Here is a 72,089-nt window from a genome sequence, read left to right as displayed (position 1 = left end):
CAAATGATTTATGGGCCAGGCCCATCTACCCGGGGAGAATCCAAAGGCCCAAGCCGAGGAGGGCTATGGCCCAAGCTCGACAAGATAGCCTATGGATACCGCCGAGGGCAATTCAGTCCTCGGCAGACCCAAAGTCCCCCCAGAAAGAGGGGTAAAAACGGTATAGGACTGAAACTTGGAAGAAAGATCTAAAATATCTAAAGTATCCAGGGAAAGCTGCCCTTACTGCCATTCAATGCTCTGCACCTGACAGAGCCGCACTCTTTGGCTTTTACAACCACCCCCAACGACTTTGGGTATGGGCTGATGGGACAAATATCAGTCTTGGAAAGTTTGACCCTACACGTGGACGAAGGACAGCGAACACAGGCCAGTATAAAAGGAAAAATCAGTAACCTAGAGAGGGGGCTAGGAAAAATGGCCAAAAACCAGAGCCTCCCAGCCCACCTCCAGGAGAAAGACTCCATGGGTGAAGATAACCTAGACACGCACGAATACCACGAAAAACCCACCGCCTGGCGATCAAGGCCTAGCCTTTCAAACCCACGCTCTACAAATGATATTGTTTGGGCCTTTTTACGTGGCACGAACCCGATACTGTTACGGTCCGTCGCGAATCGTGTCCTTACAATTGGCGTCGTCTGTGGGAAGGCTTGTGTGTTGGTATAGGAGGTGGGTCGATAGAGTTTCTTTGTTATTTCTAACCGTTGGTTATAGAGTTCTAGTATAAAGTTCTGCTAGGGGCTACGTTTATTGACTAGGGGCTTGGCTGAGGAGCTAACTCCCTTAAAACCAAGGTCCCCCGTAAAGAGCAAACTAGGCACTTGGTAGCGTTAATCGTATGGATAAACTCTAGGGGCTTGGCTGAGGAGCTAACTCCTCTAAAGCCAAGATCCCACACAAAGAGAAAACTAGGTTTTGGACAGAACCAAGGCATTGCATGGTCCACGGACTCAAGCCTATGGGGAAACCAACTACTTGGATGAGGAAAACTAGGTTTTGGACAGAACCAAGGCATTGCATGGTCCACGGACTCAAGCCTATGGGGAAACCAACTACTTGGATGAGGAAAACTAGGTTTTGGACAGAACCAGGCATTGCATGGTCCACAGACTCAAGCCTATGGGGAAACCACTACTGGATGTGGAAAACTAGGTTTTGGACAGAACCAAGGCATTGCATGGTCCACGGACTCAAGCCTATGGGGAAACCAACTACTGGATGTGGAAAACTAGGTTTTTGGACAGAACCAGGCATTGCATGGTCCAGGACTCAAGCCTATGGGGAAACCAACTACTTGGATGAGGAAAACTAGGTTTTGGACAGAACCAAGGCATTGCATGGTCCACGGACTCAAGCCTATGGGGAAACCAACTACCTGGATGTGGAAAACTAGGTTTTGGACAGAACCAAGGCATTGCATGGTCCACAGACTCAAGCCTATGGGGAAACCAACTACTGGATGAGGAAAACTAGGTTTTGGACAGAACCAAGGCATTGCATGGTCCACGGACTCAAGCCTATGGGGAAACCAACTACCTGGATGAGGAAAACTAGGTTTGGACAGAACCAAGGCATTGCATGGTCCTCGGACTCAAGCCTATGGGGAAACCAACTACCTGGATGAGGAAAACTAGGTTTTGGACAGAACCAAGGCATTGCATGGTCCACGGACTCAAGCCTATGGGGAAACCAACTACCTGGATGAGGAAAACTAGGTTTTGGACAGAACCAAGGCATTGCATGGTCCACGGACTCAAGCCTATGGGGAAACCAACTACCTGGATGTGGGAAAACTAGGTTTTGGACAGAACCAAGGCATTGCATAGTCCTCGGACTCAAGCCTATGGGGAAACCAACTACCTGGATGTGGAAAACTAGGTTTTGGACAGAACCAAGGCATTGCATAGTCCTCGGACTCAAGCCTATGGGGAAACCAACTACCTGGATGAGGAAAACTAGGTTTTGGACAGAACCAAGGCATTGCATAGTCCTCGGACTCAAGCCTATGGGGAAACCAACTACCTGGATGAGGAAAACTAGGTTTTGGACAGAACCAAGGCATTGCATAGTCCTCGGACTCAAGCCTATGGGGAAACCAACTACCTGGATGAGGAAAACTAGGTTTTGGACAGAACCAAGGCATTGCATAGTCCTCGGACTCAAGCCTATGGGGAAACCAACTACCTGGATGAGGAAAACTAGGTTTTGGACAGAACCAAGGCCTTGCATGGTCCTCGGACCCAAGCCTATGGGGAAACCAACTATTTAAAAAAAAAAACTATGGCACATAAACCTCAAAATCCATCCGAAGAGAACTCCTCGTTAACAGTTGGGTTAATCCCTTAATTGCACGGATTCCCCGGTCTACCTTCGGATCCCCAGTACCAAAGGGGTTGATGCGATACGGTGCAATATATTACCCAAAAGCACAATCAAAGTCCCTCGCTACTCGGCTACCCTCTCGAACGAATTATTTAGAGTTTATCGTTCTCGGACATTGGTCTAGCATGCATCGCGCAGCACTCAGCGGTTATCCCGGTTAGTTCCAAGAGTTTAATTTATTGAGGATTACCCTTGTTATACTTGATAATATCTGTGAGTTTAAACCAGTAGGAATCTGTGTTAAGGCATTTTTCTGCCCGGAATATCATTAAGGGCAAGCTTACATTTAATATTCATGCACCAAGTAGTTGTTGCAGAGAAGAAAAGTATGTATAAAGAAATAAACACATCTTTTATTAAGACAAAGGAACAGTACAGTGTACAATGAAAAGCTGAAACAAGCTTACATTAAAGCTAACTACGTAAGTAAAGAAAAATACAAGAAAATGAAGATAAAGCCGAGGAGGTAGCACTGAGGAGAGGTTGGCTACTGCTTCGAGACCTTATTCCTCCTCAATGCTTTTGCACGCCCATAACTCAGGCAGCAAAAGAACCCAACTTGAGCCTCACACCGCTGAAGGAAAGGTGCAGGGAGCCGGAAGTTGAGGAGCCTTCACCAAAAATTTGCCTGCAACAAGGCAGAGGCGCTGATGGCGGAGAATCTTTCTTCTGACACACCAAAATTCTGGCATGAACAGAACCTGCTTCAGATTTTGACTAAAAGGGGGAGAAACACCCTTTCCCCTCTGTCGAAACGGAATGTTCCCTTGAATTTACGCCTCCTTTGCCCGTACCTCACTACTTTGAGTCTCAGGAGGACACGGCGCCTCCGTGGCGGATAGAGTTCCTTTTCCCCAACCCTCGTCACAAACATGATATACTAAGGGAGGAAACTGAAGGATTTGCGCGCAGGTAAGGCAACTTTCTCTCCTATTTATTTAAAAAGATAAGGTGGTGGCATTTAATTCACGCAGCGTCCCAAGAAACGCTACAGACAAAATGTCTCCGGTTTGATTTCCCACGCCATCTGCAACCATGAGATTAAAGGAGTCTCGTGAAGGCGCACCTCGAACACTGGGACGCCAAAAAGTACCGCGTGACCAAACACTACGGAAATACCTCTCAATTTGTGGGCCCAGTAAACTCGCGCCCCAGGCCCGTTCTGCATGGGGGCCCAGGGACAGAACCAAGGCCTTGCATGGTCCACGGACTCAAGCCTATGGGAAAACCAACTACCTGGATGAGGAAAATTACAAGTTTTGGACAGAACCAAGGCCTTGCATGGTCCTCGGACTCAAGCCTATGGGAAAACCAAGTACAAAAAAGAAAAATTACAAGTTTTGGACAGAACCAAGGCCTTGCATGGTCCTCGGACTCAAGCCTATGGGGAAACCAAGTACAAAAAAGAAAAATTACAAGTTTTGGACAGAACCAAGGCCTTGCATGGTCCTCGGACTCAAGCCTATGGGGAAACCAAGTAAAAAAAAAAAAATTATTACAAGTCTTATAACTGCTCGGATGGGAAAAGTCCCCGGCTCAGATACTGTAAAATGTTAAGGCCAATAAAAGTGTTAGGATGATGGTGGGGCACTCCACTATTCGGTAGCCTAAGGGGGCTGTTCATTTTTGCGGATGATATGTCTTCGAACGATTACTTCCTACACCGCATAGAGCATCCAGTTTTAATCTCGACATTGTTTCAGGCAATTATCGTTATTCACAGGTACGCATTGCTAGTTCAAGCAATTCTGTTAAAGTTGTGGTGGCTTCTTTTTATTAGCAAGTATTTTGGCCTTAGTTGTCATCGATTCAAATGTTATATTATTGTGCTGAGCAGCGTTTGCAAATTTGTAAAAACATAGAGACAGAACATGCGAAGTAAAATAACAACAATTTTTATTAATATGAAAAATTATTACAACGTACAAAGAGGGACTCAAACAAGCCTATACAAAAGGTGAGCTGCCGAAGCAACACTAACATGCGCAGTACAGATAAGTAAACAGCCAGGTGTCTTTTAAACTCGTCTTCAAAGTCTCTCCAATTTCTGCCTCAGTATTGCTCATATCGAAAGAAGAACCTTCTTTGGAAAAAGATGAAGGAGAAGGAAGAAGAATTTGAAGGAGAAGGAAGAAGAAGATGGAAGAGATGAATGAAGAAGATAGAGGACATGAGTAAAGAAGGAGGAGAAGAAGAGAGAAGAGATGAAAAGAAAGAAAAAGGAGCAAAAGAGGGAGAAAGAAAAGCACCAGGATGGAACTGGTGCTGGGAAGACTAAGAAAGGGAGGCAAAAGGAGGCGCCAGTGAACGAAGAGAGGAAGAAGCAGGGGCACTTAGTCCCTGCCTCGATCCTGACTCCCAACACACTAGAGCCATATTAGGTATGCTCATGAGAGCGCGGTTGGTACTGATGATGGGTGTTCTCAACTCAGTCACGCCGAAAGTTTGACGTGATGAGTCCCTGCTTCGGATTTTGGCTGAAAGGAAGGTAAGACGAATCTTAAGCCTCCGCCATCCTTGCCCTGACCGAGCCATTTCGAGTTTTATTAGAACATGATGCTTTGAGGAGGGGTATGGTTTCTTTATCATTTGTTATGGTGAATGTACTGTGATTTAGTATATAACTACTGGGTTAGGTAAACGCTAAGGGAGGCAAAGGGTTTCAAATCTCAGAAAAATAAAAGGGTCTCTGCACGAAAGTGATAGCCTCCTACTTGTCTTCTTATAGGAAGGGCAAAACAGAAGGCATTAAATTCGTTCAGGTTTCCAAAAGAATCTGAAAACGAAGATGTGTCCGTTCCATTTCTCCGCCTCGTCAGACGAACCGTCGAATGTAAATGAGTCTCGTAAAGGGAAGTCATTAAAAGCGTGTTTTGAATAATCAAACGACGAGAATGCGTCAGGATTAAAATCAAAAAACGCCTCGTAGATCAGTATATTTCTTAGACATATGGAAAACCGTCAGCATTAATGAAAGGCCGAATTAAATGAGCCATCATAAAAGCTCGGCATTACCAAAACCCCCCTTTCCAACCAAGAGGTTGGACAGCCGGGTTTTGAGGGGCTATTGTGGGGCCCAAATGATTTATGGGCCAGGCCCATCTACCCGGGGAGAATCCAAAGGCCCAAGCCGAGGAGGGCTATGGCCCAAGTTCGACAAGATAGCCTATGGATACCACCGAGGGCAGTTCAGTCCTCGGCAGACCCAAAGTCCCCTCAAAAAGAGGGGTAAAAACGGTATAGGACTGAAACTTGGAAGAAAGATCTAAAATATCTAAAGTATCCAGGGAAAGCTGCCATTACTGCCATTCAATGCTCTACACCTGACAAAGCCGCACTCTTTGGCTTTTACAACCACCCCCAACGACTTTGGGTATGGGCTGATGGGACAAGTATCAGTCTTGGAAAGTTTGACCCTACACGTGGACGAAGGACAGCGAACACAGGCCAGTATAAAAGGAAAAATCAGTAACCTAGAGAGGGGGTTGGGAAAAATGGCCAAAAACCAGAGCCTCCCAGCCCACCTCCAGGAGAAAGACTCCATGGGTGAAGATAACCTAGACACGCACGAATACCACGAAAAACCCACCGTCTGGCGATCAAGGCCTAGCCTTTCAAACCCACGCTCTACAAATGATATTGTTTGGGCCTTTTTACGTGGCGCGAACCCGATACTGTTACGGTCCGTCGCGAATCGTGTCCTTACAGTAATAATTTTTATTTAGTTTTGTTGTGGTAAAAGGCTAACATTTTTTTGTGTTAGGTTTTTTTTTTTTTTTGGTTAAATGAAAAGCATCCAAGATCCACATTTATTTTTGTTTGGGGTGTTGTTTTTTGTGTTTTTTTTTTTAATTTTATTTTATTTAAAATGTAGTGTTCTAATCCTAAAATTTAGCCATGTATTACACATCCATAGAGAAATGATATATCCACAATATTTTTACAACAAATCCTAAGTGGCAGATTGTTACTAGTTGTTATTGTTGGGTTAAAAAGTAATCTCAGTGCGAAATTCAAATTTGAACCAATAACAACTAATTACCTATAATTTGTTGTGAAAATGTTGTAGACGTAGCACTTCTCCACTTCCATAACAAAAAGTTAAAAAGAGCTTAAACTTAAAATTAGAGAGATAGCCCTCACTAAGAGAGAAAGAGAGATGGGATCCTTCTTTTTTGAGCTTTCTTTTTATTTTATTAATATACTATTTCCTTGGATTAATTACAGGATGCACACTTTTTTTTTTTTTTTATGGTAAAAGGCTGAGATTTTTTTTTTGGTGGTGTTGTTGTTGTTGTTGTTGTTTTTTTTTTTTTTTTTTTTTTTTTTTTTTTTTTTTTTTTTTTTAAATTATGACAGTTTTCAACTTTTTTTTAATCCTAAAATGTAGTGTTTTAATCCTAAAATTTAGCCATATACTACACATCCATAACAAAAAGTTCAAAACAGCTTAAATTTAAAATTTAGCAACTACTTTTTTTTTTCTTTTATGGTAAAAGACTCAAAGTTTTGTTGTTGTTGTTGATTTTTTTTTTTTTTTTTTTTTGGTGGTGTTGCTGTTGTTGTTGTTCTTTTTTACAAATTTTTTGTATGGCAGTTATCATTTTTGGTTAATCCTAAAATGTTTTTTTTTAATCTTAAAATTTAGCCACTTACTACACATCCATAATAGAAGTAAATAAAAGCTTAAATTTAAAATTTTATGTATGGCAGGATCCACGCTTTTTGGTGTTGTTGTTTTTTAAAAATAATTTTTAATAACAATTATCGATTTTTGTTTAATCCAAAAATTTAGTTTTTTAGTCCCAAAAGTTAGCCACTTACTACATATCCTTAAAAAAAAAGTTAAAAAGAGCTTAAATTTAAAATTTATCAACACCCTTAAGACCAAGAAAAGGTACGTAACATTTTTGATGGAGTAGTAAATTAATACTTATAAAAAAATGTAAATTGAATTTCACATATAATTATACAAATGATAAATATAGTTTCTGTTGCAAAAGAAATTTTTTTACAACAATTTCTTAAATAACAACCACTTCATGTTTGATCTGAACTTATCTAATATTCCATTCCAATGCCTTTTCAATGCAATCCAATAAATTTGTGTATAGGTCAACCTGATAGAGATAAAAGAATTAAGGTTAAACCAAGTATTTTTTTTTTTAAAGGAAACTTTAATCAATAAACCAAAGCTAGCATGTGTGTTATTAAAGATAATAGTATAGGTTTGTTAGAGTTTGTGTTTGATTAAAATTGGAAACCAAGTAGCATCGTAATGTCTTATAAAAAAAAGTTTTAGTGTAATGCCTAAAAAAAAAAAAAAAACCAAACATAGTAGTTTAATCCACTCAGGAAAAAAAAGTAGCGTATAAAAAAAAAATAGCAGTGTAATACTTTGAATAAAAAAAACCAAAAAAAGAGTTTGTGTTTGATTGCAAGTCAAAACAAAAAGAAAGAGCCATTGCCAATATCCTTTCTCAAGTAGGCAGTTCAAGCACAAACCCTCCTTTTTGAAATTTCTAAGTCAGCAACAGGTAATAAGTAACTATCAAACACCCTTAAATCCCTAATTAATCACATTCACCCAAAAGTAAGAACTCCTCAAGCTATGAATACTTGGTAGCCATGATAGGTAAGAACTCAAAGAAAGTTAATGATTAAAAAAAAAAAAAAAAAAAAAGAACTTACAAAAGATCCTGAAAAGCCATTGGAGCTTCTGACAAAGTCTATTTAAATTGTTTAGAAATCAAATATGAAAGTAGAAGAAGAAGAAAGAAGAGGATGCAGAGTTAAACTGAATGTCTTCAATTTGAAGAAGAATGAGAGAAACTAGCAAAGGGAACGTGAGTTTGTGGGTCTTAAAGTATAAGAGTTTTAATTTACATATTTATCCCCATTGGTTGAAAACTTATAAGTGAGTATGATGAGGATATTTTAGGCATCAAAATTGAAAAACCCAAAAAGGGAAAGCCTCTTAAATAGTAGTATAGATACTAGCCTCATGACACGTGTGAATTCACGTGTGTGATGAGGCTTTTTTTGTTGCAAAAAAAAAAAAAATTGTTTTTATTTTAAGAATCTAATTTCTAAGTTGATAAAGTAATTTGAAAATGAACAAGAAAATGACTTTATTTTTTAGGCAATATTTTAGTGGGAGTTAAAGTTGTATTTTTACCGGATTGTTTCTTAGTTTTGTCTCTACTTAAACATAAGGATGTAGGGGCATTTTTGAACCCAAAAAATGAGGGTCCGAAATAGGGGAAACCCTTTAAATAGTAGTATATATATACTGGACTCATCATATGTGCTTTGCACGTGCAATAATGCTCTTATTTATTTATTAATTTATTTATTTTTGGTTTAGTGTTATAATGCTTGAAAGTGATATATAAATAACTGTCTATTTTTTTATTTATTTAAAAGAGGAGGTGAGATAACGTGGAATAATATTTAAAAATGAGATAGAGAACCGTAAGAAATTGAAACCCAATGGGACATTTGAATTTATTGATTGGGATAAAAATTGTGAGAAGTAAAAGAAATTTGAGATTTGAACAAAAGAAAGATGATATACGTTAGTGCAGATGAATGAAGATTTGTAATAACTGTATAGAATTTGGAATTTGAATAAAAACAAATTTTGGATTGTTTTAAATAATTTTAAAAAAAATAAAAATTTCGAGATAAGAATGAGTAGCTTTTACATGTGGTAATGAGGTTTTTCTTTTTTTTTTGGAAGAAGTATTTTTTTTTTATAAATATAATTGAAGCATTTGAATTCGAATAGATAATAAATATAGATAGGATTCAAACATTTGAATACAAATGGGTGGTGAGAATAACGGTTTTTTTTTTTTGTACGTGAGATAGTATTACTGTTTTAACCTTTTTTGCTTTTTTGAAGGGAAAAAAAAAAAAAATTAAACTCAATGATATGTTATTTCCGAATTTGTATGAAAATATTTTGGTACACCAAAAATTGAAAATGAAATAGGAAAATCCTTTTATTAATAGTGTGTATATATATATATATATATATATATATATATAATACACAACCATAATGAATATGTACTTGTAAGCAGCCAATAAATTAATAACATTTATGTTTTATTCTTTGAAAAGTGTGCATTACAACTTATTATTGAGTATTTATTACATGAGCTATTGCAAATTGGCATACTAGCTCATCTTTGCAACATTATAAAATACTACAAATATGTGACATTTGAAGGGAATGACTACAAACACATGGTCAAACATGTTGAAAACGGTGTGACTAAACATGTTTAAGATGTTCTTCAATCCAATTGTCTTGGTTTATGAACAAATTTCGATCGATAAACTTTTGTAGTGCTCCTGACGATAATGTTTTCTCCCATTTCACACGTTTTGACAAATTTGCCCCTGGTCCCTTGCATTGCACCTCTGCGAATGTGATATATTTCCTATACACACAAGAACATAGAAGAACGAAAATTATTACTTGTTCGATATTCTTTCGAAAAATGGCTCAACTATTTGAAAACATGAATGTGAAATATGTTGGTGTGAAAACACGATTTTCTAGTGATTCTAGAAAAATACTCTGTGAGCTTTGATTTGAAAATGCATTTTTTTGGTTTTTCCCCAATTTTTAAAAAAATGCAATTTTCTTCGAAGTACAAAGCCAAGCGGCTCTTTTTTGTGTGTTTTCATTTTAAAATCACTTATTTTCTCCATGAAATCGTAATGCCAAACGATCTCTAAATTAACTATTTCTCAAAAAAAGAAGAAGATCGGTCTAACAATCTATAAGATGAATGTAAGAAGAAGAAGAAGAACTTACTCGTTTCCAGCTTGACGCATTATATCCCAACCTTCTGGGGCAATAATATTGTCGAAACTTGACTGGTAATACACTACCGTCGAATAGCTTTTATATGCTCTCCCTAAATATGCAGGACCAGTTCCTGTTACTTTACAGTACATAAACACAAAACCACTGGCTTGTGAATCACTTTGTCGACCTTGAGCTGTGATAAAAGCTTTCCCGACGCCTATACCTTTTGATTGTACACGTATTTCGGAATTCTAGACACAAAATATATGAAGCAATGTCAAGGGGAGTATGTGATAAGATATATATATACCGCTGAATAAATTTCCCTTTAGTGTTGGTAAAAAGAAATATGATATAACCATGTTGATTCTAACCTGATAAAGTGATTGACCAAAGCCCCAGATGAAGTCTACTGCACCTTCAATATAGCAATTATAGAAATAGTGACGACCTTGTAAGTCAGTGAGTGTATCTTGTATGCCAACAAAACCACATTCATAAAATGATGCTTTTTCTGCATTAACAAGAGCTGCTGGTGCCCATGTAATCTTTTCCCCCGCATCATTCACCAGCACGAGGTTATATGTATTCTAGCAGTAGCAGGAATAGACGGAAAGTTAATTAATAAATAAAATAAATGTTGGTATTCTTTTACTATTTTTAAATAATTTTCCTTGCTAATAGAAACTTTTTAGTTCTCTGTTATTATATTTTTGTGTTAGCCCAAGATGAAACTTTTTGAGTTTTGCCTAACCTTGAATGTAATACCACGAGCCATAAAATTTGAAGCATACAACTGGAAGGTTGAACTTTCCAAGGAGTTTCCAGAATCATCCCATTCGATCACAGTTGAAAGCCTATCCTTTCCCTTAAGAATAATGTATTGTTTATCACTAGTGATTTTAACTTTCTCTCTAGACAATAAAAGAAAAAAGAATATTATTAGTGACTGAAATTTAATGGATAGCTTATAAATGAAAATTGGAGTTATATATATAGTATATATACTAATGTTGATTTACTTGTAAACACCAGCATTGACAAGGATAGTTGTCCATTGTTTGTTATTTGATGGAATTGAATCGATGGCCTTCTGCACTGTGGTGAATTGTCCCTTGCCCGACTTATCAACTATGATAGTCTTGGTAGAAGTTTTGTTTTGTGCCTTGGACACATTTAGGAAAAGGAAGAGAGTCAGTGTAACGTAGAAAATAACTTTAGGAGATACCATTATGGAGAGATGCAGTGGTGAGAAATTTTTCGCTTGTTAATGTGTTAGATGATGAATTAAAACTCCTTCTTAAGTTATCAATGTTGCAAGATATGTATTTATATATAATGAGTCAGTTGGAAATAAATACTGAAATAGAATGTGTAACAAGATTTTGATAAATATAGAGCATATCACAGTTTTACAATATTGACTCATTGAAAAAAAAGTTTCAGATTAATGACTTATTATAAGTGGAAAAAGTTAACGGATGCTTTAAGAGTTGAAGGTATTGGTTTAAGAAATATTTTTAATTTTTTTTTTTTTGGAAAATAAATAAATGATTTTTTTTACAGTTTATATTTCTCATAAAATTGCTGTAAAAACTTTTTTAAAATAATTTATTAATAATTATATTACTCAAGCCCTAGTTACCATGACCCTTTATTAATTTATGTGAGTGTTTTCAATCTAGAGAAGGTGAAAGCTCATTTGGGTTGTAGGCCATTTGAGGAGTTTGGATGGCTTATATGTCGTTGACTAGATTTTGCCAAGTTGCATTGTAGAGTTCCACAAGGAAGGCTATGAACTATTTTGATTAGAAATTTAGAACAAAGGCAAGAACTAGGAAGAGAGGTCTCACAAGCCAGAAGGAATTTCCTAGAGCTGCAGCCCATGTGCCATGCTGATTGTCGAGGATGACATTTGTAAATTTTTCCAAAAATAAAAAGATAGCAACTGATTGATCATTTTCAAAGTTGGGAGCTCCTAGATTTAAGTAGTAAGCACAATAATAGTAATTATTCATACTATTATTTAAGGGGCTTGCCCAATTTGAGCTACAACTTTTTTGTTATCAAAATATCTCAAGTGGGCATTTGTAAATTATTCCCAAAAATAAAAAAGATAACGATTTACCGATCATTGTTGGATTTAGAAAATTTTCAGGTACCCTGAGATTTAAGCGATAAGCACAATAATAGTGATCACCTATATTACTATTTAAGGAGGTTTCCTAATTTGGGCTCCAACTTTTCGAGATCATTTGTAAATTGTTCCAAAAAAATAAAAATAAAAATTGCGATTTAACAATTATTGTTAGAGTTAAGTAGTATGCACAATAATGGTGGTTATATAGTTAGAATGGGTCAATGTTTATTTGTTTTGTTATTTACTTTATAAGATTTGAGCCTAATAACCAGTTTGGATAAAGCATAGTAGAGTTGGCCGGAAAGTAGTCTAATTTTTAAGGTTATCAAAATCAAGATCCTACATGGGATCGGTGAGAGGGTTCGAGGATCGAATCATGGGATCGATGAGAGCGTTCGGGGATCGAATCATAGGATCGGCACGAGAATCATAAGACCCTACATTCTGATTAAAAAAAATACTAAAAAATACTCATAATTATAATTCATAATATAAATTAAAAAAAAAAAAAACTAATTTTTGACACAAATTAGTGTAATTACTAATAAAAAGTAAAAAGTACCAAATTACAACTACTTACAAAGTTCAAAAATTATAACTCACAAATACCAAGTTCTAAGTTAAACAACTCAAAGCATACATAATGTCTCAATAAACAAAACAAAACAAATAACAATTGTTAGGACATATGTGATTTAATATTAGGAACATATGTCAATATAGAATCGGCTAATCCTTTGACAAAATGCACTTTACTTGTATTTGGGTAAATCTAGGATGTGTTTAATACTTCAACAAACAAGGTTTCAAGATCAAGTGTTAAAGCCATGCAAGTCTGTCCAAGAAACAAGTGAAGAAGTACTAGATTTTAAAGCTCGACAGCTATCTTGATAGCTAGTATCTATCGAGGCTTAAAAAGCTGCTGAAGCCCGATGCTCAACAACTAGCTTGACAGATAAGCTATCTATCGAGATTTATGAAAAGCAGATTTTCAGCTCTAATTTTCATTCAATCCATGGGTATATGTTTGGGCTTTCTTTTCTCACAACCCTAAACATATATAAGGATTATTTTAAGGGCCGTTAAAGTTTGCGCGAGTGTGAAGCAAAGTTGTGTTCATGCAAATTGTGACCGGAGACAGAATTTGCTCTATTTCATCTTCCTCTTGAAGAAGCTACTGTGTTTATACATTGTAAGGTTTTGTAACCAAGGAGTTTCGTGATCTTCATCGTGTGATGAACTAAAGAACTTTCCCACCAACATCTTTCCCAAATTGGTGAGTGAGCCACGCACTGGGATCAGCGCATCGAATTGGTTAGTCACGTATTAGGAGCCGTGCATTGAAAATGGGAGATTGTCACTACAAAATAAATCCAATTAGGTATTAGGGTAAGGGTTCAACTGTAGGTTGGTATAAAGTACTAGAATTCATTTACTTGTAACCGCTTGTGGAGATAGTAGTGAATTCTCGGGAGTGGTGACCTCAAAATCACCCGATTGGGTTTTTGCCGTGTAGGTTTTCTCCATTTGTAAACAAATCACCGTGTTAATTTAATTTCCGTTGCATTGGGTTAATTGGTGATTTGTTTGTGCTACCACGCGTATTGCATGCTAATTGAATTAATTAATTAACTTGGTTAATTAATTTGCTAATTCATCACAAGGGGTTAATACATTCTTGACCTATCAACAATGTTTCAAACAACACCACAAACACACTTAATCATCAAGACTAAAGTTTTAGTTATCTTGGATGGGTTCCTCTAAGTATGGTTGATCATTATAAACAATTTTATCATCATTTTTAGCAGCAAAATGGTCCGCATCATCCATTAAATAATCATCAAAATCTTTTAATGTTGCATTTGGAGGTTCATTCACTTCATTTTTCATGTCAATAGTCTCTCTCATGGCAACTGACAATGGAATTAGAAAAAATAAAATAAAATAAAACCTCACCATTGTTGTTGATGGTCTCTCTCACAATAGTCTCATGTCGTATTTCTTAGCTTCTTGCACTCGCCTTCAACTCTCTAGTATTCTACTCTAGTCTCTTCTTTTTTTGTTTTTTGTTTTTCTTCTTTTGTTTTTCTTTTCTTTTTTTTTTCTTTTTTTTTTTTTTTTTTTTTTTTTTTTTTTTTTTTTTTTTTTTTTTTTTTTTTTTTTTTGTTTGCTTGTTTTAGGTTAAGACATTAAGTTTTTTTTTTTTTTTTTTTTTTTTTTTTTTTTTTTTTTTTTTTTTTTTTTTTTTTTTTTTTTGTTTGCTTGTTTTAGGTTAAGACATTAAGGCGACGACTTATTATTGATGTAAGCCTTAGGGTTTCATTTATTTATATGTTTTTTTTAATCAATTTGGGCTAGGGCCACTAGGCTAATCTATTTATTACATTTTTTTTTATCAATTTGAGGCATTAAGAATCCATTTGGAGGCCAAAAAAAAGAAAAAAAATTCCTTTATATCACAATATCTTTAGTATCACTATGGGATCGGGATCCTATAAGATCCTGAGATCTAGATCGGGATCCTATAAGATCCTAAGATCTGGATCGGGATCTCACACAGATTTTACCTTAGTAGAGATCCTTGTGAGATTCAAGACTGTTTAGGGATGTCAGATCTTAGGATCGACCCTAAGATTTGGATTGGGATACTGATAACCATGCTAATTTTTAACCAATTCTACTCTGTCACCAAAATTTTATTTGCCTCTTGTATGTATTCGGTCAACACTTTACATTTTTTTCTTTAATATGATAGAATTTCAACTTATGACATCCCCATTAAGATGATTGTTTTTTTTTTTTTTTTAAATTTATCATCAGACCAATACACCAAATGGTTTTGATGTATGGAGTCAACACTTGGTTCACATCATATTCACTTAACTTGATCACTATTCTACTCGAAACTACATAGTGGAAACAAAGATGATCTCAACTCAGTTTACCTAGAGATTAATATAACCCAAGAATTAATCACAATGTACGACAACAAGGATTAAGGAAATGGTCCAATATTAAGGATTAAGGAAGGCTATGAACTATTTTGATTAGAAATTTAGAACAAAGGCAAGAACTAGGAAGAGAGGTCTCACAAGCCAGAAGGAATTTCCTAGAGCTGCAGCCCATGTGCCATGCTGATTGTCGAGGATGACATTTGTAAATTTTTCCAAAAATAAAAAGATAGCAACTGATTGATCATTTTCAGAGTTGGAAAAATCTTATGTTCTCCTAGATTTAAGCAGTAAGCACAATAATGGTAATTATTCATACTATTATTTAAGGGGCTTGCCCAATTTGAGCTACAACTTTTTTGTTACCAAAATATCTCAAGTGGGCATTTGTAAATTATTCCCAAAAATAAAAAAGATAACGATTTACTGATCATTGTCGGATTTAGAAAATTTTTATTTACCCTGAGATTTAAGCGATAAGCACAATAATAGTGATCACCTATATTACTATTTAAGGGGGTTTTCTGATTTGGACTCCAACTTTTCGGGATCATTTGTAAATTGTTCCAAAAAAATAAAAATAAAAATTGCAATTTAACAATTATTGTTAGAGTTAAGTAGTATGCACAATAATGGTGGTTATATAGTTAGAATGGGTCAATGTTTATTTGTTTTGTTATTTACTTTATAAGATTTGAGCCTAATAACCAGTTTGGATAGAGCAGAGTAGAGTTGGCCGGAAAGTAGTCTAATTTTTAAGGTTATCAAAATCGAGATCCTATATGGGATCGGTGAGAGGGTTCGAGGATCAAATCGTGGGATTGATGAGAGCGTTCGGGGATCGAATCGTAGGATCAGCACGAGATTCATAAGACCCTACATTCTGATTAAAAAAAACTAAAACTAAAAAATACTCATAATTATAATTCATAATATATATTAAAAAAAAAACTTATTTTTGACACAAATTAGTGTAATTACTAATAAAACGTAAAAAGTACCAAATTACAACTACTTACAAAGTTCAAAAATTATAACTCACAAATACCAAGTTCTAAGTTAAACAACTCAAAGCATACATAATGTCTCAATAAACAAAACAAAACAAATAACAATTGTTAGGACATATGTGATTTAATATTAGGAACATATGTCAATATAGAATCGGCTAATCCTTTGACAAAATGCACTTTACTTGTATTTGGGTAGATCTAGGATGTGTTTAATGCTTCAACAAACAAGGTTTCAAGATCAAGTGTTAAAGCCATGCAAATCTGTCCAAGAAACAAGTGAAGAAGTACTAGATTTTAAAGCTCGACGACTATCTCAATAGCTAGTATCTTTCGAGACTTAAAAAGCTGTTGAAGCCCGATGCTCAACAACTAGCTTGACAGATAAGCTATCTATCGAGGTTTATGAAAAACAGATTTTCAGCTCTAATTTTCATTCAATCCATGGGTATATGTTTGGACTTTCTTTTCTCACAACCCTAAACATATATAAGGATTATTTTAAGGGCTGTCAAAGTTTGTGCGAGTGTAAAGCAAAGTTGTGTTCATGCAAATTATAACTGGAGACAAAATTTGTCCTATTTCAAAATAGAAAAAAGAATTTATCTCATCCAAAAGTAGAAAAGAAATTTTAGGTAAGGAAATGTGATATGCTCTATATTTGTCAAAATCTTGTCACACTTTCTATTTTAGTATTTCTTGCCAACTGATTCATTGTATCTTGCAACATTGATAACTTTAAATAGAGAATTTATTCATCATCTTACACATCAACAGGTGAAAAAATTTTCACCATTGCATCTCTCCATAATGGTATCTCCTACATTTATTTTCTACTTAACACTGACTCTCTTCCTTTTCCTAAATGTGTCCACTTCTACTAAGACTATCCTAGTTGATAAGTCAGGCAAGGGACAATTCACCACAGTGCAGAAGGCCATCGATTCAATCCCATCAAATAACAAACAATGGACAATTATCCTTCTCAATGCTGGTGTTTACAAGTAAACCAACATTAGTATATATACTATATATATAACTCCAATTTTCATTTATAATAACCTATCCATTAAATTTCAGTCACTAATAATATTCTTTTTTCTTTTATTGTCTAGAGAGAGAGTTACAATCCTTAAAGATAAACAATACATTATTCTTAAGGGAAAGAGTAGGCTATCGACTGTGATCGAATGGGATGATTCTGGAAACTCCTTGGAAAGTTCAACCTTCAAGTTGTATGCTTCAAATTTTATGGCTCGTAATATTACATAAAAGGTTAGGCAAAACTCAAAAAGTTTCATCTTGGGCTAACCCAAAAAGTTAATAATTGAAAACTAAAATGTTTCTATTATTAGCAGGTAAAAATATTTAAAAATAGCAAAAGAATTCCAACACTTATTTTAATTATTAATTGACTTTCCTTATATTCCTGCTACTGCTAGAATACATATGACCTCGTGCTGGTAAATGATGTGGTGAAAAAGATTACATGGGCACCAGCAGCTCTTCTTTATGCAGACAAAGCATCATTTTATGAATGTGGTTTTGTTGGCATACAAGATACACTCACTGACTTAGTTGGTCGTCACTTTTTTGATGGTTGCTATGTTGAAGGTGCAATAGACTTCATCTGGGGTTATGGTCAATCACTTTATCAGGTTAGAATCAACATCGTTAAATCATATTTCCTTTTACCAATACTAATGGGAACATTATTCAGCAATATATATATATATATATATATATATATTAATCTTTTATCACATACTCCCCTTGACATTACTTCATATATTTTGTGTAGAATTCTGAAATACATGTAAATGGAAAAAGTATAGGCAATTGGAACGCTTATATTACAGCCCAAGGTCGAGAAAGTGATACACAAACCAATGGTTTTGTGTTTAAGTATTGTAAAGTAACAGGAACTGGTACTGCATATTTAGGGAGGGCATATAGAAACCATTCGGCAGTAGTGTATTTCAGGTCAACTTTCGACAATATTATTGCCCCAGAAGGTTGCGATATATGGAAACAAGCTGGAAAGGAGTATGTTCTTCTTCTTCTTTTCTCCATTTTACATTCATCTTATAGATTGTTTGACTGATCTTGATAAGCTAGCATTTGTTTTAAAAGCTCAAGTTTATAGGAAATAGTTAATTTAGAGCTCGTTTGGCATTACGATTTCATGGAGAAAATGGGTGATTTTTAAATGAAAACAAACACAAAAAAGAGCCATTTGGCTTTGTATTTTTAAGAAAATTGCATTTTTTTTTTTTTAATTGAGAAAAACCAAGAAAGTGCATTTTCAAATCACAGCTTAAAGAGTATTTTTTTAGAATCACTAGAAAATTGTGTTTTCACATATTACCAATGTGTTCAAAATAGTTGAGCCATTTTTCGATTGAATATCGAGCACGTAAGAATTTTCTTTCTTATGTGTTCTTGTTGTATAGGAAATATATCACATATGCAGAGGTGGAATGCAAGGGACCAGGGGCAAACATGTCGAAACGTGTGAAATGGGAGAAAACATTAACGGCCGAACAACAGAAAAAGTTTGTCGATCAAAAATTGTTCCTAAACCAAGATGGTTGGATAGAAGAACAACGCCTGCATCTTTAGTCGCACCGTTTTCAACATGTGTTAATCATGTGTTAATTTGTTGTCATTCCCTTCTACTATCACATATTTGTGGTATTTTGTAGTGCTGGAATCATGAGCAAGTATGCGTATTAGCTGTAATTCATGTAATAAATGCTCAATTATGAGTTGTAATGTTTTTTTCTTTTTCTTTTTCATTTTTAGTTTACGACATTTGTAAACAGAATTCTATATAATAATAAATAAAATAAAAAAATAAAAAGGATTATATATGTTTGTGTTTTCCAAATCTTCCTAAATGTTCCCTTCTTTTTCCTCTATATAAAGAATCTTCATGGCCCGGAATATAGGACCGTTTCCTTAATCCTTGTTGTCGTGCATTGTGGTTAATTCTTGGGTATTAATCTCTAGGTAAATTGAGTTGAGATCATCTTTGTTTCCACTATATGTAGTTTCGAGTAGACTAGTGATCAAGTTGAGTGAATATGATGTGAACCAAGTGTTGACACCATACACAAGGGTGGCCCAACATAATTTGGGACCTAAGGCGAAAAATTTATACAAAACCTTTAATATGTAAATATTAATTAAACAAAATTATTTAATACTAATCAAATTAAGGTTAATTTGATACATTAAATACATAAATAATACCAACTAGACTAATGTTAATTTCATATGGAGAATTGAATATCATAGTTGAATTATAAATATTAATAAAAAGAAATAAAAATATATTACAATTGAAAAAGATACTTTATTTTGGATATAAGACGATGCATAGTTAAATAAAGTTGTAATCTAATTTTTAATTTTATATTTTGATTTTAAGAGAGAGAGAGAGAGATAGATATTATTTGGTGTATGGTTTTGTAGGATATTAATTTACAAAAATCAAAGTCTCAAACTCTTAGGGGAGATTAATCTATAATTGATGATTTAACACATTTGCATTATCTTTTTGAAATATTTTAGGGTTTCAATTGAGTTAAGGTTCTATTGGTCTCGTACTTTGAGAGTCTTAATAAAAATGAAAAAGAAAAATGTGCTAATTAAAAGCACTATAAAATGTTCAAAATATAATGTAATATTGTCTCTCATTGATAAACTTCATCAATTTAACTAATGAATGTTTATATCACGTTTTTTGTGATTAATAACATGGCAATTTGTAAGCCAATAGTAAAATTTGTATATCACTAATAAAAAAAATGTACAACTTTTAGAAAATATATATGATTGTATAAAAATTTGGGATTTTAACTATGAAAAGTGGGGCCTTTTTTACCTGAGGAATTTTTTTTTTTTTTTAGTGGGGCCTTAGGCCTAGGCCTTGAGCCGGCCCTGACCATACATCAAAATTGATTGGTACCTTGGCATGATGATTGTAAAGTTGTGATTTACAATTATGTTTTATGTTAGCCTTATTCCATGACAAAAAATGTTGTAATTGCTCTAATTTTGTTCATTGTATTTTGTGGGATTTTATTGTATTGGATTTAGTACAAAGTTGGTGAAGACTCAAGCTTAAATAAAGAATCAGTGGATTTCGCGAGAAGTTAAGTCGCGAAAGAGCATGTGAGGAGCACATAACTGGAAGCTAAAGAGTCGTGCTAGGCTGTCGTTTTTGCAAGTGTCTCGTGGGTAAGGCTTTCCCGCGAGACAGTCACGAAACATTCTGCTTTGAGGATTTTTATGTGTGAATTCCTTACCCTTCTCTCATACTATATATACTCTCATAACCCACAAATGTAAGAGAGGCTATTCAGAGAGAAAAACCCTAGATAGGTTTTCTACAACACACACACCCATCTTTTTAAGAAATGACTACTCATCCTTAGTGAGAAATCATTGTAGCCTCTTCTCCATCCCTCTCCCATTGTCATACCTTGAAAGGAAATTTGTACTCAAACACAACTCACACCTATTCAGAGTGTAGAGAGTGTTTTGGAACTTGGAAAGCTTTGGAGAATTGCCAAAAAGAAGCTGGTGAGGCTTGGCGGATGCAATCGGGTTGATTGCGGGATCCGGAGAGCTAGAGAAGACAAGGCTCGGCGAAGTAAGTTGGTAGCAGGAGCTTGGAGGGCTCAAGTACATGGGGTAGACTAGGCTTGGAGGGCTTTTTGTTATTCGTGTACTCCAACTTATTCTCTAGTAGATCGATTACCACTTGGAGGACGGCAAAGAGGTTTTTCGCCAAGTTCTTCGGTTTCTTCTTTGATAACACGTCTCAGTGTTATCTGTATTTGCATCTCCCTTCCCTATTCTTGTTCGTTTCATTTTACTACTGTGTTGCTTTAAATATGAATTAGAGTAGCTCTATTGCTTGTTTGCTTGCGTTTACACTATTCCGTACTTAGTATTAAGTTAGTGTAAAATCAATCAAGCCGTAATTTGCATTGGGGGGGTCTAAACAAGCTCTTGTGTTTTTAACACATTTTTGAACTTTCAATTGGTATCAGAGCAGATACACTTGTTTTGGTTTCATTACCTAAGTGTGATCCTTGACCCCTTGTTTGTTTTGCTATGGATAATGCTTTGTATGCTTCTATGGATATTGTTGATTGTAACATGCCATGTATTTGTGAAAATGCCTCTATAAGTGTTAATCTTCATAATTATGATGACATATTACTTGAATCTATGGATGTTGTTGACAAACTCTTGAAGAAAGGAGCTAAGAAGTTTCATAAGAATTTGAGCAAGTTTCGTTATGAAAAGGATGATTTGATTGCTAAGCTCAATAAATCCAATAAATTGGTTGAAAAATATAAGAAGCTTGCTGAAAATTCTCTTGAAAGGCTGAAAGAGTTTGAATGTTTGAATATGGACTTGGATGCTAAACTTGTTTTGTCTAACAAACTAGTTGATAATCTTAAATGTGAAAATGAATCTCTTAAGATGCATGCCAAGTGTTTGATTGCTGAACCTGTTGATAAAAATGATGATAATATCTGTTGCAATCATGTTGTGGTATCCGATTTTGTGCCTATTATGTGTTCTACCTCAAAGGATAAATCGATGTATATTCCTCCACACAAAAGAAACCAAAAGGTGGAGAGAAAGGCTCTTAAGCCTAAGCCTCTGTTTAGGTCCCATCCTAAAGAATTGAGTGGATCTAAGTTTGTTCCTAATTGCCACCATTGCGGTGTGATTGGTCACATAAGACCTCAATGCTACATGTTGAAGAAAGAACAAAACCATGGTGCTAAATCCCTCCCTAAAAAGCCTAGTGGACCTAAACACATTGTTTGTCACCATTGTGGTGCCTTTGGTCATCTAAGACCTAATTACTCTAAGTTTCATGCTCTTAAAAGAATCAAAAGAAAAGAGAAACTTGAGTTTCTTGGAAGTTGTACTAAAAAGAGTAAACCGGATTTGAGTGAAAATAGCATGTTGTTAAAGAAAGTGTTTAATGCTCTTAACTCCTTGTCTATGTACATCTCCGGCTTTCATTCTTCCAACCCTCGTCTTACTTCTCATGAGACACTTATTCCAAACAATAGTTCTGTTTGGATGAAAAAGGGTTCTTATGGTTGAACTTTTACTCTTTTGGTCCTTGATCTATTCTTTCGATCTTTGTAGGACCCTTCATGCATTTGATGCTTCATTGTCATGCATTTGTGCATCATGCATCTCTTTATATGCATTGTATTGTTTTTGTTTTGATCTTACTTTTATGTCTTTGTTTTGTGTGTGTAAAAATCCAAAACCACATAAAAAGTAAAAAATTCAAAAAGTTTGATCGTATATGTTTGAGCACTTTTCACATGTGAATTTGGCCTAGTACCTTCGTACGAATGACGTAGTGCATTTACGAGTTTAGCTTGTTATATATGCACATATATCTTTGTGGGAGAAATCTTGAAATCTATGTGTGATTGTTGTAAATAGATCTTCAAACTTGTCATGAATGATTGGTCAATAGTCTTGTTTGTCTAAATACTTGCATAGACTTGTGCCTATATATCTTCCCACTTTTATTTTTATGTTTTTGCAAATAAAGCTCACCAAATGTAAATCTCAAAATGAAAAAGAGATTATGAGCTGCAAAAGTCTGTCATACATACTAGTATTTGACTAAGAAAAAGGGAAAGCGACCTTTTAAATTGAAATGTATAGTGCTCAAAAATAGGGATGGCAATTTTTTCCCGCCCCGCTTGACCCGCCCCTCCCCGCTTCGCCCCGTGCGGGTTTTCCCCGCCCCGCAAAGGTGATGGGGCGGGGATGGGGCGAGATTTTAGACCCGCACCACGGGGCGGGGCGGGGATGGGTTTACACTTTTTAGACCCACCCCGCCCCATCCCCGCCCCGCCCCGCATTAATAAGGGTTAAATTGTAATTTTATTGTACGCTAAAACCCTACTATTTAAACAAAAATATCATCAACTTATTTTATTCTACCTAACGTGCCTCTACCTCTTTTTTCTCTCTAACAAAGTTGGAAATAAGGTACCAATTTTAACTTCTTTTTTTTTTGTCTTTGTTAGAAACAAATTTATATACTATTGAATTGATGATTTCATTCATGAGGGTTAGGGATATGTTTCCCTATGTGTTTGATTGCCAATATGATTCTTTCTTTTTCTATTGATTCTTTTTTTTTTTTTATAGTCTATTGATTCTTTTCTAAAATCCACTAGACGGACAGAAAGATTAATCCCTATGAATAGAATATAAGTGATTTCTATTTTCTATGTCAATGTCATAAGCTTTACTGAGCTCTTCACGCCTGCCTTACTTGATTGGCTTGCTAGATTTACTATTGGCATAATATATCCTATTCGGCATTGTTTCATAACCCCGGTCATTGCTACTGGCTTTAGTAGCTGTTCGTTCTTGTTGATTGGCTTGCTAGATTTACTACTGGCATAATATATCCTATTCGGCATTGTTTCATAACCCTGGTCATTGCTACTGGCTTTAGTAGCTGTTCGTTCTTGTTCTCCACACAAAACATACTTAAAATTTAATTTTGTTTTATGTATTTTTATTAAAAAATATAAGTTACAGGTTTTTTTTTTTTTTTTTGAAAGGGGTACAGGTTTGAGACTTTGTCCCATTCACTATGAAATAGTAACAAAATGGGAGGAATTAACTAATGCATATTGCTGACTACTTAATATAAAAGAGATTTGTTTTAGTGTTTTTTAGGCCAGTGAAATATGAATACTCATTTGTGTATGTGCTACGAGTGCTATGATTTTTAATTTAATTTTTTAATGACGTTGCTAAATATATTTTAATTGTTTAACAACATTGTCAAGGAGATTTGTTTTTAATTTTTTTTTTCATTCCCATTATTTTATATTATCTCTGTTGGAGAAATATAGTTTGTCCATTACTAAGTTGCTAAATTAATATCAGGAAAAAAATGACTTCACATGAAAACATTGGTAGCTCCAATCCATCTGGCAGCAATCAATTTCCTTTGATAGTAGATGAAGATAATGCAACCCCATCATCACCTCTATTGAATATGCCAAACGATGTCCAAGCAGTCCAGCCTAGCAATGAAATAATTCAAGAAGAGGGGAAGTACAAATCAATTGTTTGGAATCATTTTAAGAGAAAGAGAGTTGATGAGAAAGACAAGGCTGAGTGCAATTATTATAAGAAATTGCTAGTAAGGGGATCCAATTATGGCACTAAACATTTGCATGACCACGTGAAAATATGTCCAAGGAGAAAGTTTCAAGACATTAGGGATATGAATCAAAAAATTTTGGCGAGGGATCAAAATAAAGTGGATTCAATGGCGGGTGTGAATGCTTATAATTTTGATCAAAATGTATCAAGAAATGAACTTGCTCGTATGATCATCTTGCATGAATATCCCCTCTCTATAGTTGACCACATTGGTTTTAGAAAATATTCAACTTATCTTCAACCATTGTTCAGGATGGTTTCTAGGAACACAATCAAGAAGGACATTTTGAGCATCTATGAGAAAGAAAGGGAGAAATCAAAGCATGAAATTGATAAGAATCAGGGTAGAATTTCTATTACCACTGATATGTGGACTTCACAAAACAAAAAGTGAGGGTTTATGGTTGTAATAGCACACTTCATTGATGGTTTGTGGAGATTACAAAGCCGAGTTATGAGGTACTTTTTTTAAAGTATATATTCATTTGTATGTTTCAATTAAATTCTTTTCAAATGTTTCATGAACTTATGTCATTGTTGGTTCTAATTATTTAAATTTCTCATTTAAGGTTTATTTATGTGCCATCTCCACATACGAAAGAAGTGCTTTCTAGTGTCCTTCTAGATACTTTGTTGGAGTGGAATATTGATAGGAAGTTATCTACTGTGACTATGGACAATTGTAGTACCAATGATGCAGTTATGAAAATTATCTTAGATAAGCTTCAACGTGGTGCACTTATTATGCGTGGATCAATGTTGCATATGCGTTGTGCAGCACATGTTCTTAATTTGATTATTCAGGATGGTTTGGATGTAATTGGATCATGCATTGAAAAGGTTCGAGAAAGTGTGGGATTTTGGACTGCATCAACAAAAAGAAGGCAGAAGTTTGAAGAGACAGCTCGACAAGCACATGTTGAATGTACCAAAGAACTAGCCCTTGATTGTAAGACTCGTTGGAACTCTACCTATCTCATGCTTTCTATTGCTATAAAGTATCAAAATGTCTTTTATCGATTGAACATATGTGAGTCATCTTATAAGTGCATTCCAACGGAGGAAGAATGGGAGATGGCAAGTAATATATGTGAGAGATTGGCAGTGTTTCACAAGGTTACAGAGCTATTTTCAGGTACCTCATACCCTACAGCTAATCTTTTCTTTCCTAAGGTATGTGAAATAAAAATAGCTTTGAATTCTTGGTTTACAAGTGCAAATGATGTGATTAGGAGTATGACATTTAAAATGTTGGAAAAATTTGATTGTTATTGGAATGTGATTCATGGTGCTATGGCTGTGGCAACCATTTTAGATCCAAGATATAAGATTGAATTGTTAGAATATTATTTTCCAATAATTTATGGTGATGAAGCTGATAATGAAATTCAAAGGGTTAGAGATATTTGTTATGAAATGATTCGTGACTACAGTTATGGGAGAATGGGTAGGGAAGGTACTCGTGGCCCTTGTGTGGGAGAGGATCCGCAAGTTGATGACTCCCTTATGGACTTTGAAAGATATCTTAGTCAGAAAAAAAGGGGTGGGAATATTAAATTGGAGTTGGACCATTACCTTGAGGATGATTTAATGCCAAGAACTATGGATTTTGATATTTTGGCGTGGTGGAAATCTAATGGGCCAAAGTATCCTATTTTGCAACGTATTGCAAGGGATATCCTTGCTATTCCAGTGTCAACTGTTGCCTCAGAGTCATCATTTAGCACAAGTGGTCGATTGTTAAGTCCACATCGCAGTAAACTTCATCAAAAGACTGTGGAGGCATTAATGTGTGCTCAAAATTGGTTATGGGCTGAAATTAATGGTAATTAAATTTACTAGTTTAATTATGCAATGATTTATGTTGCTGCATTCTTTATTATATTTTTCAATTGTTTGATTGAATTTATTTTATCTTTTTTTTAGGTTCTTCATCAACCATAGATGCAATTGAAGATAAATTCCAAAATATCCTGGATGATTATGATGATGAAGAAGAAAGTGGTGTCACAATGATGGAAGAAAGTGGAGATTCTTTTTGAAGAACTAGGCAATTTTTATTTTGTTATGTATTAGGAGTTTGGATTATTTTATTGTGTCATACTATGAGATTTTTGTTGTGATATTGTCTTTATTATTTAGTTTTTGCTAAATATTAGTTTGATTTGATAAGATAAATTTATATATAATTTCAAGCATATTTTTATTATTGAAATATGTCATTTTATTTGAAAAAATGGTAATAGTTATAGGGAAAATTAACAAAAAATAAAGTTTTACGGTGTAGGGCGGGGCTTCGCGGGTCTTCGCGGGGCCTTAAGGGGCGGGGATGGGGCAAGAAATTTTCCCCATCATGCGGGGCGGGGCGGGGATGGGGCAAGAAAAATCCATGTGGGGTGGGGGCGAAGATCTCATCCTTCGGCCCCGCCCCGCCCCATTGCCATCCCTACTCAAAAAGCCAAAGGCTAAATCACAATGTTGAAATATCAAAAATTTCAAGCACCGATCTCAAAAAGAGAGATATTATCAAAAAAGGATCAAATGTCATGAATTATGCAGAAGCCAAATGAAAAACTTCTAAATTTTGTAATCATTCTCTTGTGGGAGGTCATATATGCTCATTTCTATAATTGAGATAGACTACTTGATTTCATATCAGTTGTGTATGACTTGATTGAATTGATCATTGAAGTTTCACTCTAGTCTAAAGACTATTCCATACTTGATTTGCATATACAACACACAAGGTTAATGTTCAATGAATATCTATTTCATTTGTGTGATTGTACATGTTCAAATGTGATGTGTGTGTGCTCAACCATATGTGGATCAAACCAAAAAAAATTTTGTTCTTTTTGTTTGTTTTTGGAAGTGATTTGTATCATCCATGTTTTCAAAGTTTTTTAAATTGTTTTTGTGTGAAAAACATGCTTTCTGGGTGTTTTCGTGACTCATTTCATGTGTAAGCTCAGCTGGAAGTTAAATGGTCCAATTCTCAAGTTTTTCAGTTTTACACAGAGAGTTTCATGACTGTTTCGCGAGTAAGGCTTACCAGTGAAATACTAGCGAGATACCAGCAAAATTTTCGCAAGAAGCTAACCAACGAGATACCAGCGAAAATTTCCAGATCAGCTTTTTAAAGGGCATTTCGTGGGTCATTTGTTTTAAACGTCTTCCATCTTCTCTCATACCTCTGTTTTAATGTTTCTACATCAAAACCCTACTAAATTCAAGTGTTTTTTATTCCATTAACATCTCTAAGGTAATTTTTAACACTTTTCATTGATTTTGATTTTTAGATTATGTTTTGGTGGGTTTTATGTTCATAGTTAGGATTTTCTCAAATGGGAGTTGAAAAACTTATTTTTTGTCAATATTTTTAATTGGGTTTTGTTTTAAATGATAATTTGCTTTGAATGTTGGCCCCTTGTAGCAAAAATAACATGTATTAAGGCAAGATTTTTATATGTTCTTGCATTGTTTATCATACATGTGTAGTGTGTGCACTCTAAATGTTTAATAAAATGCCCAAATGACATTTTCTCGCTATTTTGGACTTCGATGAGTATCAAATTTTGGGGATCACCATAATTATTCATGTTTATTATGTTTTGATCATTGGTGGTGTGTTTTATATACTTTGCCTCGTGAGTGCTTATTCATGTATTGGTCATGCATCTCACATGCACACTAGATGTATCTTTGCTTGCACACACTCTAACACTTGACATGTTTTGCACTTCTCTTATGTTAGTTAAGACTTTTTAGACCTTTTAGCACTTAACATGTTCTTGTGTCTATGTCATGCTTAGGTTTACATCATGTTCCATCATCCTTAGCAAGTCATGTTCTTTATGCTTTGTAGCATTTTTTTTTTTTTATGTTTTTGGCTTATGTTTGAACTTCATTTTCTCATTCATCTTGCACCCCTCATACATCTTTTTTTTATCCTTGTCATATCTTCTTTTCTTTCCCTCTTTCCTCTTGATTGTTTTGTCTATTCGTGACAAAAAGGGGGAAAGTATACCGAAGAGTATGCAGGTTTGTGTCGTCATTTCTATATGACTCATGTGCACACTCTTAAAGGGAGTAATTCTACCTCGTGCACATTCGTAGGGGGAGAAAATCATAGGGGAGATGCATATACCAAGGGGGAGAAGACATTCTTTTATGAGAAAACCTTGTTTTACTATATGATTGTTTTCTCGTTGCTTTATGGCGCTTTGAGTTTTGTTTAGTATCATCTATGCTTTGCTGCTCTCATTGCATCATGCTCTTGTGCCCTAGTAGGATCTTGTTCTTAGATGCATATACTTCATGTATTTTGCATTGGTCAAGTGTTGGACATGCATTTATCCTTATGCTATTGTGCTTTATTGATTGCATGTTCGGATGATCATTTGCTTTGCTATATGATCATTGTGGTCATTTTCATATGACTGTCATGTGTTTGATCAAGTTGTTCATATATTTCACAACATGTTTACTTGATCGTATTTTACTTGTTACATTATACTTGTCCTTTTATCACTTGATTTACCTTGAGGGTTTAATGTGTTTTGTGCAAGTGTTTCAAGTTACAGGTATATATGTTCCAAGTGCTACACAGCTTCTAGATTTAGGTGTGAGTAAGTTTTGCCATTGTTCCCAAACTCACGTTTAAGTCTGGAGTCTGTTATATGGTGTTTTGTCACGGAATAGTCAAAGGGGGAGATTGTAAAGTTGTGATTTACAATTATGTTTTATGTTGGTTTCATTCCATGACAAAAAGTGTTGTAATTGCTCTAATTTTGCTCCTTGTATTTTGTGGGATTTTATTGTATTGGGTTTAGTACTAAGTTGGTGAAGACTCAAGCTTAAATGAAGAATCAGTAGATTTCGCGAAAAGCTCGCGAGAAACTAAGCCGTGAAAGAGCATATGAGGAGCATATGATTGGAAGCTGAAGAGTCGTACTAGGCTGTCGTTTTTGCGAGTGTCTTGCGGGTAAGGCCTTCCCGCGAGACAGTCGCGAAACATTCTACCTGGAGGATTTTTATGTGTGAATTCCTTACCCTTCACCTATACTATATATACTCTCATAACCCACAAATGTAAGAGAGGCTATTCAGAGAGAAAAACCCTCGATAGGTTTTCTACAACACACACACCCATCTATTTGAGAGAGAGCTACTCATCTTTAGTGAGAAATCATTGTAGCCTCTTTTCCATCCCTCTCCCATTGTCATACCTTTAGAAGAGATTTGTACCCAAACACAACCCACACCTATTCAGAGTGTAGAGAGTATTTTGGAACTTGGGAAGTTTTAGGGAATTGCCAAAAGAAACCGGTGAGGCTTGGCGGATGCAATCGGGTTGATTACGAGATTCGGAGAGCTAAAGAAGAAAAGGTTCGGTGAAGTCAGTTGGTAACAGGAGTTTGGAGGGCTCAAGTACATGGGGTAGACTAGGCTTGGAGGGCTTTTTGTTATTCGTGTACTCCAACTTATTCTCTAGTGGATCGATTACCGCTTGGAGGGCGGCGGAGAAGTTTTTCATCGAGTTCTTCGGTTTCCTCTTCGATAACACATCTCGGTGTTATCTATGTTTGCATCTCTCTTCCCTACTCTTATTTATTTCATTTTACTGCTATGTTGCTTTAAATATGAATTAGAGTAGCTCTATTGCTTGTTTGCTTGCGTTTACACTATTCCGCACTTAGTATTAAGTTAGTGTAAAATCAATCAAACTGTAATTTGAATTGAGGAGTCTAAACAAGCTCTTGTGTTTTTAACACATTTTTGAGCTTTCAATGATAAAAAATAATCATTCTAAAGTGGACACCATAAGTTGAAATTTTATCATATCTATAAAACAATTTTTTTTTTTTTTAAAAGTAAAGTGTTGACCACATACATACAAGAGGCAAATAAAATTTTGGTGACTCTTTTAGATTCAAATCTTATGAAGTAAATGACAGAATAAATAAACATAGACCCATTTTAATTATATGGCCACTATTATTGTGCTCATTGCTTAACTCCAACAATGATTGGTAAATCACCATCATTTTGTTTTTAGGAACAATTAACAAATGACCACTATTATTGTAAATTAGAAATAATACAGTAATACAGTTTAAAATAATAGTGGCCAAATAATCACAATAATACAGTTTAAATTATACATTTTTTTAGAAGATGATCAAATTATACATGATATTAACTTACACTTTTTTAAACCATACATTTCTAATATATGTAATGGCTTCTCATTATATATATAAATATATATATATATATATATATATATATAATTTATAATTTAAATGATTTTAGACTATTTATTTTTTGCACCCAATTATTCACTTGTCACAAAAATTAAAAACTTAAATGGACACTTGGTAGAAAATTGAAATCTAATTGAAATCCAATTTGGAATCTAATTAGATTTAGACTCTTCGATTTTTACATCAAATACTTTATTTTGCACAAAATTAAAAATTAAATAGAACACATGATACAAAATTAAGAATCCAATTAAAATCTAATTGGATTTTTCTATGAGCTTTGGCTATATATATATATATATATATATATATATAGAGAGAGAGAGAGAGAGAGAGAGAGAGAGAGAGATGAGTAAGGTTTGGATATTTTGGGAATCTAAAAGTTGGAACCCAAATAAAAAAATGTTTGGCTTATCTCCAGTACTTTTTTAAAAGGGATCTCCTTTTATTTTAACTAGCATGTAACACATGCAAACACATGGATGCATTTAAAATTAAACACAATTTTTATTATAAAAATACAGATAATTAGTCAAATTATTATTTTAAAAAATAGCATGTAACACATGCATTAATGCATATATATATATATAGTTAAATTTAAAATTAAACATAATTTTTATCATAAAAAAGGGTTTGGCTTACCTCTAGTACTTTTTTAAAAGGGATCTCCTTTTATTTTAACTAGCATGTAACCCATGCAAACACATGGATACATTTAAAATTAAACACAATTTTTATCATAAAAATATAAATAATTAGTCAAATTATTATTTTAAAAAATAGCATGTAACACATGCATTAATGCATATATATATATATATATATATATATATATATCTGTAGTTAAATTTAAAATTAAACATAATTTCTATCATAAAAATATAGATAATTAGTCAAATTATTTTAAAAAAAATTAAGTAAACGTAGTTAGTCACATGTTAAAATTCTTACCTAAATTTAATACTCCCTCCGTCCCACTTTGTTTGTCATCTATTCCATTTTGGGATGTCCCAAAATATTGTCCTGTTTCTAAAAATAAAAGTCATTAATTTACTAATGTTCCTATTATACCCATATTTTATTTTCAAAACTATTTGAAAAGAAAATCAACAAGAAATTTATTTAAGGATAGTTTTGGAAACTTATACATTTTTAAAAGATAGACAAGACAATAAATGATATTCCCTTAAAAAGTTTGACTTTTCAAACAGGACAAACAAAGTGGGATGGAGGGAGTAATACTTATGATAATTTTTTTTAGATTTTTAATAAGATAGAATATGTGGTAATTTTTGTTGTGTGGTGATTTTTATTGAGTATATGTAATTTTTTTTTATATTTTTTTTTATTTCATAGCTCATTAATATTAAATTTTTAATATTTTGTACTCATTAACTCACTTGGCACAAAGATTAAAAAACTTAGGTGGAAAAATAACACAAACTTAAGTGGATAATTATAGTGTGATCCCCACATAAATTTAGACATAATTTTTATTATAAAAATATAAATAGTTAGTCAAATTATTTTTAAAAAATAGCATGTAACATGCATATGTATGGATACATTTAAATTAAACACAATATTTATCATAAAAATTATTAATAATTAGTCAAATTATATATATATATATATATGTATATATTTTAAAGTAAACGTAATTAATCGCATATTATAATTCTTACCCAAATTTAATACTACTTATGATAATTTGTTTTTTCTAATTTCTAATAAGATAGAATGTGTAATGATTTTTATACTCATATGTGATTAGTTTTTTTTTTTTTTTAAAATTTTATAGTTCATTAATATTAGATTCTTAGTATTTTGCACTCATTAACTTACTTGACACAAAAATTAAAAAACTTAAATGGACATATGACACAAACTTGAGTGGAAAATTAATTATAGTGTGGTCCTCACATAAGTCTAGACACATGGCACAAAATTGGAAACTCTAATTTGAAATTCTAATTTGAATTTCTCTCAGGTTCATTTATTATTATATATATAGATATAGATGAGAAACTGTCACATCACCCACTAACTAAATAAAAAGTAGAGATTAAAACTCACAACAACTTGTCATTGTATATTTAAAACAAAATGCTATGTTCAATTAAAAAAAATACTAGAGATAAGCCAAGCGCATTTATAAAAAATAAAAAAAATAAAATAAAATAAAAAAACCCTCTATACTATAGTATAGATGACCATTATTATTGTGCTTACTTAACTTTGATGATCATTGGTAATTAAATTGCTATCTTTTTATTTTTGGGAACAATTTACAAATGTCAACCTCAACAATCATTACTAATTAAATTGCTTGTAAGACCTCCCTTCCTAGTTCTTGACTTCCTTCAAATTTTCTAATCAAAATAGTTCATAGCGTTTCTGTTGGAACTCTAATGCAACTTGGCAATATCTAGTTGATGACAAATGAACTACCCAAACTACTCATATGGCCCACAACCCAAAAGTGCTTTCACCTTTTTCTAGATTAAAAAAAGAGTAGTTCTAATGTTACATCTAGAGTAATTCTAATGCCACAATTTGCCTATATGACAAGTTATGATTGGTATATGAGTGTTCTCACATGAACCTACTATTTGAAAAGAAAATTAATTTATATTTTAAAAAAATCAATCTAATTGAGACATCTTTTTAATTGCTTCATTAAAAATAACTCTTTTTAAAAAAGTTAATAATTTTATTTAATGGTAATTTTGTAAACTTATACATTTTTATAAGACAAATAAGACAATAAATGATATTTCCTTAAAAAATTTAACTTTTCAAACAGAATAAACGAATTAAGACGAAGATAGTAATTAATAGTAAACTCTTTTAGGAAAATTTTGACAATACTTTTACGAGAAATATAAAATATGGTTAAAAAAAATTAATTAATCATTTTCTATAAAAATTTATTAAAATATTTAACTCTTAAAGCCTCAGTTAACTTTTTCACTTAAAACTACTGCATACCCTTAAATTACACTAGACCGGTTGAGGAGAATTTCAATCTTATATATATAAATAAATAAATAAGAAAAAGAAACTTTTCCCACTTAAAAGAAAGTCACTGATCGGAAACCTCCTTTTTTTTTTCTTTTTTTTTTAATTTTAATAGACAATAATGTAAAACTGAGGCACACACAATGACACAGTGACACGCACAGAGATTAAAATTACCCCACCCACCCCCCCCCAAAAAAAAAAAACATTGAATATACAAAACTCACCAGTTATCTAAAACTGAGAGCCACACACACAGAACAAACGCTTTGAAGTTGAACTGTCCGCCCAAGTGCCTGTCCTCTCAAACACAGAATTCTCACAATTCAGAGTCTTCACTTCAGACCCCAAGACTAACACACTAACACTACAGTCTACAGATAAGCCTACGTAGCCAAACCAAAAAACCAGTTATTATATTCTTTGAAAATAAAACAAACCCAGATTTATTTATTTTTTTGTAATGTGAATTCCGAGAACCCATTTGGGATTAGACTATGAGAGCCTGAGTGACCAAACCCACTTCTCAAAATTCAGTCTTTTTTGTTTCTGTTTTTGAGTTCTGCTGCATGAGTAGGAAGGAACCCATTTGGTTCTCCTCCTTCAAGCCACATCACTTGAAGAAGAAGAAGAAAAAGAAGCAACCATGGCTACACTGGTCACAGCAACAATCAACCATTCCTCACTTCCTTTCACTTCATTCAACAAATTCTCGATCCCCCAAGTTTCTATACGGCTGCCACCACCTTCTTCTCGAGTTCATAATCGATTCTCTTCTCGCAGATTGTTGAGTTTCCAACCTTACAGTTCTTGCAGGTGAGACTAAATTTTTGGTCTTTTGGTTTTTTTTGGGGGGGGGGGGGGGGGGGGGTTTGGTTGCTGAGAAAGTGTGGGAAATAAAAAAGATGCGATTTTTGTGTTGTTTTATGATTTTTGGTTGGTTTTACTCTACTGGGTATATATACAAGTATTTGGATTGCTTAGGCTGAACCATGAAATGTAATGGAAACATTGAGTTTTGAATTGTTTTTGTGAATTTGGGGACTTTTGCTCCATCTGGTTGCTGAGATAGTGTGGGGAATAGATAAGGTTGTGTTTATTTATGGCTTATGGGAGGTGTGCTTAAATTGATTTAATGTAATTCAACTGTTTCATAAATTTGGTTTCTGCACTGTTTGTTTGTTGAGAAAGTGTGGCATAGGTAATGCAACTGTTTGTTGTTGAGATAGGAAATACTGAATTTTGAATATATATATTGTAAATTTTGCAACTTGTTGTTAAATGGATCCAGGATGGTTCTTGCAGGTGAGCCTAAATTATGAGTTTTTTGCTCTGGTTACTGAGAGAATCTGGGATAGGAAGATTATTTTTTATTGGATAAATTTAGGGAGTTGGGACTTGTGCTTAAATGGGTCTAACAGAACTAATATAGTTGGGGTTATTGTACATGGTAAACTGTAAACAAGAACATTACAGATTTAGCTTTCTTCTCGGCTTGGTTGCTGAGAAAACTTGGGAAACAGGAAAAAAATTTGAGATTTGAACTGTTTTAAGATTTTTGGGACTCGTACTTTGTTTGTGATAAAACTAGTTAACTTAGTGAAGCTAAGTTATTGTTTAGGGAAATTGAAAACATCACATGTTTGCTTTCTCCTCAGTTTGGTTGCTGAGAAAATGTGGTAAACAAGAAGAAATTGTCAATGCTATTACATTTGATGAGTTCCAGTCATGCGAGTAAGTGGGTCTAATACAGATATTCAGCTTAGTTGCGCCATCTTATTCATAGGAATTTGAAACATCTTGAAATGGTGAAAACTTAAGTGAAAAGTGGAGAACTTGAATAATAGAGCTTAGAGCACGACTCATGAAAGAACTAATTGTGAAAACAAAATTCATATTTCTTTTTCATTGGCTCGCAGGTTTGATAGTTTAATTTCAAGCTGTTCGATAACAAATGCCGATGTACAGTTCAACCAGGTTGCCGCTGAGGATGAGCTCCCACAAGATTTTTCAGAACTTGAACCTAACTGTTCAGTCCCAATTGTTCATCTCAAATCTGAAATTCTTGAGACTGAATCATTGAATTTACTGACAGAAGAGACTTATGTAGATGGTCATTTCACAAATTTGCCTGTACGTTCCATTGTGCTCTTTTAACATATTTGTCATGCCATCTTTTAATATTTTTCAAGTTTATATTATTCTTGAGTCTCAATTTGTTTCTCTCATTAATCTATTACAAAATTTGTAGGTCTTATCAGAGGAGGAGCAAAATGCCCTTGCAGCAACTCCAGCCCATCCAGCTGGATTATATGGTTAGAGCCTCCACCTTGCAGCATGGAAATAGCTTGAAAAACTGTAACATTCCTATTAAATCAATATATATTTAATCATTTTATTTATGTAATTGAATGTTTAATATGGTAGGTATTCTGTAAGGTGGAACATATGCTTTATAACTGTCTAATGTAGGGGCTCTCCATATGCAATGAGTATTTACATTCCAACATTATGAATTTCTAAGCTAGAAACTAATTTTGATATAAGGATTCATACAAATTATTGGGTCCTTCTTATGAAATTTTTGGGTTTGATCAGTTTATGTTCGTCATGAAGTATGAGTGCTTTGGAGAATCAGATGTGTCTAAATGAGTGGGAAGACTCTTCTCTGGTCTCAGAAGACATTCAGCTTTTCTGATTCCCACACTGGCCTTTGTACATATTAACATCTGTGTAGAAAGCCAGTTTATTTATCTAACCATATATGGGTCAATTGTTCTCTTGTGAAAGAAAAAAATTTAAAATTTTAAAAAGAAAGAAAAATAGTTACTGTATTTATAGTTAATGCTGCACCAAAATGAACTCTCATCATATGGATATGTGGGTTCCATTCAGTTCAAATAAAGATGCAATAGATCAGCCAAGATTTTTCTTGCTTAGTGGTTTCATGATGTATCATTTAAATTGTAGAATGTGTTGGATTGTTGTAGCAATTCCTAACCTGAAGGCCTGTAAATTTCAGCTCTTTATGCCAGTTGTGTTGCTGGGAATTTAGTGGAGCAGCTTTGGAATTTTGCTTGGCCTTCTGCTATTGCATTGCTCCATCCAAGTCTTCTACCGGTGGCTGTCATAGGATTCTTCACTAAGGTTGCTATAATTCCAGAATGATAAATATCTGATATATGATAGATTTGGAAGAATATACTTTCTGACAAGCTTCATGTGGAACAGCTTGTAATAATTGGTGGAGGACCTTTGATTGGAAAACTTATGGACCATTTCCCTAGAGTACCTTCATATATTTGTTTGAATATTGTCCAGGTATGTTATCTAATTATCATGTATCCAAGCTAGACATGGGACTACCTCTCTCTCTGTTTAATTTGTTCCCCTATCTCCTGGACTGGTTTTCTCAGGCAGCTGCACAGTTGTTATCTGCATCAATGATTATTTATGCCCACTCTGTTCCTCATAGCTCCACTTCATCTATGCTTCTACGTCCTTGGTTCATTGTGCTAGTATTAGCTGGGGCTGTTGAAAGGCTATTTGGAGTGGCAACAGGGGTTGCTATGGAGCGTGATTGGGTTGTGCTGGTTGTGCTTTCCTTTACATTCTTGTTCCCTTAATCTGTATTGACGGTTATCCTTTTCTTCTACTGGGAGTTTGAGTATGTCCTAATTATATTTCTTGTTTTCACAGTTAGCAGGAATAAATAGGCCAATTGCACTTGCGAAAGCAAATGCTGTTCTAAGCCGAATTGATCTTCTCTGTGAGGTGCTTGCTCATTTTATGATCATTTATGATTCGTAGTGATTAATCAGTTGGGTTATATATGCATATTTATGGTATGGTAGTTGACCTTTTTTGTGGAGTGCCAGCATTATAGAGTGCAAACAGTGAACTTCTAGATATTGTTTGTATAACTTGAATTCATGGGACTTATTTTTATCTACAATTTCAGATAGCTGGAGCATCCCTATTTGGCGTTCTTCTCTCTATGTTTGACCCAGTGACTTGCTTGAAGTTTGCTGCTGGTTTGATGTTATGCTCATTGCCCTTTGTGGTAAGTTTTTTTTTCAGCTTGCTCCTTTTATGGTTCTTGATTGGAAGTCATCTTCATTTTTGTACTTCATTCCTCAGGTTGTCCTCACATGGTTAACCAACAAGCTCTCTACTGGTGTTCTTGATCGAACTAAAATTTCACAAACCTATTGCAGAACGTCTACTGGGGAATCCTTGCCTGAGGATGACAATATAGGTAAAATATGTCTATTTGATTATTGTATAGAAGGGTGTTTTCTCATGCTATACTCATTCAATCATCTGGAAAACCAGTGGATATAGGTCTGGAAGCTATTAAACATGGGTGGAAGGAATACATACAGCAGCCAGTTCTTCCTGCAAGCCTAGCCTGTGTGCTACTCTACTTCAATGTGGTTCTCACTCCGGGCAGTTTGATGACAGCATTTTTAACACAGCGTGGTACTTCCCAAACATTTTTGTCTTTTGACAATATGCAATATCTCTAGGAGGCTTTTGATTGTCAAAATTTCAGTATCAGTCAGTTTATGAGGGAATGTTCACATCTGAGTTGAATATCAACCCACATATAGCAGTATGATGCAGTGTATATTCACGGAACTAGGAACTATAACTATCAACTGTACATGGATCCATCAATTTTGTTACCTGTTAGAATTTAAGAATAACCCATGGTTTGAAATGGTGGCATTTTGTGTCCCTTTGCTGGTCTGCTTTGGGAAGCTTTTCAGAAAATATTATGTGTGCACTATTGTTTGAATGGATTTTGTGGAAATTTAGCTCCTATATGTTATGTAGAAGCTCTTGTCCTTTTATTGTTACATTTAAGTTGATTCTGCACAAACTAAGAGTTTTAGGCTTGTACAAAAACAGGGAAAGAGTAGAACTGTTTCTATCAGTGGCGTGTAAAACAGTCATGTGACTTATACGATAAATTAAGATTTAGATTATGTATAGTAGCCTAGAGTGGGGGGGTTGAAGTGCCTCTATTTGAACTCTGAGGAGCTTTGTGTGTGTGCGCGCTCTTGTAAATGAAGCTTAGAATGATGAGTTTTTTTTTTTATTAGTAAGTTTTGGCCCCAAGAGGAGGAAGGGGATTTTCAAACTGGTGACCTCCATTTTATGATGCATGATCTCTAGCTGATTGTGCTACTCCTGGGGTTAAGTTAGTATTATAAATTATAAATTACATAAACTTCAAGGAGTATCCCTTCAAGTAATTATTACAGAATTTCATAAACTAGAAATTTTTTTTTTTTTGATAAGTAATAAAATTTTTATTTTGTATTGTTGTTTGCCCTGATTTTTCATAAACTGGAATTTACTTTCTCAAATTTTGTTTTGTCTTGTTGTTTGCTCCCTTTGGTACTTTATTTGATAGATTGCTGGGTCTTCATTGCTTGAAAATATGCTATTTGTAGTCTGATGCTGAGAAGTAGGGATTCTTAGCTTGCACTACAGTACCGTTTTTCTTTCGAAATCTGTTTATCAAAATGCTTTTCTACATTTCTCTTTTGAAATATAAATATATATATATATATATATATATATATATATTTCTCTTGTTTTTCTCAGAAATTCCATTCTAACTACAATGTGGGACTTTTCAACAGGTCTAAATCCATCAATCATTGGAGCATTTAGTGGAGTATGTGCTTTTATGGGAGTTGCAGCAACATTTATATCTTCAGATTTAGTCAGGCGATTTGGAATTTTAAAGGTTTCGTCTTCTGCTTGATCTTCCTGTTTCTAGTATTCTACAAGTTTCCTATTTGAGGCCTAAATCTTGAGAATTTCCTTCACCAGGCTGGAGCAGTTGGATTGATATTTCAGGCTTCACTTCTTACCTTAGCTGTTGGAGTATATTGGAGTGGATGTCTTACTCAGCAGAGCCCCCTTCTTTTCTTCTTATCTTTGATTGTAAGAATCACTGTTAACTTTCTTGTTATCCACTTAGATTAAATAATTGAGTAGTAAAGACAAAACTAGTAAAAGCTTATTAAGTAAAGTTGACTTGTTAACGCAGCACAAGGTAAGGGGTTATCCTTGGTGCAGATGTAACTCTGATTAATATTTAAAGTTGGAAGCAGTAAATACAAAAGAGTAAAAATTTAGATGATTGGATAAAATGAAGTGGATCAGAATCATCAGATTCTGAAGTAAGTGCTGAAAAATTAAAAGAATTAGTAAATTTTAGCTGTAGAAATGCTTATCAGATCCTAAGCAGGTTTGAATTAGAACAACGATTCAATGAAATCATTTAAGCTGCTAAACATACTTGGAATCTCTTACAATATATGTGTTAGAAATCAACACTAACTCTCTTGTCTCTAGAAATTTCTAGAAGCTTCTAGAAACTCCTAGAACATCTCACACATTCTCTAGAACATTCTCTTGCATTCCGGGTTTCTCTATGAGATGTCTCTCTAGAGACTTCTATGTAGAAGTAAAACTCAACCACGTGTTTATAGAATAGTCTAGAAGGTTGAAGAATGGCATTCATTTAATGCCAATAAAAAAGAAGATGCTAGAAGCTTCAAGTTGGTTTCCTAACTAACATACACCTAGTATAAATAGATGTGGTGGTATGTGAAGAGGTGAAGTGAAGTGTGTCATAAAGCACCAAGTGAGAGATGTGTGAAGTTGTATGAGGTGGTGAAGTGTGTGCCATAGGTAGCAAGTGTGTAGAGTGAAATAGAGTCAAGAGCTAGTGTGTGTAGGTGTCTAGAAGTGAGGTGTGTGCAACTGCAGTTGGTGAGGAAGTGCCGTGTTTGCAGTGCACTAGTGTCAGTGTATGGGAGTCAAGCATCAGTGCTTGTAAAGTGTTGTAATTTAAAAAGTCAAGTTTTAAATAACAGCTCTCTTGTTTAGTCTTTTGTTCAACAATATAGTGTCAAAGCTTCCGCTAACTCAACAATATGGTGCTAAGAGAATTTCATGCACAAAACGAAAGACTTTACTGGAATAGCATAGGAATTGATAGGTCCAGGTGTGATTCTAAATTTAGCAAAATTCCTATAATATTTTAAAATGACCAAACTGAATTAAGAATGGTATATATTGAATTATAAAAAATGTAGCATAACTATTAGAATCAAATTTCAATCTTTTGGGTGCTTTTGCATGATCCAGTTTAATCAATAGTCGCTGGGCTTCATTTCAACTAATAGAGAGGAGGGGGGTGATTGGAAGTGTTAGATTTGAATCATTCTTACCTAGGAAAAGTTTTAAGGATTTTTCTGAAAATCGAAAGAAAATGTTAATCTACTTCCATATGCAGGTATTATCGAGATTAGGACACATGTCATATGATGTTGTGGGGGCACAGATTCTACAAACTGCAATCCCATCATCGAAAGCAAATATTATTGGGACAACAGAGGTTGCAGTTGCTAGTTTGGCAGAGTCTGTAATGTTGGGAGTTGCAATTGTTGGAAACGATGCTTCACAGTTTGGTTTTCTTGCAATGCTGTCACTTTTATCAGTGGTTGGGGCAGCATGGATGTACTGCCGATGGTTGTTGAATCCAACAGACGAACAAAGAAGTCTTTTCTCTTTTGATCCTCATTTTTAGTTCTCATTGTAAGTGTTTGGTTTTATTTATTTCAGATTATTAGCTTAGAAGCATAGTTTTTCACCTCACATTTATGAGTGCATTCATGCTACAAAAGTATATATGAACCCTCTCTAATTGGACAAACTGCTGACCAATTATTTACTCACTTCCTTTAGTTTATGGCCCCTCATCCTGGATATTGGAAGTTGGTTTGGGTGAAGGTGTGATGATTTAGTTAACTGAGAAAGATTAAGGGTCAAGTGCTGACTGATTGACTAGAATATTGTCTAAATGGTCCAATACTTCAGATACCTTTCGAAATTAGATGAAACACATGAATTTAAACTCTCTTCATTCTTGCACTAGAAATTTGGAGTTTGTTTTTAGATTAAGGTGATAGAATCTGGAATCCCATCAAATACACAAAACAGGTGCCGATTCCTTTACCAAAAAAAGAAAAAAGATGTGCTCATTCTTTTTGACTTTTTGTCCTGGTCAAGAAATATTCAGGCCAAGCCATTACTTTGGGATGAAATATCTTTTAGAAAGGCAAGGTTCAGGAGATATGTTGACTGTCAAGACCATAGAAAGACAGAGCGCCTATGTCTGTGTGTCAAGGCTGCCATTGAACTATCACTGCAGAGGTTTCCATGCTCTACTAAAGACTGATGGTTTTCAAGTTTTAAAAATTAAAATACATATTCCTTAATGCTATGTTCTTTTTTGGAAACTCTAGAATCTATGGAAATCCTTTGTAGGCATCACGTTTAGTGCATTAGATGGAAAAGAAACTGATTCTTCCTCTTTTTGGAAAATGAGAAGTTTCCCTATGTTTGCCCAGCAAGAGTATATAAGTTTGTGCCCTAGAAGAGGTGGACTAGAAATTCTGTTTGAACCCATGAGACATTGTTTACAAAGCCCACCATATATTCATGTCAAGACTAGAGTTTCAATTCAACCTGCATTTTCTATTACCATTACATGCTTAAGATTATACATTATCTTGTAAGCATGCTCATTGAAACTGCCACAACAAATTACGAGGAATGCCAAGTATAGCCTAAAAGTTGAGAATAGCATGGTATTCTATTAGAATAATTGTGGCCGTCATTAATTTTATATTTTGAAACAACTCTGCTGTATAGTCTATCAGTTTTTCTGGATTATCATGTTATCTGACTTCAATTCATATTGTTTTTCAGCAGTTGATCTTTCACTTTCATTAGTGTGAAGGCTGTGTTTTTGACACAAGTTGGAGACAAGATCTATAAATATACCACAATATCCACGATTATCTATATATAGACATGAGGTATATATTCTTAACTCGATTGGTTCACCATTATTGTGGTGAAATCACTTAGCTGTATAATTGCTACATGCCTTTGTATATATGAAATGGATGGCCAGTTTTGAAAAATTAAATTTTCATTGATGTAGGATTGCAGCAATACAAACATCTGAACACATGAAAGCATTGATTAAGTCAATATATATATATTGAAAAGTTATGGTTTAGACCCTGTTGATTAAACTATGTGAAATTATGCTAATTTCTTTAATTAGCCGATTATGGTGTTCAATGAAATTAAGATTAATCAGCCACAACAACAAATCACAATAATATGAAGCGTAGGAAAGTAAATAAAACAGGTGATCTGTTGACGATGTGAAAAACCTATGGTCAAAACCAAAGGAAAAAACACACAGAGTTTACCACCAACCCTAAAACAAAATCCACTATTGGAATTGAAGTTTTTACAACTGAAATAAAGCCTTACTTTTAGTTGCTTCCTTTCATAGTAACTTACAACAATGACTATGTGCTATTTTAACCCAGTTTGACTCTTCTAATCTGGATTCCATCAAACATGAACTTCCAGTCTGCGACTCCAAGGACCACCTCAAAGATTCTCACAGCAATTTGTTTGTGTAGGCTTTGTGAGTTGTGACTTTAGCTTGATCACCAACTTCTTCTAAAATTGTTCTTCAGATTCACTTTGATGTCTCTGGTTAGATGGTGGATGGAGAGAATTAGGTTCTAGAAACCTTAGATACATGTAAAAATTTCTCTGTACTTGTATTTAGTTGGCTCTTATGATCTCTTAAATACTTTAGCAAGGCTCAAAATTAAGTCATGAGCCGACTTAATGGACCTGATTGAGATTTAGAATTCTCAAAATTTGATTGATTGAGAGTTTGTCAAGGCATAGCTTGATCAATCTAAAGATATGTAGAGCTGGCGTAAACTTCCTTTTTGTTGAGCTGATCTTGGGTCTTCGTTTTGGACTTGAATTACAACTCTACAAAGCACAAGACTTACAATTTGTTCATGGTTTGTCAAAACTCAACAAATATAGACCTAACATATATATATATATATTGTTGTCACCTCCTTCAAAACATCACAATTCCTCTTGAATTTAATAAGGTGAATTATCTACCTGGGAAAAGTAAGGGTGCTGGATATCTGTAATAAATCTGGCTGGAGGGAGCTGTTATTTCAAACTTCTATGAGAAATCTAAGAGTTGTCAAACTAGGCAGAGATAATTGGTCCTAGCATTGCCAATGAGGTCTAGCTCAAAGTGCACTTGTTCTGTAATACTAGGATGGAGGGTGGGGGCTTGAATTCAAGACTCACTGGATGTGTATATACTTACCAATAAAAATAGGCAAATAAGCAAAATTTGATCTAACATTTTCATGGTGATAATTGTATTAAGTCAAGAATCTAAACAGAATATCCATGTTGTAGTACAACAAAATAAATAAATAAAATAAAAACCCCTCGTAAAAGACCATGATGATATACGTGTATTCAAATAAAAATACTTCACAGAGTTCAGAGAATACTTTTGAACTAACCTAGGTCCTACTTAGGTCCCGATTCAAAGAACTCATAAATTCTGTGTTCTCTTCATTGACTTGTTATTAACCTTGTGTGGCATGAATGAAACAAAAAGGTTAGGGGTAGATTTTAAATTCAACTATTCATTTTCCTTAGCGTTTGCTGCCTTGTGTTAATACTTGATTTAAATGGCTGCCATTTTCTGATACTTCAACAAGCACAATTTGAAGCTCACTCATTTTTGCCCCTTTCTTTTTAAACACCACTAGTGTAATCTTCGGGATGCATAGATATAGGGAGTTTCACACACAAACGGGATTTTTACACGTAATACGCATCATGAATGGTCCACACATCACAAACATGGCCCCTCTATGGTAGATGAGATGAATGATTCATATACGTGCAATGTAAATGGGGTTAATAATAGATAAATGAGATGAATGTTTATACTTCACAAATGGGGCTCATACAAAACAATTATATCCATAAGAAAAGAAACATAATAACTGTGATTTTGTTACTAGAATAATTCTTGGTTTATATAAAGAGAATGAACGAGAGAAAGTTCTATAAGTCCTTCATGTTTTTAGGGGGTATAGTACTGTTCTGTAAGTCATTTTGGCTAAACTATTTCACCACATGTTTATGTGACACTTTGGAACTCTCTTGTATTGATAGTGATGAATGAAATTTGAAACCTTCAAGATATACAACACATCCTTTCAAGATATACAGCACATCCTTTCAAGTCCATAAAACTCATAATTTAAGTATCCCAAAAAGGCAAAAAGATAGTCCTCACTATACAAGGAATCATACTCAAAACGAACCCATGGTTTATAATTACTTGAAATTAACTATTCTTATTATACAAGGAACCATACTAAAAAAAGGAACTCATGATTTAAGATTACTTTAAAGGAATTCATGGTTTAACAATACTTGAAATTAACTATTCTAATTATACAAAGAAATCATACTCAAAAAGGAACTCATGGTTTAAGAAGTATAGTAACATATCGAGTAAACTATGAGTAATGCTGTATTTATAACATTTTGATAATAAATTATAAATGATAGATTGGTATTAGTGAGTACAAAAGTAATGTCAATAGTGAATCTAAATTAGAACCAATAACGGTTTGGTTGTAAAAATATAGTGGACACTCATGATTTAAGAGGTATAATAATATATCTAAGTAAACTATGAATAATATTACATCTATAACATTTTGACAACAAATCGTAAATGACAGACAAGTATAGTAAATACAAAAGTAATATCAATAGTGAATTTAAATTAAAACTAATAATAATTTGTTAGTTAAAATTTGTTGTGAAAATACGATAAAAGTAACATTCCTCCTAAAATACACATGTAAACATGTTGACCAATGAATGTGTGACCAAAGAAAGGACCACTTAAGAAAAGTCATACCATACATATACTAACTACATATATGTTATGTTTTTTTTGCTTACATGGTACTTACGTGGTGCTTGCTCCCCTTGCATATCGGTCATGGGGTCCTGTGCATGCCGTTGCGAATCGGGTATCGGGTTTCGGATCAGTCAACGTGCACGTACCCTACCCGTCACGCTGGGCCCCATATTCCAAGACACTTAATAGACACACATAATAATATTTTTATAATTTTTTTTGAGAAGGGTATTTTTATAATTATATATACCATTTAAAAAAAAAAACCTTTTATATATAATTATAATATACTTTATAGTATAATAATAATTTTCACGTCAAATTTTATGTTCTGTGCCACCCAAAATTTTGTTTTATTATATTTGAAATAAATAAATAAATGCTTTGTGTTTAGATCTAAATTGCATCTTGACCAAACAAAAAAAAGTAAAGCATATATATTTGCATCAATGCATTATTCTCGATTAGATAGATGTCTTTCTTTTCAAATTTCATTTCATTATTTATTTGGTGTTTAATTCAATTTTTTTATATGAAAAAGTAAAAACTAATTAAATAAAGAGAGAGAGAGAGAGAGAGAGAATTTCAAGTTACAAAGACAATCACGTGAATCAATGCAGGCACTACCGCCATATACAATAATACCTAAAAAACTCTCCCGTGTTTGTCGCGTGTATTCTACGTCTTTCTCTTTTACTGCGCCCCCAACACAGTAGTGTAGTGTTCACTTCCAATTCCTTTGCCTTTGCCTTTCTGCATGTGTATATTCCTATACATTCAATTTCTCGTGATATTTATATTAACCACATACGTTACTAGGTACTAGGTACCATAATGATGGACTAAGCTTTGCAGATACAAGTGTTCAAGTTTTCTTTGTTTTCATACGCCAAGCCATGTAATTGAGTGGATCGAGTAGTGATGCTTGAGCGGATCGAGTAGCGGTGCTTGTAATGTAGTTGAGCAGATTGAGTAGTGGTACTTGTATCTATATCGATAATTTTATCCTAACCCTCACATAGTGTGTGCTTGATAAATTCACACCAAAGATTTGCTATTTATTTCAAAAAAAGAAAAAAAAAAAAGAAATACACAACAATACTAAGTATCAATCTCACAAATTTGGAATCATGGTTTCAACCCATTTGAATCCTATTAAAATTTGTGTAATTAATGGAAAACGCTAAAGCTTGAACTCCCAAGGTGAAAAGTTGGAGGGCTTCGAACTATTAGAGCCCCTTTGCAAGTGGTTTTGAAGTTAATTATAAATACTCAATAGAGCAATTAAGGTAGCTAGGTTTTTATTTTTCTAATTATATTCTATCTCGAAGTTATATTTATTTTCAATTTCTTATTTGACATGTCATTTTTTGTTAATTCTATTAATGTTATTTTTAGCTTTCTTCTTCCAATAAGTTAATAACAAGATTTAGAAATAAAAATGATCATTTTTTTTATAATTATTAAGTGGAATAGAATGATACTAATAAAATAGTATGGCTCTATATATATATGAAGTGATGCTATTTAAAACACAATATATCATTATGAAAAGAAAAAAAAAATTGTGCTTTAACATTACTCTTGTGTTTATAGGATATTGGTGGTTTGTCTGTTTGGGTTAATTTAGGTTATGATTCAACCCATATGAGGAAATGTCTATGATATTTTATTTTCTTATAGACTCATTACTCATTAGGTATAAGATTTTCAAATAGATAACTATAATGGTTACCCTCGAGTAGGGTAGTATCAAATGATCCTTTTTTTTTGGGGGAAAAAAAGTGATCATATAATTCCTAGTGTTAGAATTAATACTTCTTTTACGATAGGTTTGGAATCCAAAACTATCAAATATTATTCATTCAATTTTTTCTATAATTAATAATAATATGAAAATAGTTATAGTTTAAATAAAAATATTGAAATAAGTAAGTGAAAATAAAATGGAAAAATAGATACGTCTGAATAAATTCATTTTAAAAAATCAATCCAAAAAGATTTGGGACTATAGTATTTTTTTTTCTTTTTTTTTAACTGATATTTTGAGGTTGTAGTGAACCACATTGGACATGAACCAAGTACCAAGACTTGTAGCTAGAATTTGGAGGGTACCCATATATCATATTGTTGGCAGAAGGATGCTACATATTTGGCTAAATAAAGCTTTATTTTACTCAATTGAAATGGATTGGTGTTTAATAATGCAGCCTTTTGATCGAAGAAATGAAATGGATACTCAAGCTAGCTATTATTAAAGCTCTTCAATGTCATGGTTGTACTTGTAAATAATGTTCTTAAAATGAACTCTCACATATACGTACCAATTCTAGACTTGGCTCGTGTTCTTACCTTTATTTATATCTAATTCAAGCCTAGTGCAGAGTCTACAGTCCCACAGATAACATTGGAAAAGTTTAGAGCAAATCTCATTCTATAATCTCAGATTATCAATTTCTCATGAGGAGAGAAGCTGTGAGTGAGATTACCTTTCAAGAAAACACCCAACCTTTTGAGGTAAACAACACCATCCCATTTCCCAAAACTAAAAAGAATTTCCACAACACAAAGCCCCACACTTCCCTAAGGACCCTTGAGAAGAGACATTTCTAGATCCACATCAATAACCTACCTTGAAAATTGGGTGAGAAAAAGAAAGAAGAGAGAGAGAGAGAGAGAGAGGAAGAGAGAAACTCTCTCTCTCTTCCCTTCCATCAATCCCAATATCATATTAACAAAGAAAGGAAAACCATGTGTGAGTTTTAAAAACGAGAAAGGATAGCACCCCTCACCCTCTAAACTATGCTGTCAAAAAATCTCTTATCATAACCCCAAAACACCTTCTTCATCATTTCCCACAACCCAATGCCCCCACACTCCATCATTTTCGGTTAGACAAATGTGAAAAGTAAAGAAACTATTAATAAACAATAAACCTTAAAAAACTCTCTCCCTCTCTCTCATATACACACCACTTCATGCCCTTATTTTAACATCAATAATAAATATTTTTATAGGTACAAAACTTAAGTATGTGTTAGGTTTTCTAATCTATTTGTTTTTGAAAAAAAAAGTATTATTTTATATTGTATTGATCAATGTAGTCATGCATTTAAATTTTTTACCCTATTAAGAGTGAATACCCTTAAATTTCACAATTATTGATTCTGATGATTAGAATCGATTATTTATAAATTTTACTTGTCAGAAACAAACCCAAGAAACTTTTCTTTGAAAATATTAACCATGTTTATTTTTTTAAGAAAAAATTATATATTTGAATTTAATTTAAAAACTAATTGTTGTACCTAATGGTAAAAGAGCTTTATAACTCATTAGCATCATATGGTCTCTCTTAGAGCTTGAACTTTACTTTGCACACAACTTTATCCACAAATTGTTGATATAATAAGTTAAACATATACTTTTACACATATTTATCATTAGCATTACTTTTTTTTTTTTTTATTACTCACAATATATTACTTTAATACTTATCAAAATATATATTACTTTAATAAATAGTGAAAAAAAAATTATGCTAGACTTATTTGGGTTTAAACTTTAAGCCTCCTCCCCACTTGTGGTAAAAAATTAAATAAAAAACAAAACAGATCACTTTCAATTTTGTCCATTCTTCGAAGCCATTGTTCAAACTTATCCAGCCATGAAGTGTCCGTGTTTCTACTTTCTAAGTACTATGTTTAAGCTTTAAATATCCAAGAAGTACTTTTTATTTATTTATTTATTTTCCTTTAATGAGTATTATAAGAAGAATTAAATATGGAGAGAAATGTTCTTTTCACCACAACCTTCTGTTGTTGTTGGTTGCCACAGTGATTTGGACTTGAAAGCGCCCATCTTTTCATGTCCATTGACACTGATAGTTGATATATCACTTGGCTTGTTCATGTCCTCTTTTGACCCTTTATTGCTCCTCTCACCTGTTTCTTCATCTTTGTCAAGCACTGTTTTGAAGTAATACTTTAAAGTTGAGCTCAGAAAGAAAGAGAGAAAGAGGGAGAGAAAGTGTGTGTCTGACTGACTGTGTGTATGATAATGGGGTCTCTTGGAGGTGAAGTTGCAAAGAAGAAGGCAATGTGGCTCTATCCAAAGGTCTTGGGATTCAATCCTTCTGAGAGATGGGGGCACTCAGCCTGCTGTTCTCATGGAGTTGTCTATGTTTTTGGGGTATGTATAGTTGTATACTTTTCTTGTACAAGTGAAAACTAAAAACTCTTCCTTCAATTTAACCTAATATCTGTGTGTTCCATGAAGTAGTTTGTGAATTTGTATTCTTTAATTATGGTTTTTGGGTTGCCTCTACTAATTTTACTTCTATGGAAAATGTAGAAATGGTTTTCTTTGAATAGTTGTTCTGCTATCAGCAGTAGTAGTAATTTTTTTCTTTTCTTTTCTTTTTCCATGTTTTGCGGTTATTTAATTATATTTTTGGTTTAATACTTCTACTCTCTTTTATCTTGTATTTGGCAACATAGCTAACTTGGGCTAATTAGACATACACTTTCTATCCCGGATTCTTTTCATTCCTAAATTCATCTTCTTTTGTTTCTTGTTGGAGAATGTTTTCTGAAGTGGTTTTTAGTTTCTCTAATTAGTAGGATAGTTATGTTGTAGGATGACAATTATCTTCCTGCTTTCTTGATATAGATATGCATTTCATTTTCTATTTATTTTTAAATTTTTCTCTATCTTTTTACTTTTTCTTTTTCATTTTTCCTTCTGCATATTGTCCTGCAAATCTTGTAATATTTGCACATGAGATTAATTATGTATTTTAACAATTTTCCTGATTTTTGAGATCATAATTAGTGCATATTAAAAGTTTGATATCTCATTCTGAACAATTTGTTCAAGGGAGAGTACCTATATTAAACTTTTCCTGCTAATACTCTTTTGATTTCCCCTTTCAAATTTACTCGAGAGGGACAGATTTTAAGAAGATAATAAGGTGACAAGAGAGGTTTTACTAGTTTGATTAAATTATTTCCTTCATACACTACTACAATTTCTTTTCGGAAATGATAAATATTTCCTCTGGTGGTGTTTGTGTTAGTACTAGCCAACAATGACCACAATAACTTAAAGGTTACAATAATTTGTCTTATTCAAAGAAAAAAAAAACCTGGGCAAAGCACTTCAGCTTTCTTCCTTCAGATCTTTGTTTGAAGGATACTACTGTGTTAGTTTTTTTTTTTTTTTTTTTTTTTTTTCTGATTTTTTTTTTTTTTTAATCCTTTAAGAATACATGTAGCCAACCTTGATTAGTCTATTGAGGATCCAGAGCCAACCCCCAAAATTTTGGGACTAAGGCTTGATAGCTGTTGTTGTTGTAGATGCCCTCAACATTTAGCTATTCTCTTTGGGATCATTTGCAAAGTATGAAAACTATGCCTAGCTTGGCTTTTACTGAACACACATCTCTGTCTGCAAGATTTATTTTACCAGAATTGATGTTATCTGGTCATGTTGACACCTTCTAGAGTTGGATCCTCTTATCAAGATTTTGATGTACTCTGACTTAACCATTTCAGGGATGTTGTGGGGGTTTGCATTTTAGTGATGTTCTTGTGTTAAATCTGGATACAATGGTTTGGAACACTTTTGTAACCACTAGTCATGGGCCTGGCCCAAGAGATAGCCACAGTGCTGTTCTTGTGGGGCACAGGATGATAGTGTTTGGTGGTACAAATGGTTCTAAGAAGGTAAATGATCTTCATGTATTGGATCTTGGGACAAAAGAGTGGATACAGCCTGAATGTAAAGGGACGCCACCATCCCCGCGTGAAAGTCACACAGCCACACTTGTCGGGGATGATAAGATGGTTATCTTTGGAGGTAGTGGTGAAGGTGAAGCAAATTACTTGAATGATTTACATGTTCTGGACCTTAAGAATATGAGATGGACTTCTCCTGAGGTGAAGGGTGATGTACCCGTCCCTAGAGACAGTCACAGTGCTCTTGCAATTGGTAACAAGCTTTTTGTTTATGGTGGGGACCGTGGTGATCGATATCATGGCGATGTTGATATGCTTGATATGGACACACGGACTTGGTCAAAGGTATGAGCTTCCCCTTATCCTTATTACATATTTTCAGTATTAATCTGATTGAGAAAATGCTTTAAATTCCTGTAAGTTTTGAATATATAGGTTGTGAAAAATGGAATTAATCTCACAATTGATTCATTTTTCTCATCAGTTGGCTGTTCAAGGATCTTCGCCAGGCGTTAGAGCAGGGCATGCTGCTGTAAATATTGGGACAAAGGCAAGTTATATTACTAATATGGAGCATGCAGACACTGCATAGAATTGAATTCATTCCATTTAGTTTTACATAGTTAAGGAAATGAGACTCAACTCTTGTCTCTAGTTAATTTTAGTCCAAAATTTTCATTCATTTTTGGTGACCACTCCACCTCGTGTTGTGGAATGGTAAGAATAGTATTACATAGAGTGACTTCATTAACATTATTCAAAATCTCACTTTCCACATAGTTTCTGAAAAAAATATCAAGTCACTGAGTTCTTAATGACTTGCAGATCTATGTCATTGGAGGGGTTGGTGACAAACATTATTACAATGATGTTTGGATCCTAGATGTGAGCACATGTTCATGGACTCAGCTTGATATATGTGGCCATCAACCACAAGGGCGCTTTTCTCATACAGCTGTTGTCACAGACTCGGACGTTGCCATTTATGGAGGGTAAGTTCCCACATCAGTGTTTTAGCTTAATGTTTATGCATAATGTCCTGAAAACTCAGTATTCAATTTGCAGGTGTGGGGAGGATGAGCGTCCTCTCAATGAATTGTTGGTCTTGCAGCTTGGTGCAGAACACCCCAATGGCCGATACAATATTTCCATGTGCAAAATGTTTGGAAACCATTGGAATCAAGAAAAGAGACGGTTCCCAAGAGAAGACGAAAATAACTTGGTACAAAATTTATTATGGATTTGAATAAATTTACTCTCTTGCTCATTATACTTTTAATAAAAACAGAGAAGCTTATCAATATGCTTTGGAGCAGAAAACTGTGCTCATGGGGAATAATGTTGAAGTAGTAAGAAAGGGCATTTATGAACCAGAATCAGAAACAAAGCAATCTTTGCGGTTCAGTTCAGGTTGGTTTTGAAAAACAATGTGTCTGCCTTGACTAGGCATGGAGATTTTTAAAATGACAAATTTTGTTAATTATCTTGTAGATACATTGCATCCAAAGAGAAGAAGAACTGCGAGTTCAAAGGCGTGGGAGGTTGAATCAGAACAAGAAGAACATTCTCTTTCACTTTCCCAGCATTCATCTCCCTCACAATCTGATCAAGAACAGACCCCACTTAAGAAATCTGCTGATTCCATCTCAGGCTCTCAAGGATTTCATTTGTTTAAGAAAATTCCAAGCAATTGCCAATCTAACAACAGCCTTGCAAGTAAGCAGAAAGAGCTCAGAAACATTGCCCAAAGATCTCCATTGGATATTCAATTTCTAAGAGAACATCAAAACCAGCCAAAATCGGAGCAGTTTCTTCATGTCGTTCATACAGGTAGACAAGGAGCTCAATACTCAGCAGTGGAACAGAAATCATTGGAGGGAGGACCTATTCAAAACCTTGTAAGTGTATAAACTTGCACATTCTGAATATGCGCTGCCTTGGTTTATGTAAACCATTCCCATTAGTTCACGCCATTGACTCTTTCTTTTCACTCCTTAGATTGGTGCTGAGGTCCGAGGTAAAGTTGATGGAGCCTTTGATTCAGGACTGCTGATGACTGCTACCGTTAATGGAAAAGTTTTTAGAGGGGTCTTGTTTGCCCCGGTAAGTGTCAAAAACTTCGATTCTGAGTACCAAACTTTAATTTGTGCTAAGTACCCGAGTTCTTTATGCAGCTTAACTTATTAAAGTACCAAACTTTCATTTGTGCAATTTACCAAAATTCTTTATGCAACTTGACTAATTAACCAGGCGCCAGGAGTTGTTTCAAGAGGGCCAAATCTTGCACAAAATACTTCACCTCTGGCTAGCCAGATAGCAGTTGGCCAACCATTCCCAAACTCAACTCATGTGGAAACCTTCAGGCCTTCCCCACAGCCAATCAAGTACAATACCATGCCAGAGTCCAGTCAGAGCTTCCGGCAAGCTCAAGTGACTCGACCATTTCCAGTCATTAGAACTGCTCCATCTTCAGCCAAAGAGCCAAAGCTCAGAAGTGATCTTCAAGGTGTAGTTCTAACACTTGGTGGACCTGGAAGTGGTCATGGCAGATCATAAACACAACAGAATTCCATAGCAGGATGGACCACTTGGTCCTTATATTATAATAAAATTTTGTAAATTCTATATAGAATTGTTCTTTTCTAAATCTATTAATGGTTTCAGTTTCAAGCTTTCATAGTTAGGTAAGTTAGTTGGTGCCTTATGTCAACCATCAGCCTAGATGTTTGGTTGATAATGTAATATTAACAGTTAAAGACTTCCTTTCTCGAGGTAAGTTTAATCTAATTTTGTTACCTTCTTTTTCAATTAATGAAATCTAAAGATTATCCTTAAAGTTGAACTTCACATTTAGGTTTTGACACTGATTTTTCCAAACAAGTAAAATTTAGCTACAATTCTTTAGATGTTGTATATTAGGTTTCTTAATTATATTAAACCGTGTGTTTGTATTGATCAATTTAAATACTAAAGATGGTTATCTTCCCGCAAGAAAAACTAAATTTAACTCTCTAATTCATTAGTCAATGCACTCAAGAAATTGTACTAAAGTTTTATCATTTTCAGACAGGGATTTTCCAACAAAGATTTGTGTGGCATAGGAAAATATGGGATTTGTTATTTTCCCATAATTTTGGTCCTACTACACTCTGCAGTAATCTATATATAGCATATGAAGGTTGTTCATAGCTTAGGTTTAGACGTTTCATCATGTTTGTTACCCATGTGCATATGTTTCTTTGGAATCCACGTGAGAAATGGAAAATAAATTGTAGGCTCCACTTCTACGTTTAAGAGTGGAAAAAACAAGAAAATTTTTCTTAGACTTTCATTCATAACAATTTCGCAATTAGTAGCTAGCATCTGGACGGCTAGTGTACCTTTTCAATTAAGTTGGCTTTAGTCTCAAGTCTCTGGTTGGTATAACTTATTACCTTAAATTTTCAAACAGACACATCATGTCAATGTCTTACTGATTGTATCTTTTGAGGAAAGTGCCTCCATTGATCTACATCCAAAATCAATTTGGCAATTACTTGCAATGATGTATGTATTTTCCATTGTAGGTGAACTCTATTTAAGTGGATAAGAATCAATTCTACCACTTTATCTTTAGTCAAAATGCCAAGAAATTTCAACAGCTGAATTTCGTTTAGTGATAATTTGCATAAAGAAGTTTTTCTAAAGCAGGAAATTGGAAGACTTCTCAAAATTTCACCCTCTTAACAAGGGTTTTAAGACATTTTTAAAAAAAGAAATAAGGGTTTACCCTTCTCTCTCTCTCTCTCTCTCTCTCTCTATATATATATATATATATAGCCAAAACTCAAAGAAAATCAAGTTAGATTTTAATTGGATTCTCAATTTTGCACCACAAGTCCCATCTATTTTTTTTTTTTTTGGTACAAGTGAATTATTGAATGTAAAAATCGAAGAATCCAAATCCAATTAAATTCTAAATTGAATTTCAATTGAAGTTCAATTTTGTGCCACATGTCTATTTAATTTTTTTAATTTTTGTGGTAGGTAAATTATTGGGTACAAAAACCGAAGAGACTAAATCCAATTAAATTCTAAATTATATATATATATATATATATATGTAAGAAACCATAACGTATTTTAAAAATGTATATTTTAAAAAAAGGTGTAAGTTAATACCAAGTGTAATTTGAATTTCTTAAAAAAAATGTATAATTTGAATCATGTAATTGTGATTGATTTTAATTGTAGCCGTGCATATGCACGAGATTACACACTAGTTATTATGATTGTATTATAACATATTTGGATTAAATGTTGCCCTTTAAGATATAAAGATAATTTTTCATGTAATATATAAAAACCTAATTTGAACTCAATCAATTCACACTCTTTCAAAAATTAGCCAAGTTTCATAAATAAAACTCAAATAATTAAATTGTATTTTAATTAATTCCATGAATTAGATGATAGAAACTAGAAAAGAATAATTTAAAAGAGAAAAAATGAACCTTGATCATCATGAATTAAAATTAATGCATTAAAAGGAGTTATTCATGCATTATAAATAGTGCTTTCCTTCATCCCAATATGAGACAATTAAAGGATCATGCACAATTATTATAATCAAATAACCTATTTGATGAATCATCATACAATTAAATATATGTGGATGCTCATATGAATTGTCACATAATGAAACTTACCATTAGCTTTCATGTAGACATTATCTTATTTATGACATTTTAAAAAAAAAATACTAAATATTTTTAACACACAAACACGAGGAGAGGGGAGAAGGTTATTTATGACATTTGTTACCCCTAAATGTAACAAAATTACCACCATATGTAATTTTATTAGACCGATACAAGTAAGGTATCATACAATTACATAAAATTTTAATATTTATTTTAATACTTATATACTACTAATATTTTTATGTAATATCAAGTTCTTTGGAGGTTTTAGAATTAATCTAGACTTTACTTATTTTTCTAATATTGAAAACTTACCCACTCCTCACATTTTATATTGAAACATATATGTTTGAATTTGGAGGTGTAGAATTAATCCACACAAAAAAACATGCTTGTACCATCTCTTTCTTTTTTCTTTTTTCTTTTTTTTTTTTTGTTGAGGAATTTGTACCATCTCTCTTTGATTGTCATGGGCCACTGCATGTGGTACATCTATCTTGGATAAGATCTTGATGCTTGGGATATTTCGTATCAAAAATTGACTACCAAATCGCAAATCACCATCACCATATTAATGATAAGCAGTACGACGATGATTCGACCTTACATAAATTGACCCTTGTAACGTAGCCTTAAAACTCTTCTCGAAACCAACTGTACCTACCGACACACACCCCTAATGAGTTGGATGAATTTTCCCCCAAATTGAATGTAAATATTTCCCTTTTATGAAGTTCAAGTGGTTTAATTATTATGTAAATAGCAAAATATTCACTCAAAATTACTTTAAAGAATGAAATAAATATACCCAAAAAAAAAGAAGAAAAAAGTGAAAAGGGGCATAATATCAAAGTCACTATAGTGTAGGTATAAGGAAATCAATCAAAAACATGCGTAGGAAGGAGTTGATTCCCTGCAGCAAAAGTGGGGCCCATAAAAGTACGAAGATTTTGGGGGGCATATGTATCATTTTCATGAATTCAATTTTATCATCAATGCATCATCATCATGAACATCATCATCAATGTCATATGTGGGAGTTGAGTTCGAGTCGAGTGGGGGCTTTTTATATTACAGAAATAAGCTCCCGCGCATCGCGCGCGATGCTGTCGATGTGTCTAAAAAGGCCCAGCTCAGCCCACAGGACCCAAGTAAAGCCAAACAAGTCCCTTTCACCCCCCGTCTAATCTGTCCCCTACGTCATCATCCCCCCACTCACGTCGGCTCCAACCCATCAAATTAACAAATATAAAATATATTTTAATTCGGGTGTTGCCTTTATTTATAGATAAAATATATTTTTAACTTATGTAGAATGTTTTAGGGGATATTGGAAATTTGTCTTTATTTTGCAAAAATAAGTAAATAATAGTAATATATTTTTATTTTGAAACTATTTAAATTCGTGTTCTTATTTATGAAACTCGATTTTAACAAAATCGAGTTCGGTATAAAACTCGATATCTTCAAAATCAAGTTATATGTAAATTTTTAATTGAAACTCGATTTTAGCAAAATTGAGTTTCACCTAATTTTTTTTTTTAAATTAAGTGGAAAAATATGCATAGAATTCGACATTGCTAATGTTGAGTTCTACTTGTAACTCAATTTTGTTAAAATCGAGTTTCAAAACAGACATACGAACATAAATAGTTTCAAAACATAGACATATTGTTGCACGTGCGATGAGGTTTTTTTTTTTTTTTTTTTTTTGAATTTAATATAACTTTTCAATTTGAATTTATCTACTACTATATTAGTAAGGTTATATAGGAAGAGATTTTTAAGAAATTAAAATTTAATGTAAAATATATTTAAATAGAGAGTGTATTAATTTTTAGGAAAAAAAAATTTATTTGGTAGTTTTTTTTTTTAATTTTTTTGAATTACAATTTTAACCCTATTTTTTATTTTTTTTTAAGAATAAGGGATTATCTAATTAACTTAGGGGTATTTTTGACATTTTATTAAAGAATAACTAACTTTTTAAATCTTTTTAATATATAAAGATAATTAGTTCGTAATTCATGTTTGTGTTTTTGCACAATATGAAAATATTTATTAGTGGTGGTAATAAGGTGGCCTCTCAGTTTTTACACTGAGCATTACAAATGGGGTCATTTGGCACCAAATTTTTTTTTAAAAAAATTATTTAAACACATGACAAAAAATTATAATTCAATTAGAAACTAATTTTGATTAAATTTGAATTCTAAAATTGTACTTCACCTTAATCCGGAATGATAACAACCATCCCAGCCTATTTAGACTTATCCTTAATATGTTACTAAGAGTCTAAGACTCACTAAACAAAAGTAAAGGATTCGGTCCATAAAAATGATACATTTTTTTCTTCTAATTCATCCTCGGCTTTTGGGCAGCATGATAATGGCAATTATATTGGACCCCTTAGTTTTCAACGTGAAGTAAATCCCTTTAGTGAAATTTAAAAAAAAAGTCAACCTCTCATCTTCCTCTAAATAACTCACTTAGCACAAAAATTAATATATATTTAGATAGGACATATAGAAAAAAAAAATTAGACATTTAATTTAGAATCTATATATATTCTAAATTAAATGTCTAATTTTTGCTATGTGTCATATCTAAATATATATTAATCTTTATTTCTAAGTTAAGATATTAATATAGCCGATTGAATAAATATATGTTGATCTTCTTTTTAAAAAAAGTTAATATATTAATTGGTTTTAACTTTTATGGAATAGGCAAGGTTTGAAGTTCAAATCTTTTATTCAAAAGTAAGATACTTTATTAGTTGAATTAATTGGAACTTATAATGTTGCTTTATTTGTGTGTGTTAGTGAACTTATTATTCAAGTAAAAAAATGTTTATGCATTGTATTACAAAATTTTTTGTTAAGTGTATTAAATTTGATTGGAGTTATAATCAGTTTTTTTTTTTTTTTTTTTTTTTTTTTTTTTTTTTTTCAATTTCAAACTATGGATAGTAATACATGTGTAAATTAAGAGACAAGATAATAGACCAGCCCATTTATTAACCAAACATGCTTTCGGCATTGTTGATTTTGAAACTTGGATGGAAGATAGTTCTTGCTTTCTTAAGCAAACTTTAATCCATGATGTATTCTTTTGGTTTGAAGTTTAATATAGGTTCAGTATTCACATAAAATATTAAAAAAAAAAAGATCATTTTTTATTTTATTTTAAATATATTGCTCCATGTGGACGAGTTCTTTATTTATTTATTTTTGATTTTTTGTTATAAACTATGCAAAAATATAGTAGTATTTATTAAAAAAATTGAGACAAATGAAAATAATTAGAAATTTTTAGTTAAAATAAATAGACCCAAAGAGAAGAAGTATTTGACTTATGTTTTTAGATTATTGAAATTGAAAAAGGAAAAAAAAATCACTTTTAAAAACCTATACTTTGATCAAGTATTAGTTGTAACTTTTGTAATCGTAATATGTAATATTTCAATCATGTATACTTCCCACATTTGTAAGGTTCATCATCACATGTGAGGAGGGTGTAACACTTATTAAATAAATATATATATATATATATATTTCAGTATTTAAAAAAAAAAATTAAATATCCTAATTTATTATAAAATTTTAAATTAAATAAAAAAAAGAATAAAAAAAGTAATGCGAAAGAGAAGGGAGGATTGATTGTTAACTCAGAAGGGTCTTTCTAACGTCACGAGTCTTGTCACACTATCAATAGGTGACAAATTGACAAGACCCCTCTCCTGACGTTGATTGCGTCATCCACGTATCGCGCTCTCTGACCTGTCTCTCATCCCCCCACCCCACCCCACCCCACTTTCTCACTAGATTCCCTGTATTCTATCTTCACTTCTAAACTATTTTCTACAGTAACGCGAAGACCACATTTTTTTTTGTTACAATTTTATTACAATTTATTCACGCGGTAAAGTTGTGGGTGATGAAGTTATAGATCCATATAAACTTCCTAATTTTATCCTGTCATTTATAACTTATCACGTACATTTGGTAGAATGTAATGTAATAATTATTCCTATAGTTTAGCCATTCAATAGTTTGGTTATATTTTTATTACAGGGAATAGTTATTCCTTATGAGTAGTTATTCTTTAAAATGAAGAATAACTAATACTCTCATCCCCCACCCCACCCCACCCCACTTTCTCACTAGATTCCCTGTATTCTATCTTCACTTCTAAACTATTTTCTACAGTAACGCGAAGACCACATTTTTTTTTGTTACAATTTTATTACAATTTATTCACGCGGCAAAGTTGTGGGTGATGAAGTTATAGATCCATATAAACTTCCTAATTTTATCCTGTCATTTATAACTTATCACGTACCTTTGGTAGACTGTAATGTAATAATTATTCCTATAGTTTAGCCATTCAATAGTTTGGTTATATATTTTTATTACAGGGAATAGTTATTCCTTATGAGTAGTTATTCCTTATGAGTAGTTATTCTTTAAAATGAAGAATAACTAATACTCTCTAAAAGGGTTGTAATAACTATTCCTTAGTAGATATAATAATTTCCAACACTAACATATTTCCAAATAAATAAACTTGGTTTAGCCATTCAATAGTTTGGTTATATTTTTATTACAGGGAATAGTTATTCCTTATGAGTAGTTATTCTTTAAAATGAAGAATAACTATTACTCTCTAAAATGGTTGTAATAATTATTCCTTAGTAGATATAATAATTTCCAACACTAATATATTTCCAAATAAATAAACTTTCCATATCCACCTAACAATTATGAAAATAAAAAATCATTAAAAAATAACTCATCTCTCTAAAATTTAAAATATATTATTTTTTAGAAAATATAATTGTATGAATGAGATATTTCCTAAAATAGATCATAAGTTTTATTCTAATGTTACAACTTACAATCAAACTAATGAATAAGTTTAGTTATTCCATTACAACATATTTTATTTCTGGTAATAAAAATTACTATTCATATTATAATCCACATTCATACCAAACATATCCTAAATTGTCACAAAAATATATGAGCTTAGCATTTCCTTTTTTATTTTTCTTCACTTTTTTTTTTTTTTTTCATTCTTAATTGTGGGTCCTATGAAATAAACGTGTGACACATGTCCACGTGTCAGATTAGTCTTTTACTAAAGTGGTTTACTTTTCTTTTGGAACTTTTTTATTTTGTTGGTGATAATATATTTGATCTTGTCAAATTGTCACTCTTTATTAATCCTTTTTCTTTTCATGGGATTCACATTTTGCACGATTTGGGTTCCCTTTTTACTATTCTATCTAGCTGGGATTTGATGCAGGTTGGGCATATTAGATTTTACTTTTTACATGTGAAAAAGAATTTAATAAGAATAATTTTTGCTAGCTACAATCATGATAAAATCGTGATTCGTTTTTCTTTATGTGTGGTAAATTGTATATTCACGTAAAAGTAGTATTATTTTAATCACAATTTCTTATTTTAACAAATTATGAAAATAAATGTGTTCTTAATATTATTATAAAAAAATTATATTTTATTGATAAAAATTGTCATTGGATTATTTTATCCTGTGTCAATTTATATCAAATAAATTAAATCCTTATATTATATATGTGTGAATTACTTTGTGATATAGGATACTTATGGACATACTATGTTGAATTTTATATTAATTTGACCAAGTTATGGTACATGATGATAATCATCATAACACTTTCATCCTCAAGTTTTAAGGTTTTTGACTTTTTGTTGTATCTTTGGCTTTTTATTTTTTTATTTTACTTTTTTTTTGAGAAAGATCTTTGGCTTAATTGGTGATTCAAATGAATGATTAAAAAAAAACAAAAGCCAATTTTGGATTAATAAATAAGTTGCTTTTTAATGTCGGCGTCGGTGTTCTTTGTTTTCATTGGTTGCCTTGTACACACTATTAACTCAAAATATACCCTTTTTTTCTTTTGTATTACTCTTTTTTGTGGTCATAAATTTAAGGTCCACTTTCTGAGCCTGTACTTGAAGTAGTTGATCTTGGAGTAAATTTTGTCATTAAGCTCAAGTAACAGGCCTAAATGGGCTTTTCTCTCACACTATCCTCAGTCAAAGAAGATGATTCATGGACTTCAAATAAAGCCCAATATGGCATTAGATTTTGGATATGAATGGTGTCCAATACTCCAGTTTGGTGAAATCCATTCAATTTTTATATACTGTACCAACTGGGCTGTCCAAACTTTCTTGATAGATATTAAGCTACACTAAGATGATCAAAAAATAATGGCAAACAATAGCAATAAGAGAAACATTTTAACAATCAAAGCTGTGCCCATGAAGAAATAATTGTTGTGTTTGATAATGCAATAATGATCTTATAAATCCAGCATATGTGTCATCTATCTCACCACATGATGCATATGCTTTAAATATAATAATAAACACCCATTTTTATCTTATACTCTTCCATTGATGGGAGTTTTACAACTTCCAGTATGTTACTTCAGCTTTATGGTAAAGCTTAAGGAGTAGTTTAGTTCATTAAAGATAAGAAATAACGAATCAAACTAGTCACTTTCATAGTGTCATTCTTTTTCTTGCTTGAAGGAAAGGTTGCTCAAATGTCCTCTTCTGTGTGGTCTTGAAAGGTGAAACTCTCATACACAGTATCACCAACCAACATGCAAATCTTTGTCTGTCCATCATAGTGATTAACATCAACTAAAGATCAATTGGCTCTTAGTTATGGGAAGGTGATAACAATCAGATATCCCCCTTAATGGTTACATCATGTTGGTTGACCATAACTAAACACGATTGGTTTCCAAACTAATAAGTCGAGTCAAAATTTTTGAACAAATTTTGGGGTGGCATAGTGTGATCGGTTTTAATAAAAGTGGCGTAAGTGGTAGGCCCTTGCGAAAGTGATTTTGCTCCAATCATAACTTGCTACTTCACTAGTTGTGAAAAATTATGTCCCTAACTTCGTGGCGGCTTAATTTATTGTTTTTGTTACACTATAAAACAAGCATATATGATATACTATTGGTAATAAAGGGTCTTCTTTCATTTGGAGCCTTTAGTCCATTGACTATGCTGACAAAAGATTGAGCCGGCCTTGAACAATGTTCAACAAGAATAGAATAGAATAGTAGGAAAAACAAATTAAATTGACTTTGAAAACACTCCAAAGCTTAAGCTGGCCCAAGAGCTGCTTTATTTGAAACATATAGCTACCTAATCAACCAAACGGTGTGTCATGTCTATAAAAGCAACGCTCACTGTTTTATGAAACAAGCTTCACTAGAAGCATAAAGTTTATGCTCGCATTTCCTCTTCCCATCTCTCAACAAATATTGTAAAAGTAAACACAAAAACATGGGTGCTTCTCTTTTTCCATCAGCAGCAATTGTAGGAGTTTTTCTTTTTGCTATAAACTTCCTTTGTATCATTCCTGAGCTTGCCATTGCCAAGCAAGAGCCCATTACAAGGCACTACAAGTTCGATGTATGTGTTGTGCCCTCAATTACTAAGCTGATATAGTAACATACTTAAAATTACACTTATTCTAACAAATTTTATTTTCTACTTCCATTTTTTCGTTGCAGATAAGGTTGCAAAATGTCACTCGATTGTGCCACACAAAGAGCATAGTGACAGTTAATGGGAAGTTTCCGGGGCCTGCTATCATTGCTAGAGAGGGTGACAGAGTTGTGGTTGAAGTGGTCAATCATGTTAAGAACAATGTCAGCATCCATTGGTATGTGAAAATCAGTTTCCATAATATCATTTTCTGTCACACTAAAAGAAAATACCTACTAGTGTTAAAAATTAGTTTTACTGGCTGATAGGGATAGCAACATGAAGTTACTAACTTTTTTATACATGTAATGCCTAGAAACTAGATTAATTGTGACATTTTACTAATGAAAAATTTGGTGAATTTTGGATGATGATCACAGGCATGGAGTCCGACAAATTCAGAGTGGATGGGCAGATGGACCAGCATATATAACACAATGTCCCATTCAAACTGGCCAGACTTATGTGTACAACTTCACTATAGTTGGCCAAAGAGGGACTCTCTTCTGGCATGCTCACATCTCTTGGCTAAGAGCTACTCTCTATGGACCCATTATCATCCTCCCCAAGCACAATGTGTCCTACCCATTTCCCAAACCTTTTAGGGAAATCCCCATGTTGTTTGGTACCAACTAACTCTAGAATTTTTACATCCATGCTAAATTCTACCTAAATTCACAACTTGTTAATTTGGCTAGTTGAGATTGGAGCAACATCATTTTCAATTAGGCTTACTACTAATACCACTTTTATTATAAACCAATCACAACAGGCCACATCAATAGTCTGTGAAAATTTTTGTGTCACATACACTAATTGAATTTATTAAAACATAACAAATATGGCCAACTACAGGTGAGTGGTGGAATAATGATACAGAGGCAGTTATTACCCAGGCTCTACAGACTGGAGCTGGCCCAAATGTCTCTGATGCATTCACCATTAATGGACTTCAAGGGCCATTGTACAATTGTTCTGCTAAAGGTATTAATCAAAATGATCACAATTCTCTACAAATACTAGCATAGTCACTAAAAAACTTGCTCTTTTTCTAATGCTCTACAGATACATTCAAGCTGAAGGTGAAGCCAGGGAAAACATATCTCCTCCGATTGATCAACGCTGACATGAATGATGATCTCTTTTTCAGTATAGCAAATCACGCTCTCACCATTGTTGAAGCTGATGCAGTTTATGTTAAGCCTTTCAAAACCAATATACTTCTAATTGCACCAGGACAAACTACCAATGTTCTCCTGAAAACCAAACACCACCACCCCAATGTGACTTTTTTAATGGCAGCCAGGCCTTATTTCACTGGCCGCGGCGCTTTTGATAATTCCACAACTGCTGGTATTCTGGAGTATGAACGTCCATCAAATTCTTCTTCTACAAAATCAAAAAGCCTCCCACTATCAAAACCAACCCTGCCTGCCATTAATGACACTACATTTGCTGCAAATTTTAGTAACAAATTCCACAGTTTGGCCAATGCTGAATTCCCTGCTAGAGTCCCTCAAACTGTCCAAAAGCACTTCTTCTTTACAGTAGGCCTTGGAAGCAGCCCATGCCCCAAGAACCAAACCTGCCAAGGGCCTAATGGCACAAAATTTGCAGCTACTATAAACAATATCTCCTTTACACTCCCTACAACTGCACTCCTCCAAGCCTATTTCTTTGGGAAATCAAATGGGGTTTACACCACTGATTTTCCAAGCTCACCTTTGTTCCCATTCAATTACACAAGCAATAATCCACTAAACAACACCGTGGTCAGCAATGGTACTAAACTAATAGTCCTACCATTCAACACAAGTGTGGAAGTAGTGTTGCAAGACACCAGCATTCTTGGTGCTGAGAGTCACCCTCTCCATCTTCATGGATATAACTTCTTTGTAGTAGGACAAGGTTTTGGTAACTTTGATCCTAACAGGGACCCTGCCAACTTTAATCTTGTTGATCCAGTTGAAAGGAACACTATTGGTGTGCCATCAGGCGGTTGGGTGGCAATTCGTTTCCATGCAGATAACCCTGGTAAGGACAGTATATACATATATGGATCTGGCTGGCATCTAGTGTTCCAGTGTAATGGATGCAAAACAGACATGACACATGTCCAAAAATGGTTGTGTGTTGATTCTATGTCTATGTCTGTTGAATGCATTGGAGCTCTAGATCGGAGATTCACCCTATATAAATAACTTTCAATATGACCATGTGATGAATGAATTTTAATTAAAACTTATATGTCAATTAAAGAAAATCTCTCATTAACATAATCAAAATTAAGTAATAAAATAAATAGTAAAAATAAATCCAAAAATATTACCTAAAGTCATGTGGTAGAAACTCATCCGTGTAAGGTCAAGTTTTTATCAAAATTACACTACAAATAATGAAATTTATTTTATTTTCATGAAACTCTTAATATTAGAGTTTTAATCAAAAGAATATTTCAAACTTCGTATAACATTGGTAATAAAGTTTTTAGAAAAAATGTTAAATTATTAATTTGGTCCTCAAACAGTTGAGTAAAAGTTTAATTTGATCATTTGACTATTAATTGTATCAATTTAGTCTTACTTTTCAAAATCTAGTCAATTAAGGCTACGTTTAGATTGGGCTGAAAACCAGTGCGTTTGCGTATGTGTTTTTCCTTTTTTTTTTTTTTTTTCCATGCGTTTGTGAGACTTGCAGCTACTGTTCATGCACTGTTCAATGAACAATAACCGCAAAGTTTGACTTTTCTCACTTTTTCAGTCAATCAGTGCACATCGTGTATTGTTCACGGACTCACAAATTTCACTTTTCAGCAACTTTTTCATTAAAAATGGATTCTACGGTACTATTCACACATTTAAAAATTATTTTGCTACAGTGTTTTTCAGTTTCAGTTTTTAGTTTTCAGCTGTATCCAAACGGACCCTTAATCATTAAATCTTCTCTTTGTTAAAATTTTAATGAAATTCGTTTATGTGGCTCTTTGTTAAAATTTTAATGAAATTAATTTATGTGGCAAATGGAACACACATGAAAAGGTTATTATAGAAAGTGTAAAAATTCTCAAAAAAAATTTAGTTAAAACCAAGGATAACTTTAACTTGATTTTAAAAATTAATGGTTTAAATTGACACAGTTACTAGTTAAGGCACCACATTGATCTTATAGTTAACAGACTAAAGTCATTTAACCTAAAAAAAATTATCTTATAAATTGAATGCTCCACATGGCAAAAGATATTTAATGCTTACCATAAATGACGTGACACAAATATGATGCGTAAAATCCAACTTTTATTATATTGTATTACACTCGTATGATATTCACCTCCATGCATGTCTTTTTGATTATCTTATCATACATATTCTGTAAACCATATATTGAGCATATGATGATGAAGGTGTGTGAAATAGGTGTTTGGTTTATGCACTGTCACTTTGAGGTCCATTTGAGCTGGGGGTTGAAGATGGCATGGATTGTCCTTGATGGGAAGCTGCCCAATCAGAAGCTACCTCCTCCACCATCAGATTTTCCGAAGTGTTAAACATTGACTATATTTAAAGATACTGAAGTGAATGTCTGTTTTGGCATATTGTTTTTTACTTTATTTTCATAAATTATTATTGTTTTGATTCTGTTGGTTTGTTTTGTTCCTAACAAAATTATGTTAAGCAGCCTGTAAAGAGAGAAGTAACTCTCTAATGCGGTTATGAAATTACTATTTTAGACTTTTTAAAATTGTACTTTGTCTTTACAATGGACTGCTGCCCTGATAAATACATGTTGTAATGCCTCCTAGCTCCTACAATCGCGTTTATACTGTATCGACATTAACAACAATAGCATCAGCCATGACCAAGATTTTAATCCCAAAATTTTGAGATTGATTATAGGTTAATCATGCTTATCACATATATTATTTTCCGTTAGAGATATGTTAGCCCCATAGTATAGGCCCAAATCCAATCTTAATTACTTCGTGTGCAAGTCAAGTCCCTTACTTGTACTAAAAGTTTATTAACTATAATTAATGTATAGTTAGTCTATGGTGTAACTTACTATATATACTCATGTTGGGTTTATTGTAACACAAAATTTATACTACAATCTCTTAAGTTAAAGATGAAGCTCTTAAGGGTTTTCTTCTTGGACGGAGGTTGTCAAGCTAAACCACGCAACTCTCGCATTCTTGTGTTACAATATTTTATGCTTCCTCTTTCCCTTCTATTTTAGTATACTTAACATGGTATAGAGCTAATATTCAATATTTTCCGTTATTCTATTATTTCATTAATGGATTCTTTTGGTCATATCTTCAACTTAAATTAACCTACTCTTGATGCAATCTCCACATTCAAAGTGTTATATGACCATTCTTTGCTAGAATTACCAAAATATATTGCAATTTCGTTACAGAAAGTACATTTCAAATAGAAATTTTTTTGCCTTGCAATGACACATAATTCAGCTCTTACTAACGGAAATAGAAGCCAAGACTAATATGCAAACAAAATCAAACATAAATGATGAAAATGAAAACAGCCTCAAACTTTAAGGGCTAATAGTATACTTTATTATTTATTTTTTTTATATAATTTAAAACCGAACGAGTGATATTATGTTATTTAAAATTTTATTTCATTAAATAAAGAATTATAATTGATTTTAAATCATAGTTTAAATGATGTAATATTATATTCAGTTAAATACTATTTTAAAGTGTCATTTAAAATCTCACTCCACTTAATGAAAAATGATAATTAATTTTAAATGATGTAATATTATATTTAGTTCTAACTCATATTGTATTGCATGTCATCATCATATCATGTCTCCAAGGCAAGATTGTGGTCTTGGCCATGCGATCTACAAATAATCTTCATAAAACAAATTTTGAGATCATAACAATCAAAACAATAGTTCATGAGCATCAATCAGACCACCGGATTACAAGATATTCGAGAAACAAGTTTTAATGGTAATGTGCACTTACATAAATCAGACTTTGACCATAGATGAGTATTATTTCTTAATTTTGATTAGCCTGTTTTTAGACCAAATTAAATTAGGTGATGTGTCGTGATCCTACTGGCTGGAAGTAGGGTTTATGGTAAGGTTGGATACACCTGATTTAATCTAGGTCAAAGCATTTCATGATTACTTACAAAATAAGTAAATATTGATTAATTACATAATTAATTAAACATATTTTGAATTAATTTTCTAGACTTGAAAACCAAGAAAATCAAAAAAGGAAGTCAAAATTCAAAGGAAATCAAATCTAAATTGAAAATGGAAACAAACGAAACGAAAAAGGAAAAGATCATGGAGATCAGGAACCAAGTGCCAATCAACACTTGGACCAGAATCTCCAAACTTTCTTCCTTTTTCTGCTTTGGCTTGCTCCCTACTTAATTTGACATTGCAACCAACGTTTTCCTTTCAAAAAATATAAATTTCTAAATCCCACATTGCTTAGAGACCTAACCCTGGCTACCTTACTCCTAATATAAATACCCCTCTTTCCCTCCAATTCAAAACACTAAGAAAGATTGGAAAAAACAATATGAAAGCTCTAGAGGTTCAAAATTATTCTCTCCTTCTTAAAGTGCTACCTAGTTTGTGAGGCTTTACAGTGTTGTCCATACAAGGTTTCCATACCTTCTTTTTCTTTTAGTTTTTAGATTAAAGCATGTTTAGTTTCTAGGTTGTTCACATGTTCTTGTTTGTTAGCATGTTAAATCTAGGATGTTCTTAGTCTTTTCATGATTAGGGTTTTCAATTCAATTAACATGTTTGCATGATTAGGGTTTCAATTCAATTCACATGTTTGCATGATTAGGGTTTTCAATTTAAATCATGCTCTTAGATTAGGTTTTGTCACACATATTTATCATCTCTTTCAATGTCCAATATGCGTGCTTATGAATAAGGTTTCCTCATGTTCTTGGATGTTTTAATTGTGCAATCACATGTTTTGGATGATATAAACTACTTGAATCATGTGATGTGATCATTGGTCACCACAGTCTAGAAGATTGGTTTTATTAGGTAGGTTGGGTGCCTAATACCTTCCCAAACCTACCCTCCAAACTTAGATCAATGACTAGTAGATTAGGGTTTTTCCCTTGTAGTCTCCTCTTTTTAGATTTTAACTATGAATCAAAGCATTGTATTTTGATTTAGATTCTATCTAGGACCAAAGAGATGTATTTTTTTAGTTATTATCCAAGAGAGGTACAATTTTCAATTTATCAATAAGAATGATGCATTTTTCAATTTAATTTCTTATTTTTTTCTATTAAAATAAGTGGTGACTCCATTGTAAAACTCTTTACCTAGGAGGGAGAATAACAACAGTAGTATCCCTCCGCTCTCTCTTGAGAGGCGATAACACAATTCCATCCCTTTCAATTGGGACATAGCCAAAACCCCCAATCCTTTAGGGTTTGGGCAGAAGGCATTGTCTCTCACAAAAATACAAAATTTTTTATCTTGACTTGATAAAACTTTATTTTTCTTGTTATTGGTGAAAGACAATGAACCTCCTCTCTTTCAAAAGAAATGAGGAGAACTTTTAACATAACATTTAGATGCAAAATTTTCACAATATTTTTTTACCAACACTCAACAGTACGCTCTAATTTCATTTGTGATAATAAAAGTGATGTCAATACTTGATAGTTGACATAAGTGAAAATGATATAACTCTCATCAAACTTATCACATCAATCATTGTGAAATAATATGAAAATGATATTATTTAGTAATACAATGAAATGGAACAAAGCCGAATCATAGGTCTCATGTTCCCTCTTCAAATTGGTTGGAAAAAAATTCATGTAGGACAAGCGAGGGCAGAATGAGCAAAATCTATCTCATCCCACTCCTTTATGGGATGAAAAATCCACATGGGATGTAGCAGGATAGAAAGACTTTTCAATAACTTGGTCCCTCAATTTAATCCCTAAACACTGTTAGTTGTTATTTATTCTCAGCCTCTTTCTCTCTTACCTCTCACATCCCTATATGATTTTCTCAAACCTTTCTCTTCTCTTTCTCAAACCTCTTTGCCTCTCTCTTCTCTCTTACCTATGGTTGCTGAAGACTCCCTCTCTCAAGCTTTGGCCATGGCCGAAACCTATGTTTTTTCATTACCATCTTGCAGTCTCTCTTCGAAGCAGTGGCCATAGAGACAGTTGGCTAGGATTTTTGAGCTTCGCCTCACCACCACTGTTGTTGCTCCTCGCTGACAGCTTTAATTGGGTGCTACCAGTTCTAGACATGGAAAAGAAAGTTTGCATTTGAGTTTTTGTTTAGTTTTGGGTTTGTGTGCCAAATGTCAAGGGAATATTTGGCTAAGACCTACGAGCTTCGCCACCACTACATATGACGAATCACACCAACGATGCCACCACTAGTGGCTATCGTTTTGTCTCCTCTTTCTCTAATCTTTTTTCTATTTATTTCTCTTTTGGTTTGGTTCTTTGTTGGTTTGGGTTTTGGTCAATCTAGGGATTGGATTTTTTATGATGATAAGGATTTGGTGATTTTTATTTGGGTTTAAAAGGTGGGTTTAGGGTATGGTCATTTGCAAATTTATGAGTATTTTTTTATTTGAGTTTTGTCTTAAAATGGGGCTAATGTGGTGTTCTTGTTCATGTATGTATGATTATAAATGAGTGTGTATGCTTTGTAATCTAGGATTTTAGGGATTTGAGTTTTATATGGCTACCAGCAACCCCCTCTCATTTGTATATATGGTTGTTACACTCGAAATACAACTTATATTTTACAAGTAAATAAAAAGACACCGAAACTGGGATTACTAGTCAAACAGATATAACTAACAACAAAAATAAATAAAAAATTAGTTGAAAATTTGAGACATGTGATATTTATATGACAAGGACACTTATCTAGCTAATAGAATTCCATTTAGCTGTTTGGGGGGATTTCCTTCAAACTAGTTTGTACTTAAACTTTGTTCTTTTGTTATTATTCTTGTTTATAGCCTATGTTTTTGTTCTTTATAGTTGAATATGTTTATATTCTTATTTATATAATCACAAAAGTAAATTAGTATCTATAATAATCTAGAAAAAACAACATATGCATCCACTATTGGTGTACTTAAATGTTTTTTATTTTCTAATATGTAATCTTTTTGTTAAACATAGCCTAATATTTTTTTTTTTTGAACTAATAGCCTAATAAATTCCAACTTACTAATTGTTTTTATACATTTTTTAGAATATAGAAGGATTATGAATATTAAGAGAATTATTATTTTTAATATAACACAAAAAGATATTATAAAAATTAACATACACATAAACATAAACAATAAATGTTTTTTG

At 33.2% G+C, this 72,089-nt stretch overlaps 4 protein-coding genes across 5 annotated transcripts; all 4 read left to right on the top strand.

Moving 5' to 3' along the window:
* Positions 1–24,289: 24,289 nt before the first annotated feature.
* On the top strand, positions 24,290–26,606 carry LOC115980377 (zinc finger BED domain-containing protein RICESLEEPER 2-like). Its single transcript, XM_031102632.1, has 3 exons — positions 24,290–24,954; positions 25,134–26,389; positions 26,491–26,606. Exons 1-3 carry the CDS (start codon positions 24,290–24,292, stop codon positions 26,604–26,606), a joined length of 2,037 nt encoding a protein of 678 aa, XP_030958492.1.
* Positions 26,607–34,086: 7,480 nt separating this feature from the next.
* Positions 34,087–42,985, top strand: LOC115979828 (solute carrier family 40 member 3, chloroplastic). 2 transcript variants are annotated; one of them, XM_031101884.1, is made up of 14 exons: positions 34,087–34,670; positions 35,774–35,987; positions 36,106–36,169; positions 36,877–37,001; positions 37,086–37,175; positions 37,271–37,447; positions 37,554–37,628; positions 37,816–37,917; positions 37,995–38,112; positions 38,190–38,336; positions 39,509–39,615; positions 39,702–39,815; positions 41,176–41,477; positions 42,657–42,985. In XM_031101884.1, exons 1-13 carry the CDS (start codon positions 34,501–34,503, stop codon positions 41,467–41,469), a joined length of 1,797 nt encoding a protein of 598 aa, XP_030957744.1. In that variant the 5' UTR covers positions 34,087–34,500; the 3' UTR covers positions 41,470–41,477; positions 42,657–42,985. The 2 variants fall into 2 exon arrangements, with proteins under 2 accessions (XP_030957744.1, XP_030957743.1); XM_031101883.1 differs by having other exon boundaries at positions 34,088–34,670; positions 42,654–42,985.
* LOC115979826 (acyl-CoA-binding domain-containing protein 5-like) lies at positions 42,690–54,281 on the top strand. Its single transcript, XM_031101882.1, has 10 exons — positions 42,690–42,763; positions 49,711–49,935; positions 51,300–51,827; positions 51,967–52,032; positions 52,308–52,474; positions 52,548–52,704; positions 52,799–52,892; positions 52,974–53,380; positions 53,481–53,585; positions 53,733–54,281. The coding sequence occupies exons 2-10, from the start codon at positions 49,798–49,800 to the stop codon at positions 54,036–54,038; spliced, it is 1,968 nt and encodes a 655-aa protein (XP_030957742.1). The 5' UTR covers positions 42,690–42,763; positions 49,711–49,797; the 3' UTR covers positions 54,039–54,281.
* A 9,181-nt stretch (positions 54,282–63,462) lies between these two features.
* On the top strand, positions 63,463–67,497 carry LOC115979829 (laccase-17-like). Its single transcript, XM_031101885.1, has 6 exons — positions 63,463–63,654; positions 63,756–63,907; positions 64,110–64,354; positions 64,585–64,713; positions 64,795–65,763; positions 67,143–67,497. Exons 1-6 carry the CDS (start codon positions 63,526–63,528, stop codon positions 67,271–67,273), a joined length of 1,755 nt encoding a protein of 584 aa, XP_030957745.1. The 5' UTR covers positions 63,463–63,525; the 3' UTR covers positions 67,274–67,497.
* Positions 67,498–72,089: the final 4,592 nt, after the last annotated feature.

The sequence above is a fragment of the Quercus lobata genome, chromosome 3 (assembly GCF_001633185.2).
Source record: "Quercus lobata isolate SW786 chromosome 3, ValleyOak3.0 Primary Assembly, whole genome shotgun sequence".
In the NCBI taxonomy this organism is placed as follows: Eukaryota; Viridiplantae; Streptophyta; class Magnoliopsida; order Fagales; family Fagaceae; genus Quercus; species Quercus lobata.
Note: the sequence above shows the minus strand (reverse complement) of the source record. Positions and strands in the feature narration are given on the sequence as shown.

Bases quoted from the DNA above. Each gene is read 5' to 3' on its own strand.
- LOC115979829 (XM_031101885.1), top strand. From the start codon at position 63,526: ATGGGTGCTTCTCTTTTTCCATCAGCAGCAATTGTAGGAGTTTTTCTT. The intron at 63,908-64,109 runs GTATGTGAAAAT...TGATGATCACAG, and splicing joins AACAATGTCAGCATCCATTG to GCATGGAGTCCGACAAATTC. The intron at 64,714-64,794 runs GTATTAATCAAA...AATGCTCTACAG, and splicing joins GTACAATTGTTCTGCTAAAG to ATACATTCAAGCTGAAGGTG.
- LOC115979826 (XM_031101882.1), top strand. From the start codon at position 49,798: ATGATAATGGGGTCTCTTGGAGGTGAAGTTGCAAAGAAGAAGGCAATG. The intron at 49,936-51,299 runs GTATGTATAGTT...TAACCATTTCAG, and splicing joins GAGTTGTCTATGTTTTTGGG to GGATGTTGTGGGGGTTTGCA. The intron at 52,893-52,973 runs GTTGGTTTTGAA...ATTATCTTGTAG, and splicing joins ATCTTTGCGGTTCAGTTCAG to ATACATTGCATCCAAAGAGA.
- LOC115979828 (XM_031101884.1), top strand. From the start codon at position 34,501: ATGGCTACACTGGTCACAGCAACAATCAACCATTCCTCACTTCCTTTC. The intron at 38,113-38,189 runs GTAAAATATGTC...CTGGAAAACCAG, and splicing joins GCCTGAGGATGACAATATAG to TGGATATAGGTCTGGAAGCT. The intron at 38,337-39,508 runs GTACTTCCCAAA...ACTTTTCAACAG, and splicing joins AGCATTTTTAACACAGCGTG to GTCTAAATCCATCAATCATT.
- LOC115980377 (XM_031102632.1), top strand. From the start codon at position 24,290: ATGACTTCACATGAAAACATTGGTAGCTCCAATCCATCTGGCAGCAAT. The intron at 24,955-25,133 runs GTGAGGGTTTAT...TTCTCATTTAAG, and splicing joins TGGACTTCACAAAACAAAAA to GTTTATTTATGTGCCATCTC. The intron at 26,390-26,490 runs GTAATTAAATTT...TCTTTTTTTTAG, and splicing joins GTTATGGGCTGAAATTAATG to GTTCTTCATCAACCATAGAT.